Consider the following 72,089-nt stretch of genomic DNA (forward strand, 5'->3'; position numbering starts at 1 on the left):
AGAAGAGGAGGCTCCTACCACGATTTGCTCGCCCCCTGCAAGTGCTGGGAGGAGCACCGCCAGTCCAGTTGCTGATATTGAGATTGAGGATGTCATTGTAGAAGTACACCAGGATGAGGAGGATATTGGTGTAGCTGGTGATGTGGTTTGATTGAATAAGGAAACAGTGGAGACAGTTGTTGGCCATGGGATGAAAAAGCCCATTGTCATACCAGGACAAAATACAAAAAAATCCACCTCTTCGGTGTGGAATTATTTTCCTGTGAGGGTGAGGATGTAAACACTGAAGGGAGGGGGGAATCGGAGGATGAGGACGACATCTTGGCTCTGTAGAGCCAGTTTGTGCAAGGAGAGATTAATTGCTATTTTTTTGGTGGGAGCCCAAACAAAGCAATCATTTCAGCGACAGTCGTGTGGCAGACCCTGTTGCTTAAATGATTGGTTTGTTAAAGTGTGCATGTCCCGTTTATTCCACATCATCCCAAGGACATTTCCATCTTGCACCTCTTTTCTTTGTCTGCCTCATCAGTCCAGGGGTGCTGCTCCACTGCCTTTAAGTCCAGGTGTGCTGTTGCCTGTCTGCTGTGCTGTGTAATTCTCCAGGGGTGCTGCCTATGCTGTATAAGTCCAGGGGTGCTGCAGTATAATTCCAGGGGTGCTACTGTACTTCACCCTAGGTTTACATTAATGCCTACAGCAGAATATGAAACAAGCTTCAATATCACAAGCAGACTTGTGAAAACATATAGCCGCAAAGGTGGAAATGGAAATTGCAATTTTGCAAAGTGTTTTCCAATGAGACCACATTTGTGACCAAAGTCAGTTAGACTCAGAAGAGATAGAATCATAATCCAGCGCAACTGCTGGAGAAAACTAGATTTTCCAAACACACCTATGTCTATATGTCTGCCATATAATTCCAGGGGTGCCCTGTCTGAACCCGCTCATCTACATCTTCTAGTGTGCACTGTGTACCAAGCATTAGAGAGAGGTTCTTCTCAATTATTTCATGTTAGGGACTCACTCAAATGAATGGCACCAATTAGTCAACCTTAATTTTGATTTATTATTAAGGTTCCTCAAAGACAGCATTAGGGTTACTAATAGTGTTACCGTTAGGGTTACCTTACCATTAGTTTAGGGTTATTATTAAGGTTATTTTTACTGTCAGGTTAGCACTAGGGTTACCATCAAGGTTAGGGTTGGCAATAGGGTTACTAGCAGGTGTCACAATGCACTGGAGCCTGGGGTTTACTCACCAGGTCTGGCCGTTCTGGTCTCCGACTGCTGCCTCATCTCCGTCGCGCCATCCGCCACAGTGATGTGTTAGGCCAGTGGTCCACCTCCTGGGTGCTGGCTTCTTCCTCTGGCTGCTGCGTCTCTGTTTCCGCTGACTGACAGGTGGTTACAGCTTCAATAGGGATGCATGCGCCACTAAGTCTTAGATTTAAAGGGGAATTTGCTACAAACGTGGTATGACATTTTGCACCAAATTTGAATGTACAGGACCTCCCTATAAAAAAGTGAGTCTCTGAGCACCATGGTAAAATTAAAGCTAGTGGGGGGGCCTCAGCAACTAAGTTGTGGGGGCCCTCACCAATAAAATATTACACCATGTCTGCCGGGAACCGAGGGAGAGACAGGGAATGGAGAAAGAGAGAGAGAGAGGGTGAGAAAGAAGGGAGAGATGGGGAAATGTGTGAGAGAGAGAAGGTAGGGGGAGTGAAAGGGAGACTGTGTCAGGGAAAGATAGAGGGGTGGAGGGATAGAAAGAGGGAGGATTAAGAGAGGGGGCAGAAAGAGAGAGAGAGGGTGTCAGGGAAAGAGAGAGGGAAGTGAGAGAGAAGGGAGGGGGATTGAGAGAGAAAGTGTTGGGGACATGTACTAAGCAGAAAAAGAGTGGAGAAGTGAGCCAGTGGAGAATTTGCCCATGGCAACCAATCAGCATTGACTTAACATTTACAATTTGCATACTATAGATAAAGTGGACGGAGATAAAGTACCTACCAACCAGCTCCTAACTGTCATTTTTCAAACACATCCTGTAACATGGCAGTTGGATGCTGATTGGCTGGTACTTTATCTCTCTCCACTTTATCTCTCTCCAATCTTAGTAAATAGACCCATTAGTTGCAGTGCAATTATAGATTACTCAGCCAATGAGTAACGAAGGAGTATTTGTATAATCCATAGCACAGTTTACCAGCGGTATGAGTGATCACATCTAACAACTACAGCAGGTGGAGTTTGTCTTCCAGCGTAATAAAAATTATTATTTTTTTTGTTCTTAAAACCAGATCCCAGTGAGACTAATTATTTACAATTATGTGAGAACGTTCTGCGATACAGAGAAAGACAGTGTTAAAAATACCTTCTCTGTTCCACTGCCTCATCTCCATCTCATTCCTGCGACAGCGTTCCGGCACCCCCTGCTCGCTGTTACCCTGCAATCACCCCTGCAGGAAGCGTTCCAACATACGCAGACTTTTCCAGTCCTTCTGACAAATTTGCTCTTTAATTAGTAACCACATGTAGCCAAATTGTACCTGGTTGAGTTTGCTAATGATTCACACGTCTGTGATCTGTAGAACAGATGCTTGGAGTACCCTGCTGACCCTGGGGGATGAATGGAGTTTGGTGAATGGGCCCAGGACTGGTTGGATAAGGCACTGCCGGGGAGCTGTGGAAATGCTGTGAGTTCCTATAATGACAGGGAAAGATGAAGTGCTAGCTCGGAACTGTAACTAATTATTTTCCAGATAATTTCAGTTCTGCAAAAAATAAGCTTCCAAATTGTATTGTACTACTGTAGCGTCAACGTCTTTCCATCACACACATTGAGGTCACTTCCCCATCAGGTATGGCAATATAGAAATACTCAATCATATACAACAGTGATAGACAAGCCGGATTAAAGCCACATGGGTACAATTCAAAATTCTCACACTCACAGAGCCCTCACCCACTCCTCTCCCATTTACATCTCTGACCTTCTCTCCCTCTACACTCCCACCCGGCCTCTTTGCTACAGAAATATATACTTCATCTCACTCTCACTTTCAAGATTTGCACTTCCTGCTCCCTACCTCTGGAATTCTCTACCTCTCTCTATCAGACGCTCTACCTCTCTACATAACTTCTAACAGGCTCTCTAGACCCACTTCTATACCAAACTCAGCCATCCAGGGGCGTTTTAAGAGAGGAGGAGGCCCGTGTGCAGCCTTCTGCTTCAGGGGCCCCATCCTCTCTGACCGAGGCACAGCATTTAATACTTACCTCTCCTGGGTCCCCCAGCGGTGCCATCCTTCTCCGCAGCGGCAATAGAGTCTGTTCTCAGACTCTATTGCGCATGCGCAAACCTCTGGGAACACGGCGCTGCGGGCATTTTCCCAAAGATTTTTCTAATGCGCATGCGCAAAACTCCGGAAAAATGGCCGTCGTGCCATCTTTCAGGAGTTTGCGGCAGGCGCAATAGAGTTTGTTCCCCCTAGTGTTCAAACTCTATTACGCTGCCGAAAAGGGATGGCTTCGACGGGGGACTTCAGAGAGGTAAGTATTAAGCAAATGGGTGCAGTGTGTGCGGGGTGGGCCCCCCTGAACCTGGGGGCCCGTGTGCCTCGCACACACTGCACCCATTGTAGATATAAATAGACAATAACAACAACAACAACAACAACAACAATAATAATAATAATAATAATAACAACTCATCTGTCTGTTAATTTGCTTTATGATGCATCAAACCAGCTCCACTTTCACAGGTATTATTATATAAGTTAATAGGAAAGCTGGGGAGTATTTGAGAGAGAGTACGACTGGCAGACCCTAAGCTAGATGTCTGAGAGTTCCATACAGAGGCAAAATACAAGACACTACTATATATTATAATATATTCAGTGCTATTTTTGTAGGAAAATAGGTTCAGGAACTGTGGGTGGGGCAGAGGTAAGTGGTGATGTGGGTGGAGCTACCAAATGGGTGGGGCATCAATTGGTACATAAGCTTATTTTAAACACATAATACCCCAAGTATTGCCATATATACACATAATGCCCCCAGTAGTGCCAGATACACATAATGCCCCCAGCCGTGCTAGATACACAATGCCCCCATCAGTGCTAGATACAAAATGTCCCCAGCAGTGCTAGATAGACATAATGCCCCCAGCAGTGCCAGATACGCAATGCCCCCATCAGTGCTAGATACAAAATGTCCCCAGCAGTGCTAGATAGACATAATGCCCCCAGCAGTGCCAGATACGCAATGCCCCCATCAGTGCTAGATACAAAATGTCCCCAGCAGTGCTAGATAGACATAATGCCCCCAGCAGTGCCAGATACGCAATGCCCCCATCAGTGCTAGATACAAAATGTCATCAGCAGTGCTAGATACACAATGCCCTCAGCGATTCCAGTTACACAATGCCCCCATCAGTGCCAGATACACACAATGCCCTCAGCAATACACCAGTACTATTTAAAATAAAAAAAATAGAGGGCGGAGCTATTAAAAAAGTTATAGATAGATGATAGATAGTTTATAGAAAAGAAGGCACTGAAAATGGAAAATACATTTTGGCCCAGGACAGGTTCAGGAACCCAGTTGCTGATGTCATATTTAATGAGAGGTTCAGGAACTCAGTTCCTGCTGAAAAATAGCACTGAATATATTATATCTACCCACATTGTTTTACACGGCCCAGGCCTGATTCCTCCCTTATGTCTTTTATGTTTTTCAAATTGTTGACAATAATTAAGTAATTTGTATAGTTTCATCATTGTTTCTATATGAAGTTTTACGTATATTTTGCCCTGTTTTAAAAGAAAAATTATAAAAACTTTTTTTATTTCTTTTTTTTCATGCCTTGGTTCTGGGTTATAAAATACATCTTGAAGGTCAATTCCAAATTGTACGATGGAACCTCACTCAGCTGAATCCACTGCCATCTGGAAAATGTGAATCAATGGGGGGACTGGTTCCCTAAATATGGTTAACCCCACTACAAAGGTGTCCACTAAAATCTGTAAAACATGGCGGTATACAATAAATGGCCTGTAAAATATCACACACCAGACGCAGTCTCTGTGTCCTATTAAAGCGTAGTATGGAAGCGAAGGCCGACGTAATGCTTTGTTTTCTTTGGTGCCGATACAGAAAGGATATTTATTCATTAAAAGGAAAAAAAAAAAAAAAAACTCATCTGAACTTTCTCCAAATACATTGAAAATTTCTCCTCTGAAATAAACCTCCTGTTTTCCTAGGACCAAAACTATTGGTGGCTCCCTGTAGTCTTTCGAAACAGTTTTACGGCACAATTAAAGTCTAAAGTATTTATTTAAGATTTCTTTTTTTCCAATTTCAATGGCCAAGTTGCACACCCCATAAATAGCCGCCATTGCAATCTAAAAACAATTTTGATTCCATTCTCGTTACCAGTAATGTTCCCAGCCAGTCCACTTATGATTCAGAGAACCGAAGGCTGGAAATATTGATATAGTGTGAGGGAATACGGAGAGAAAACTGCTGCTGATTGGCCAGGATTTTACAGGATAAATGTGATTTATCTTTGACAATTCTGAGAAAATATTTATCCAACAGATTGTTGAAAAGTCCACTTCACACACCTGCAATCAGGACTTCACGGTAACAGAAATATGTGGTGTGAAGCCGGTTATACAATGATCATTTGAGGCTTCCACTTGGATTCATTTCATCTGGAAAAAAGTACAATCAGATTTTTATAGAAAGAACTTTTGCTTGGGAATAGTTATGCAGACAGCACCTGTACTAAATGCAATGTGTGTTTGCCATTTTCAGCATGCTGCAATCACATTGGACGAAACCCTTTTTGGATTGTCGACTTGCACAGGCTTCTAGGTACTTGCAAAGATGTATAGTTAATGTTATATGGAACAAGAAGGCACAGAAGACTTTGCTAAACCATTGGAAGTTTTGGAATATGTGTGTACAACAGGGGTGGATTGGCTGCAGGGTTAACAGGGAAGATTCTTGATGGGCCGATGTGTATGTGAGGCCTGTTTTGTTTGTTGATATGTGAGAGGTGGTGCTGCTGCCATGGTTATGGTATACCTCTGGTACTGCTCATGTAAGGCTACTTCTACAGATTTTTCCAGGGGCACTTTTCGTTCCCAATACGCCCCTGGTGTACAATACTATGGCACTCTAACAGAGTAACAACATGGAGCCACACGTGTGCAGTATTAGGTTTGTCGGCCATCTTGGTTAGGGAATGAAGCCTCAATGTAAGAACTAATTGGGAGTATGCGCAGTAGCACACTCCAACTTCAAAAGGACGGATGCAAGGTTGAGTGGAAGTTACGTAGAAGACACACTGACATTAGATAGAAGGTTGGAGAAGATGCGTTGTTCTGGGCAAGTCGTATGGAGAGGAGTACAATACCTATCACCGATCGGGTTTCGTACTACATTCAAGGACACATATTTTGCGCCTTTCAGTTGCTCTGCAGCAGAGACATGCATTTCATACGCGCAAAGCCAAATGTAAAAAAAATAAATTAACGCCAGTTCTGATGTCCGCTCTGCTCTACTACTATTCGTCATCATCAGGACGCACTCCAACCGACTCTATTCTAGATGCAAAAGCTATACCTCCAAGCAGGGGCATATCTAGAGAGGAGGGGACACATGTGCAGTCTCTGCCTGTGAGCCCCTCCTCTCCCGTTGCCAGCAGCGCCGCTGTTATTGCTCTGAGCACTAGAGGCTTTGAGCACAGTGCCAGAGTCTACAGCGCTTGCACAAGTCTCCATAAAAATGGCACGGCAGCCATTTTTCCGGACATCTGCGCATGCGCTGTAGACTCTGACACTGTGCCAGAGTTGGGATGGCCATCAGTGGGTTATACATCGATGGTTACCATCGATGGTACCATCGATGGATAACCTTGATGGTGGGAAACCATCTGTAAGGGAACCATTGCTGGTTTTGCCCACCGATGGTCACCTTTACTTTAATATTGAGTGAGTCATGGGCCAATCAGGGTCTCAGGCTTCATGGGTGTCGGGGGCGGAGCTATGCTCCATGTCCCTGACACCCTGGAAAAAAACTAAAACTGAATATTTGATAGCTCTTATATGTGCGGCGGACACTTTTCGGGTTTTGTGTTTTGGTCTTGGATCTGGATCTCCGTTCGTGTTTTGGATCTGGATTGGTTTTGCCAAAACCACACTTTCAGGTTTTGGTTTTGGATCTGGATTTTATTTTTAAAGAAATATAAAAACAGCTAAAATCACAGAATTTGGGGGTATTTTTTGATCCTACAGTATTATTAACCTCAAAAGCATTCATTTCCAGTCTATTCTGAGCACCTCACACCTCACAATATTGTTTTTAGGCCAAAAGGTTGCACCGAGGTCGCTGGATGGCTAAGCTAAGCGACACACGTGGGAGGCACAAACACCTGACCCATCTAGGAGTGGCACTGCAGTATCAGGCAGGAGGGCAGCTTTAAAAACTAGGCCCCAAACAGCACATAATGCAAATAAAAAAAGAAGTGCACCGAGGTAGCTGGATGACTAAGCTAAGTGACACAAGTGTGCGGCACAAACACCTGGCCCATCTAGGAGTGGCACTGCAGTGACAGACAGGATGGCAGTTTTAAAAACTAGTCTCCAAAGAGCAAATAATGCAAAGAAAAAAAAGAGGTGCAAGATGGAATTGTCCTTGGGCCATCCCACCCACCCTTATGTTGTTTAAACAGAACATGCACATTTTAATAAACCCATCATTTCAGTGACAGGTGGTCCCCCTGGAAAAAGCTCGCCAAGTTCTCCGAATCATAGCTAGCTACAAACATACCACCTCCATGTTTGATGACTTTTCACATTATGAGAAGAGGAAGAGGACAGTGTCAAGAAGGTGATTAAAAATTAGAGAGGCACACGTAATCAGGAACAACACACAGGCTTTCACCTCCATTCCTATATTGGTGTGGAAAGGAAAGGACTTCAACCAAGAAAATATATAATTATCATTTTACTGGACAAACAGAAAAACTAGGGGCCAAAGCCTCCGAAATTGTACCTCCTTCTCCATTTTCAGGGATTAAGATAATTTCGGATGTAATGCTGGGATGCAAATAAACTGGTGTACACCACATGGTCAAGATTGGATATTTGCCCCTCCACTGAGTCTGGAAACTTATTTTGTGAAAATCTCGGTTTATTTTTTCCATTTTTTTTATTGCATTGTTATTTACATATTTTGCATCAGATGCCTCATTTTCGTTTTTCACAGCTCCCAGTTACACGCATGTGAGCATACCTGTGTGTCCCAGTTACACAAGCATGTGAGCATACCTGTGTGTCTTGTTTATTTTATTAATATTATATTTTTAAATAAAGCAGCCCTTTAGATGTTTTAGCAGCCCCTCCTGACCTCCAATACCAGACCCGGATCAGGCAAGTTGAATTTGGGTGGGTTCAGTACAGCACTAAGCACGACTGTGCTTTTTTGTTATTGAGCCCCTGCCCTAGCGGAGCTTACCACTCTACAGTCCAAACTAATTTCATAATATAAGTAGGACTGTGGGAGGAAGTAATGATAACCTCTATGCCAACAGCATGCCTCAGTCTGACAAGCCAGACATCTTCCTGGCTGTAAGCCACCATGAGACTCCTTACTGGGCCCTTATTCAGTAACTGTTTGTGTCTCACAGGAGCTCCTGGCCCATCTAGTGCTGTAGTGCAATGGAAAGCTGATGCAATGCAAGATCACTGAAACTCTGTTCTTCTAACACCGCGAGGTCTTGCGATAACCCTACGCAGCCCTTACATTGTACAGTTATTAAGAAGAAAACATTTACAAAATAAAGGAAAAGAACCCTGTACAACAAATGCTCATCTTGTAAATAATCCCAAAATGTGGAAAAGCCTAATGGGAATGTTGTCATTATGACAACATTGACATTTACAACGTGAATGTTAACATGTTGCACTTTGTCAACATTAATAATGTCAACACTTTAACCATATTGACATTGACATCATCAATGCCGACTGTTTGCTGTCAACTTGATGAATATTGACATACTGTAGCCACTAAGGACATGGTATGACAGACCCCGGTATGTTGCAGGCTGCGTTACATCTTACGGTCTCAAGTGGAATTAAATGAAATACATTTCCTCTTTTATAATCTTCCTGTAGCAGATCTATAAATGGGCAATTTGCACACATTCTACAATTATACTCTGAGAAATGAAATTTTAATTTTAAATGCTGCATCAAAATTTTAAAACATAATAATATTTGATGTGGCCCAATTAATACTTCTTTAACCTCCTTTTAAAGGTGCTTTTCATGCGTTTATTAATGTGTTGAAAGCATTAAAAAAAAAAAGCAGATTGGCGAGAGCGGCTGACTCGGGAAGGTGAGTCCGGTCAGGCCTTACTACGAGAAAATAGAACCCTGCTCTGAAATTATCATATAGAAGATACAGTAGTACAGAAATGTGCAAATTATTTTGTTTAAAAAATCGTGTTATGTTATATCTGCCTCCCCTGCAGTGCACATGGTTTTGCCCAGTTGCTAACAGAATTCCTGCTGCGATCAACTTGGTATTACCCCCATAGCTATGTGTTTTATCAGCATTGTAACAAAACGAGATGGACTTGGACTGAGAACCTTTTTATTCATCACTCGTTTCTCACAGTATAATGTACTTTTTAATCCTTGGCCCAGTCTAGGCATATACACCAGAGCATAGGTGTATCATGTATACTGTTATTTCATGTTATTAGGTATTTATTGTCCTTGCTATTACCTGCAATATGGTATGTATTGGAGATATAAAGACAATTGCCATACTGTGTGACTATAGCAGGACAGGCCATAGTATGTGAGGGGAGGAGAGCCAGGCAGCTGTGCTAGCTCATTACCATTTGTATCACATACGTGAGTCCATTGTGTGAGGTGTGATAGGTGTTGCTGGTAATGTAATCAGAACAATGACTGAGGGACTGGTAAGATAGCTAGCTGCCAGCCCAAGTTATTTATCTAGGTTATCAGGTCATCTGGGAGGTAATTAGGTTAAGGCCAGTACTCACTGGCCGATGCGGGAGAGATGTGTGCTGAGCGAACCAATCTAGCACCAGCGATAGCAATGCGCGGGGTTGCGCATCGCTATCGCTGTAGGGGGTAAACACGGAGCGATCAGGCTTAAAATCTAAGCAATCTAGTCAGATTGCTTAGATTTTAAGCAGCGATCGCTCCGTGAGTACCCCCCTTATGAACTCCCAGAGGATGTACAATGGGTCTCCATAGCACTATACTGGCTGAAATAGCCTTGGGATATCCTGACCCAACCTCCTGAGTGTTTGGCACCAGAGGGGATCTGCCAGTCAGGTATATAAGGAGAGCAGGTCTCAATGGAAGAGAGTCTATTGTGGTGGATCCTGTATCAGACATCAGCAGGAAATACTCTGAGCTGGGCATCGCTGTGCCACCAGAGGAAACCCTACCAGGACAGGGTCAGTGTGAGCCAGTACCCCAGGCTGGGGGACTCAGGACTGTCTAGCAAGAGGTAGTGGTAAGGATACAGATTACTGCTGTTGCTACTTATGGATGCTGACTGCAAGAGGCTGCTGGAGGATACGTGCTACCAATTACCCTGTAACATGTGACTATTTTATGGTGTTGTGCTGTCATAATAAAGACTTATTTTTTATATATTCTGATCTGCCCAAGTGAATTGAATCCCACAGAAGGTAACCACCATCCCAACGAAGCGTGGTTTCCTCACAAGCATGCCAGGGTTTTTTGTCTCCTCTCTCTTCTTCCCATCTATCTCTCCACCTCCGCCTTTATGATGGGCCCCCTGAGACTCCAGGCGTCCCGTTCTAGCCACAGATAAGACGTCTGTCTCCATAGTTATGACAACAGATTACCCCAGGGTGGGTGACACTGTGGGCACTGGTGGCAGTGGGAGCCGTGAGTGGAGTGTGCGCTCCACTGGCTTAACTCCTCATGTCCTAGACATGCAGCTACCAGAATTATAGTTTGCGATGGATGATCCATGTCTGTGAGTGCACTTGGCTATATAGTCCCAGCGTGGCAGACAAAACATGTGCACCAACAGATGCGTTCTCACTGACCTATCCTCAGATCGCACAAAATAGTCCCGTTGGTGCACTATGCAGAATGCAACTACTGTAAGCTGCACCATGCATCCTGACACTCAGTAGTGTTACTGAATGTGTATCATCTTCTCACTGCTAATGCGATAAAGCACAGAGTATGTGTACCCTGCACAACACTAGTGAATTTGCATGCTATATCTGTGGCTAAAGATGCTAATCTGAGAAAAACCAGGGTTATTCCCAGGTCGGTTCCATCTACACTCCACACAGGTGCAGTGTTCACTGTTCTACCAGCCCTTGGAGATTACATAATCTCCAAGCACTGGGGATATGGCTCTCGCTATGCTGTAAACGGGACCCAGGTCAGATGACCTGGGTCACCCCTTTATACTGCCATGTTACCCAGGTCACTACCTCTGATTAATTATTTTGGTCACTGGAAGGGGTATACATTGTGCAAAGAGTCTCACACCACACAGCACAAAAACAGTAGGTGTGTGAGGAAACATCTGTAGGAGTATCCTCACACAGATCTCAGCACATTTCTTATATTAATGTCCCAAGTGCTCAGGAAATGAGAAAGACCAAACTGATCATGGGGTGGTCAGATTAGGTCCAGTTCTATAACCCCCTCATTACAATTCTCGGTTGCAGTATCCTTACTGTTGCACAAGCCTGTTGAGACACTTATGGCCCTCATAGATTTTGGTGCTAATGAGAATTTTATCACAGCCAAGAAAGTTAAAGAGCTCAGAATCCCTTCAGTGAGTCTGAGGTATCTTCTCTGTATAACTGGACTAGATGGTGACAAAATTCCTACTGCTACTCTTCATTGTTAGACCCAGAGTTTGACCATGCAGATTGGTGCTCTCCAGATGGAGCTAATATCCTTCTTCGTGCTTCCAACAGTTAAAAATCCAATTATTTTGGGTCTTCCCTGACTACACTTACACACTCCCACCCTTGATTGGAGTAAATCAGAATTAGAATTAGAATCAGCTTTATTGGCCAAGTATACTTGTGTATACTAGGAATTTGTCTTCAGTTTTCTATACAACAGCCAAATAGGTAACAGATAAGCAGACGGGGGGACAAGTAAAGTCAGACAGATAGGTATACCGTAGGGATACAAGTGAGTTACATGTACATCTAGTCAGTCAATGTTCAGGAGTTCAGCAGGCGGACCGCTTGGGGAAAGTAACTTTTGAGGCTTCTGGTGGACCCGGCGGGGACGGCCCTGTAATGCCTGCCTGAAGGAAGCAAGTTAAACATGCTGTGGCCAGCGTGTAGCTGGTCCTTTACTATCTTTGCTGCCTGCTTTTTAGCTCTGGACAGGTACAGGTCCTAGACTGAGGGAAGGTCGGCCCCCGATGATCTTCTCTGCAGTTCTGATCACCTTTTGGAGCCTGCATCTGTCCCTCACACTGGCGGAGCCATGCCATACCTGTATCGAGGAGCATAGTACCGACTTGTGACTTGTCACGGACCCCGGCCACCCCACTCTCCGGATACACAAATCTAAGAGTTGCGCCAGTGCCGTGCGAATCAACGCTGCCACCAGCAAAGACTTTTCAACGTATTATGGATGTTGCAGGCATCTTTAGCTTTACCTGTAGCCACAAATCTCAATAGCTCATGAAAAAATAGGTAACATGGAGTTTGCTTGACTTGGGTTCAAGAACACAGCAGTCAGAACTAAAATTATATTTTTATTATAATTAAGAATATTTTTGGGTTTACGAGGGTAAAAAGATTACGAAGAATATAAGGAGTTCTAGAAAAGATATACAGGTTACTAGCAGTCTCAATAAACAAAAAGGGAATAAAGAAAATCCGAACCTATTTACTCTTACGTAGTGCATTACGTTCTGTGTGAGGAAGCTTCACAAGAAAGTAGACATCTATTCAGGCATTGGCAGCCACTTCCGTCATAATGAACAAGAAATCCCAAATCCTGTCTTGAGGGCCTCACTGCCATTAAAAGTTCTTGCCAGGAATATTTACTCCACATTGGGTTATTTCAAAGTACCACTATCACTCAAGTCAATTCCCTGCAGTTTCCTTATCAATCCTTTAGTTATGTGTTTAGTAAGAAAGCTGCAGAGACCCTACCTGCCCACAGAGAATGTGATTGCCCCATTGTTTTCTTATCCAAGATGCTTGCTTCCTCAATGACAAGTCTTCCCCTTGTCACTTCTTGAGACTAAAGCAGTAACTGAGTATATACAGGAGAACCTCAAATGAGTTTTCATCAGAGAATCAAAGCCACCATCAGGCGCTGGGCAATTCTTCATTCAAAAGAAGGTGGATGGTCCCAAACCCTGTATCTATTATTAAGGATTAAATGCCATTACAGTGAAGGACAGGTATCCCACTTTGATTGCATTAAGGGGGGCAGAATTTTCTCTAACTTGGACCTACCACTTGATAAGAATCAGATTCGAAGATGAGTGGAAGACAATATTTAATACCAAGGACAGGCATTGCAAAAACTTGGTCATGCCCTTGAGAATGAGTAACGCGCCAGCTGTCTTCCAGAATTTTATGAATAGCATATTCCGGGATCTTCTGCATAAATATGTTATGGTCTACCTAGATGACATCCTGATCTTCTTTAAAGATTTGATGCCCCACTGTAATCATATGTGAGAAGTTCTGACTCATCTTCTGGCAAAAAAAACTGTACTGCAAGTTAGAGAACTGCATCTTTGAGCACAAGAATATTGCATTTATGGGATATATAATATCTGGGATACATCATCTACAGATGGATTCTGAGAAGCTGTCTGCCACTTAACTGGGTTGAAAGCAATTCAGCTATTTCTGGGATTCTGCCATTTTTACAGACAATGTATTCGGAATTATTCATCCTTAGAGGTTCCCATCACATTACTTACCAGGAAGTAACAAAATACCAAGGATTGGCCTCCTGAAGATAAGAAGCAGCGCTTTACTGCAGCACCCATTATCAGCCTCTCTTCCTACTGTAGAAGTGAAAGCCTCTACAGTTGGAGTTGAGGTTCTCTAGCAAAAAAAAGTCACTGCGGAAAAGTGGTATTCCTATGGGTTTTTTTCCTGCAAGTTCTCAGTGTCACATGAGAGAGTGGCAAGCCCCGTTACTATACAAGCCCCGCTATATAGCAGTACAGCCCTTTCCTAGGCTGTCAGGATGTGTTCTAACAAAGCAATACCAATTTTGAAAGCTTTCCAAGTAATAGCAATTCCAGGGTCTGTTTGTTTTCTTGCAGAGCCGCCGAGACATATAGAAGGTGCTGTCACCTTGCCCGAAAGCAGCTGACCGTTGTTCTACCAAACATGGAGAGATTCCCTGTACATGAAACTTATCAGCAGTCAGGGGGCTCTCCATAAGTCTCTCGTTGGCCACTACTCATTGCCAGTACAACTTCTCCTGTGAACTGCTTGCTAGCTTCTGTCTGCGGTTTCCAGAGATTGACTCCACAGTCTCCAGAGTGTTCCTGACATACTGTACTTCCACTGCTAGTCTCTGCTTCTAAGTGCTCTCATAGTTTTCCAGTATGTTCCTGTTGTGCCACCAACATTACTACTGTGAGTGATCTCTCCAGTCTCAATACTAAAGAGCACTCTCACAGTCTCTAATGTGGGCCTATTGTGCTGCCAGTATTACTACTATAACATACCCTCCACCATTCCTTTAGTCAAAATTAAACAAATTTGAAGCCTGCTGCTGAAAATACATGGAGTGTCAGGGAGAGAGCAGAGGTGAGGCAGCTGTGAGCTGGGAATACAGGGAGTGTCAGGGAGAGCAGAAGTGAGGCGGCTGTGAGCTGGGAATACAGGGAGTGTCAGGGAGAAAGCAGAGGTGAGGCAGCTGTGTGCTGGGGATACAGGGAGTGTCAGGGAGAGAGCAGAGGCGAGGCAGCTGTTAGCTGGGAATACAGAGAGTGTCAGGGAGAGCACAGAGGTGAGGCAGCTGTGAGCTGGGAATACAGGGAGTGTCAGGGAGAGAGCAGAGGTGAGGCAGCTGTGAGCTGGGAATACAGGGACTGTCAGGGAGAGAGCAGAGGTGAGGCAGCTGTGAGCTGGGAATACAGGGAGTGTCAGGGAGAGAGCAGAGGTGAGGCGGCTGTGAGCTGGGAATACAGGGGGCGTCAGGGATAGAGCAGAGGTGAGGCAGCTGTGAGCTGGGAATACAAGGAGTGTCAGGGAGAGCAGAGGTGAGGCAGCTGTGAGCTGGGGAAACAGGGAGTGTCAGGGAGAGAGCAGAGGTGAGGCAGCTGTGAGCTGGGAATACAGGGAGTGTCAGGGAGAGCACAGAGGTGAGGCAGCTGTGAGCTGGGAATACAGGGAGTGTCAGGGAGAGAGCAGAGGTGAGGCAGCTGTGAGCTGGGGATACAGGAAGTGTCAGGAAGAGAGCAGAGGTGAGGCAGCTGTGAGCTGGGAATACAAGGAGTGTCAGGGAGAGAGCAGAGGTGAGGCAGCTGTGAGCTGGGAATACAGGGAGTGTGAGGGAGAGAGCAGAGGTGAGGCAGCTGTGAGCTGGGAATACAGAGAGTGTCAGGGACAGAGCAGAGGTGAGGCAGCTGTGAGCTGGAAATACAAGGAGTGTCAGGGAGAGGGCAGATGTGAGGCAGCTGTGAGCAGGGAATACAGGGAGTGTCAGGGAGAGAGCAGAGGTGAGGCAGCTGTGAGCTGGGAATACAGGGAGGGTCAGAGAGAGAGCAGAGGTGAGGCAGCTGTGAGCTGGGAATACAGGGAGTGTCAGGGAGAGAGCAGAGGTGAGGCAGCTGTGAGCTGGGAATACAAGGAGTGTCAGGGATAGAGCAGAGGTGAGGCAGCTGTGAGCTGGGAATACAAGGAGTGTCAGGGAGAGAGCAGAGGTGAGGCAGCTGTGAGCTGGGGAAACAGGGAGTGTCAGGGAGAGAGCAGAGGTGAGGCAGCTGTGAGCTGGGAATACAGGGAGTGTCAGGGAGAGCACAGAGGTGAGGCAGCTGTGAGCTGGGAATACAGGGAGTGTCAGGGAGAGAGCAGAGGTGAGGCAGCTGTGAGCTGGGGATACAGGAAGTGTCAGGAAGAGAGCAGAGGTGAGGCAGCTGTGAGCTGGGAATACAAGGAGTGTCAGGGAGAGAGCAGAGGTGAGGCAGCTGTGAGCTGGGAATACAGGGAGTGTCAGGGAGAGAGCAGAGGTGAGGCAGCTGTGAGCTGGGAATACAGAGAGTGTCAGGGACAGAGCAGAGGTGAGGCAGCTGTGAGCTGGAAATACCAGGAGTGTCAGGGAGAGGGCAGATGTGAGGCAGCTGTGAGCAGGGAATACAGGGAGTGTCAGGGAGAGAGCAGAGGTGAGGCAGCTGTGAGCTGGGAATACAGGGAGTGTCAGGGAGAGAGCAGAGGTGAGGCAGCTGTGAGCTGGGAATACAAGGAGTGTCAGGGATAGAGCAGAGGTGAGGCAGCTGTGAGCTGGGAATATAGGGAGTGTCAGGGAGAGAGCAGAGGTGAGGCAGCTGTGAGCTGGGAATACAAGGAGTGTCAGGGAGAGAGCAGAGGTGAGGCAGCTGTGAGCTGGAAATACAGGGAGTGTCAGGGAGAGAGCAGAGGTGAGGCAGCTGTGAGCTGGGAATACAAGGAGTGTCAGGGATAGAGCAGAGGTGAGGCAGCTGTGAGCTGGGAATACAAGGAGTGTCAGGGAGAGAGCAGAGGTGAGGCAGCTGTGAGCTGGGAATACAGGGAGTGTCAGGGAGAGAGAGCAGAGGTGAGGGAGCTGTGAGCTGGGAATACAAGGAGTGTCAGGGAGAGAGCAGGCATAAGGCAGCTGTGAGCTGGGGATACTGGGAGTGTCATGGAGAGAGCAGAGATGAAGCAGATGTGAGCTGGGAATACAGGTGGTGTCAGGGAGAGAGCAGAGGTGAGGCAGCTGTGAGCTGGGGATACAGGAAGTGTCAGGAAGAGAGCAGAGGTGAGGCAGCTGTGAGCTGGGGATACAGGAAGTGTCAGGAAGAGAGCAGAGGTGAGGCAGCTGTGAGCTGGGAATACAGGGAGTGTCAGGAAGAGAGCAGAGGTGAGGCAGCTGTGAGCTGGGAATACAGGGAGTGTCAGGAAGAGAGCAGAGGTGAGGCAGCTGTGAGCTGGGAATACAGGGAGTGTCGGGGAGACATGACAGTTAGGAGCTGGTTGGCTGGTACTTTATCTTTGTCCACTTTATCTCCATCCAAGGCTTAGTAAATCAACACCCAATGGGAACATGTGTATCTGGCACTGGGGGCATATCTGGCACTGTGGGGACATGTGTATCTGGCACTGGGGGCATATATGTATCTGGCACTGTGGGGCATATATGTAATTGGCACTGTAGGGTGCATGTGTATCTGGCACTGTGGGGCATATATGTATTTGGCACTGCTGGAGGGCATATCATGTGTATCTGGCACTGCTGGGGGGCCGTATCATGTGTATCTGGCACTGCTGGGGGGCATATCATGTGTATCTGGCACTGCGGGGAGGCATATCATATCTATCTGGCACTGCTGGGAGGCATATCATATGTATCTGGCACTGCTGGGAGGCATATCATGTCTATCTGGCACTGCTGGGGGGCATATCATGCCTATCTGGCACTGCTGGGAGGCATATCATGTGTATCTGGCACTGCGGGGAGGCATATCATGTCTATCTGGCACTGCTGGGAGGCATATAATGTGTATTTGGCACTGCTGGGGGACATATCATGTGTATCTGGCACTGCTGGGAGGCATATAATGTGTATCTGGCACTGCTTGGGGACATATCATGTGTATCTGGCACTGCTGGGGGGCATATCATGTTATCTGGCACTGCTGGGGGGCATATCATGTGTATCTGGCACTGCTGGGGGGCATATCATGTCTATCTGGCACTGCTGGGGGGCATATCATGTCAATCTGGCACTACTGGGGGGCATATGATGTGTATCTTGCGCTGCTGGGGGGCATATCATGTGTATCTGGTACTGCTGGGAGGCATATCATGTGTATCTGGCACTGCTGGGGGGCATATCATATGTATCTGGCACTGCTGGGGGGCATATCATGTTTATCTGGCACTGCTGGGGGGCATGTCATGTCTATCTGGCACTGCTGGGGGGCATATCATGTGTATCTGGTACTGCTGCATTGGCATATCATATGTATCTGGCACTGCTGGGAGGCATATCATGTGTATCTGGCACTGCTAGGGTGCATATTATGTGTAGCTGGCACTGCTGGGGGCATGTCATGTCTATCTGGTACTGCTGCGTGGCATATCATATGTATCTGGCACTGCTGGGGGGCATATCATGTGTATCTGGCACTGCTGGGGGCATGTCATGTCTATCTGGTACTGCTACGTGGCATATCATATGTATCTGGCACTGCTGGGGGGCATATCATGTCTATCTGGCACAGCACTACTGGAGACATTATGTGTATCTGGCCCTATACTGGGGTCATTATGTGTATCTGGCACTATACTGGAGACATTATGTGTATCTGGCACTATACTGGAGACATTGGGGTATATTTACTAAGGTCCCGATTTTGACCGAGATGCCGTTTTTTCATCAAAGTGTCATCTCGGTAATTTACTAAGCAAAAATCACGGCAGTGATGAGGGCATTCGTAATATTTTGGAAGTCCTAGGAAAAAATCACGAATCAATACACCATCGGTCAAATACGCCTGCAATTTGCTAGAAATCGGGAATTTACTAAAAAGTGCAAAACACAAACACTGCCGACAATAGCCAAACACTGCCGTGATAAAATACAAATCGTGAAAAAGTGCTAAAAAAAAACAGACCTGCTTTTTTATCCCGTGTTTGTATAGGCATGCACGGATCCATGAGATCCGTGCATGTTTTTCAGTGGGAACGGGGGGGAAATGTTATAAATTTTCTGAAAAAAAATTGCGTGGGGTCCCCCCTCCTAAGGCAAACCAGCCTCGGGCTCTTTGAGCCGATCCTGGTTGCAGAAATATGGGGAAAAAATGGACAGGGGTTCCCCCCATATTTAAGCAACCAGCATCGGGCTCTGCGCCTGGTCCTGGTTCCAAAAATACGGGGGATAAAAAGAGTAGGGGTCCCCCGTATTTTTGAAACCAGCACCGGGCTCCACTAGCTGGACAGATAATGCCACAGCCGGGGGTCACTTTTATACAGTGCCTTGCGGCCGTGGCATCAAATATCCAACTAGTCACCCCTGGCCGGGGTACCCTGGGGGAGTGGGGACCCCTTCAATCAAGGGGTCCGTCCCCCCCCAGCCACCCAAGGGCCAGGGGTGAAGCCCGAGGCTGTCCCCCCCATCCAATAGGCTGCGGATGGGGGGCTGATAGCCTTTGTGAAAAGTGATTGATATTGTTTTTAGTAGCAGTACTACAAGGCCCAGCAAGCCTCCCCCGCAAGCTGGTACTTGGAGAACCACAAGTACCAGCATGCGGCGGATAAACGGGCCCGCTGGTACCTGTAGTACTACTACTAAAAAAATACCCCAATAAAGACATTACACACACACCTTGAAAGTATAACTTTAATACATCCATCCACACCTCCATATACACATACTTACCTTATGTTCCCACGCAGGTCGGTCCTCTTCTCCAGTAGAATCCATGGTGTACCTGTAGAAAAAATTATACTCACATAATCCAGTGTTTTCGGCTCCTCGGTAAATCCTTTTGTAATCCACGTACTTAAAAAAATAAAAAAACGGGACACCCGACCACGAACTGAAAGGGGACCCATGTTTTCACATGGGCCCCCTTTCCCCGAATGCCAGAAACCCACTCTGACTGATGTCTAAGTGGGTTTCTTCAGCCAATCAGGGAGCGCCACGTTGTGGCACCCTCCTGATTGGCTGTGTGCTCCTGTACTGTATGACAGGCGGCACACGGCAGTGTTACAATGTAGCGCCTATGCGCTCTATTGTAACCAATGGTGGGAACTTTCAGGTCAGCGGTGAGGTCACTTTCGGTCAACCGCTGACCTGAAAGTTCCCACCATTGGTTACAATGGAGCGCATAGGCGCTACATTGTAACACTGCCGTGTGCCGCCTGTCATACAGTACAGGAGCACACAGCCGATCAGGAGGGTGCCAAACGTGGCGCTCCCTGATTGGCTGATGAAACCCACTTAGACATCAGTCAGAGTGGGTTTCTGGCATTCGGGGAAAGGGGGCCCATGTGAAAACATGGGTCCCCTTTCAGTTCGTGGTCGGGTATCCGTTTTTTTATTTTTTCAAGTACGTGGATTACAAAAGGATTACAAGCAGAGGAGCCCTCTACACTGGATTATGTGAGTATAATTTTTTCTACAGGTACACAATGGATTCTACTGGAGAAGAGGACCGACCTGCGTGGGAACATAAGGTAAGTATGTGTATATGGAGGTGTGGATGGATGTATTAAAGTTATACTTTCAAGGTGTGTGTGTGTTGTCTTTATTGGGGTATTTTTTTAGTAGTAGTACTACAGGTACCAGCGGGCCCGTTTTTCCGCCGCATGCTGGTACTTGTGGTTCTCCAAGTACCAGCTTGCGGGAGAGGCTTGCTGGGCCTTGTAGTACTGCTACTAAAAACAATATCAATCACTTTTCACAAAGGCTATCAGCCCCCCATCCGCAGCCCATTGGATGGGGGGGACAGCATCGGGCTTCACCCCTGGCCCTTGGGTGGCTGGGGGGGGGGACCCCTTGATTGAAGGGGTCCCCACTCCCCCAGGGTACCCCGGCCAGGGGTGACTAGTTGGATATTTGATGCCACGGCCGCAAGGCACTGTATAAAAGTGACCCCCGGCTGTGGCATTATCTGTCCAGCTAGTGGAGCCCGGTGCTGGATTCAAAAATACGGGGGACCCCTACTCTTTTTGTCCCCCGTATTTTTGGAACCAGGACCAGGCGCAGAGCCCGGTGCTGGTTGCTTAAATATGGGGGAACCCCTGTCCATTTTTTTCCCATATTTCTGCAACCAGGATCGGCTCAAAGAGCCCGAGGCTGGTTTGCCTTAGGAGGGGGGACCCCACGCAATTTTTTTTTTACATTTAAACTTTATTTTTTTGTTTAACAAAGTGCACAATGAAGCCCAGCACGGATCTCTCAGATCCGGCCGAAATTCATTCTATTAAAGTCGGCAGTGCTTTACAAGTCACTCACGTAAAACACTGCCTAAAAAAACGAATGACATCGACATTGGAAAACCCGAAAATGCAGAATACGGCAGCTTAGTAAATTAGTCGTAATCAATTCAAAAAGTTGCATATTTACACTTTCGATGTCATTCGTGATTGAACTTTGACCTCAAACGGGAAAACACGAATCTTAGTAAATTTACCCCATTGTGTGTATCTGGCACTATACTGGAGACATTATGTGTGTAGCTGGCACTATACTGTAGATATTATGTGTATCTGGCACTATACTGGGGTCATTATGTGTATCTGGCACTATACTGGAGACATTATGTGTATCTGGCACTATACTGGAGACATTATGTGTATCTGGCACTATACTGGAGACATTATGTGTATCTGGCACTATACTGGAGACATTGTGTGTATCTGGCACTATACTGGAGACATTGTGTGTATCTGACACTATACTGGAGACATTGTGTGTATCTGGCACTATACTGGAGACAATATGTGTATCTGGCACTATACTGGAGACATTATGTGTATCTGGCACTATACTGGAGACATTGTGTGTATCTGACACTATACTGGAGACATTGTGTGTATCTGGCACTATACTGGAGACATTATGTGTATCTGGCACTATACTGGAGACATTATGTGTATCTGGTACTATACTGGAGACATTGGGGGAAATTTACTAAGCTCCCGATTTTGTCCGAGATGCCGTTTTTTCATCAAAGTGTCATCTCGGTAATTTACTAAACACTAATCACGGCAGAGATGAGGGCATTCGTAATTTTTTGCAAGTCCAAGTAAAAAATTACGAATGAATACACCATCGGTCAAAACGCGGCTGTTTAAGTATGAATCTCGGTCATTTACTAAGAAGTGCAAAGCAAAAAAAAAAAAAACACTGCCGTGAAAAATTACAACTCGTAAAAAAGTGCTAAAAAAAAACAGACCTTTTTTTTTTATTCGTGATTGGATAGGCATGCACGGATCCATGAGATCCGTGCATGTATATCAGTGGGAAGGGGTGGGAAAGTGCTTATTTTTTCAAAAAAAATTGCGTGGGGTCCCCCCTCCTAAGCATAACCAGCCTCGGGCTCTTTGAGCCGATCCTGGTTGCAGAAATATGGGGAAAAAAATGACAGGGGTTCCCCCATATTTAAGCAACCAGCATCGGGCTCTGCGCCTGGTCCTGGTCCCAAAAATACGGGGGACAAAAAGAGTAGGGGTCCCCCGTATTTTTAAAACCAGCACCGGGCTCCACTAGCTGGACAGATAATGCCACAGCCGGGGGTCACTTTTATATAGTGCCCTGCGGCCGTGGCATCAAAAATCCAACTAGTCACTCCTGGCCGGGGTACCCTGGGGGAGTGGGGACCCCTTCAATCAAGGGGTCCCCCCCCCCAGCCACCCAAGGGCCAGGGGTGAAGCCCGAGGCTGTCCCCCCCCATCCAATGGGCTGCGGATGGGGAGGCTGATAGCCTTTGTTGTAAAAGAAAAGATATTGTTTTTAGTAGCAGTACTACAAGGCCCAGCAAGCCTTCCCCGCATGCTGGTACTTGGAGAACCACAAGTACCAGCATGCGACGGAAAAACGGGCCCGCTGGTACCTGTAGTACTACTACTAAAAAAATACCCAAAAAAAGACAAGACACACACACCGTGAAAGTATAATTTTATTACATACATACACACATACATACATACTTACCTTAAGTTCCCACGCAGGTCGGTCCTCTTCTCCAGTAGAATCCAAGGGGTACCTGTTGAAGAAATTATACTCACGAGATCCAGGGGTCCAGGCTCCTCGGGAAATCCAGGGGTAATCCACGTACTTGAAAAAAATAACAAAACGGTGTCCCGACCACGAACTGAAAGGGGACCCTTGTTTGCACATGGGTCACCTTTCCACGAATGCCAGAAACCCACTTTGACTTCTGTCTAAGTGGGTTTCTTCAGCCAATCAGGGAGCGCCACGTTGTAGCACTCTCCTGATCAGCTGTGTGCTCCTGTCCTCACTGACAGGCAGCACACGGCAGTGTTACAATGTAGCGCCTATGCGCTACATTGTAACCAATGATGGGAACTTTCTGCCCTGCGGTTGACCTAAAGTGACGTCACCGCTGAGCAAGAAAGTTCCCAGCATTGGTTACAATGGAGCGCATAGGCGCTACATTGTAACACTGCCGTGTGCTGCCTGTCAGTTAGGACAGGAGCACACAGCCGATCAGGAGAGTGCTACAACGTGGCACTCCCTGATTGGCTGAAGAAACCCACTTAGACATCAGTCAGAGTGGGTTTCTGGCAGTCGGGAAAAGGGGATCCATGTGCAAACATGGGTCCCCTTTTAGTGCGTGGCTCGAGTGTCCGTTTTGTTATTTTTTTCAAGTACGTGGATTACACCTGGATTCCCCGAGGACCCTGGACCCCTGGATCTCGTGAGTATAATTTCTTCAACAGGTACCCCTTGGATTCTACTGGAGAAGAGGACCGACCTGCGTGGGAACATAAGGTAAGTATGTATGTATGTGTGTATGTATGTAATAAAATTATACTTTCACGGTGTGTGTGTCTTGTGTTTTTTTGGGTATTTTTTTAGTAGTAGTACTACAGGTACCAGCGGGCCCGTTTTTCCGCCGCATGCTGGTACTTGTGGTTCTCCAAGTACCAGCATGCGGGGGAGGCTTGCTGGGACTTGTAGTACTGCTACTAAAAACAATATATTTTCTTTTACAACAAAGGCTATCAGCCCCCCCATCCGCAGCCCATTGGATGGGGGGGGACAGCCTCGGGCTTCACCCCTGGCCCTTGGGTGGCTGGGGGGGGGGGACCCCTTGATTGAAGGGGTCCCCACTCCCCCAGGGTACCCCGGCCAGGGGTGACTAGTTGGATTTTTGATGCCACGGCCGCAGGGCACTATATAAAAGTGACCCCCGGCTGTGGCATTATCTGTCCAGCTAGTGGAGCCCGGTGCTGGTTTTAAAAATACGGGGGACCCCTACTCTTTTTGTCCCCCGTATTTTTGGAACCAGGACCAGGCGCAGAGCCCGATGCTGGTTGCTTAAATATGGGGGAACCCCTGTCATTTTTTTTCCCATATTTCGGCAACCAGGATCGGCTCAAAGAGCCCGAGGCTGGTTATGCTTAGGAGGGGGGACCCCACGCAATTTTTTTTATAAATTTTACAGTGTTTAATTAAAAAAAAAAAAAAAATAGAACCCCAGCACGGATCACACAGATCCGGCCGAGATTAATTGTAAAAAAGTCGGCAGTGTTTTGCTAATCACTGCCGTAAAAAACACAAAAAAAACACGAATGACATCGACATCGGAAGAAAAGAAAAACCCGAATACGACAGCTTAGTAAATCCATCGTAACAAATTCAAAAAGTTGCAGTTTTACACTTTCGATGTCATTCGTGATTGAACTTTGACCTGAAACGGGAAAATACGAATCTTAGTAAATTTACCCCATTGTGTGTATCTGGCACTATACTGGAGACAATATGTGTATCTGGCACTATACTGGAGACATTATGTGTAAGGAACACTACTGTGGCTATTATGTGTAAGGCTGCTAATTGTGTGCATAGAGGGGGTGTGAAAATATATTTATTATAGTTTGATAATATGAAGTTGCGAGGTCACGCCCACTTTTCCTGGGCACTTTGAAATTGTCTCGCTCAGGGTGCTAGTGGAGCCGGCCCTGTCCGCTAGTCAGGCATACAGATCCCAGACCCTCATTTCCCCATGAAAATCCAGCAGATAAACAGTTAACGATCCCAATGCGGTGCTGACGCAGCACGCAGTCTTGAAAGTAATGGATTTTGATGTAGGTGATGGTAGGGAAGGGTTGTCAAAACCTGCAATTTATTAGCTATCAAATAACATTGGTGAGAGCAGCTTCATTGCAATCAAAATAACCCAACAAAATAAAACAGTTTACCCGCGATCAATTTATAGCGGCAGTAAAATCCTGAATATCGTCGGAGGAAGCAGGTAGGTAAGCTGCGCTTATTGTCTATAAAAGCTGAACAAAATCTCACTTTCACAGTTTTATTGCCCACGGGGGAGAGAGCAGATGGCTGGAGGATTATTTAAATTTAAACAGGACTTTTGCTGACAAAATATGGAATTTGTATTGTGCGGAGGGAAAGTTAGAGTGAGGGAGTATTTACAGAGCAGACAGGAGAGTGCCGGCCTGTTCCACGTGGAGGTAAGAACACTTGGCAGATATAGAATGGAGCTATTGAGGAAGCGTCGACTCCGCTAACAGTCGGGATTCAGGTTACCGAGTCTCCTCTGCAGTTACATTTTCCATCATTTTAAATTGTTACCGTACGCTGTACAAACCACATTTGTATTTCAGGCTTTAAATCCATACAGTATTATGCTGATGGAGGGAGAAAAGGGGCTTTATTTAGGAGCTGCGAGCAAAATAACTCAAATGAGTTATATCCACTGAGCACTGTAGGACTCGTCACCCGGGGTCTGCCCACAACGGGTCCTGGTCTGGTTGCCAGCATTCATCCTGCAAGGACAGACAAGGATCCGCGAAGCTCCATGTGACAAGAGATGGTTTTAGGGGGTCATTCTGACCCGTTCGCTCGCTGCCTTTTAACGCAGCAGGGCGAACGGGTCCCTACTGCGCATGTGCTGGCGCCGTAGTGCGCATGCCAGACGGCCGAAGGCCGTAGCAAGGATGCGATCGCCTCTGCCTGATTGACAGGCAGAGGCGATCGCTGGGCTGGAGGGGGCGGAACGGCGTCATTTGGCCGCCGTTTCGTGGGTTTGGTCCGGCCACTGCAGGCGTGGCCAGACTGAATGGGGGGCGGGCCGCAGCGGCTGCGTGATGTCACACGCGACGAGTAGCTCCTGGTCAGCACGCTAAAGCTGCGCTGGCTGGGAGCTACTCTTGAAGGGCAAAGGCATCGCCGCTGTGCGATGCCTTTGTACTTCTGCGAGGGGGGGCCGGACTGACATGCGGGGTGGGCTAGCCCTGTGCTGGGCGTCCCCCCGCATGTCAGGGAAGAACATCGTAGCTGTGCTAAATTTAGCACAGCTACGATCAACTCGGAATGACCCCCTTAGAGTGGTTCTAGAACCCGTTTTGTGATGTGTTCTTGAACGTTGGATAAACTAAACAATCTGGGCTAAGGGCCTAATTCAGACCTGATCGCTGGGCTGCTAAAATTGTTGTCCTGCGATCAGATAGTCGCCGCCCAAGGGGAGTGTATATTCGCCATCTGCAAGTGTGCGATCACATGTGTAAGACGAGCAGCTAAAAATCCCTCAGTCAGCGGACAGCTGCAAATCCGTTCGCACCTCACTCACCAACACCTACAATGCGATCAGAACGGGCTGATCGGGGCAAGAGCTGACGTCACACACACTCCCAGAAAACGGGCAGTTACCACCCCCAAAGGGCCACTTCATGTCAATCAGCAGGCGAATGGCTGTGCGATTAGAATTTTCACACCAGCCGGTCGCTGATCGGCGAAGTCTGTTGTTGTTTGCCGGTGCGCGTGCGCATTACGGTGCATACACATGCGCAATTAATCACTGATCGCCCACTGTGCCAAAATGCACAGCAGTGATCAAGTCTGAATCACCCCCTAAATTCGAACAAAGTTTTAGACATCTTTAATCCAGGAGTGGATGAGCGCCAGTTGGCTGCGACTGAACCCGGATAAAACAGAGGTCCTTATGATAGGACAAGGACAAGACTGCAGCATAGCCAACCAACTGGACGTACACTTGAGGACTCAGAATTACAAACCACTGATCGTGTGCGGCATCTCGGCGTTGTCCTGGATGGTGGCTTGACACTTATATCAGCCACAATCAAATCCTCATTCTTTCACCTGAGGAACATAGCCAGAATCAAGCACTTAATTCCCTCAGATGATCTGCCAAAAGTCATCCATGCATTTCGATTAGACTACTGTCATGCCCTGTACCTTGGTCTCCCAGCAAAAGAATTGCACCGCTTACAGCTGGTGCAAAACACATTGCCAGGCTGTTAACCAACCAGCCCCGTTCTAGCCACATAACACCCATCCTCTACTCCCTTCACTGGCTGCCTGTAAGATGGCGAATCATCTTCAAGATTAGTTTACTGAGTTTCAAAGCACTGCATGACCAGGGCCCAAGATACCTGAAGCAGCTTCTGACCCCATACTGCCCCACTCGCTTACTGCGATCTGTAGATGAAGGACTTTTAGCAGTACCTAGAATCTCCCGTAATTCATCTGGGTGTCGAGCTTTTAGTCATTCGGCTCCAACTCTATGGAACTCACTTCCCCGCACAGTGCGAGAGGCCCCAACTATAGAATCCTTCAAAAGTAGACTCAAGACTTTCCTGTTTACTCAGCATCTCCATAATGTCCCTGTAGTATCTTCATGCTTCTGTATTTTATTAAAAGCTGTTCTGTACTATATTATGCTATGTATCTGTAAATGGTATCCGTTCACATGGTCGACCATGTTATGGTCGACAGTCATTAGGTCGACCACTATTGGTCGACATTGACATGGTCGACATGGACACATGGTCGACACATAAAAATGGTCGACACGTGAAAGGTCGACACGTGAAAAGGTCGACATGAGTTTTTTAACTTTTTTTCTTTTGGGGAACTTTTCCATACTTTACGATCCACATGGACTACGATTGGAACGGTAAAGTGTGCCGAGCGAAGCGGTAGCGGAGCGAAGGCACCATGCCCGAAGCATGGCGAGCGAAGCGAGCCATGCGAGGGGACGCGGTGCACTAATTTGGGATCCCGGTCACTTTACGCAAAAAACGACACCAAAAAAAGTTAAAAAACTCATGTCGACCTTTTCATATGTCGACCTTTCATGTGTCGACCATTTTCATGTGTCGACCATGTGTCCATGTCGACCATGTCAATGTCGACCAATAGTGGTCGACCTAATGACTGTCGACCATTCATACCGGAACCTCTGTAAATTGCCTTGAGTCCTATTGGAGAAAGAGCACTATATAAATAAAATTATTATTATTATTATTATTATTATTATTAAATGGTTACATTATATACCCTAGAATATGAATATGAAACATTTCGTGGAGAATGCCTACTGCAAACTCCAACCCGTTACGTTCCAATAAATAATAATATAATGTTGCCGTTTAAACTCAAATAGACTAAAAAGCAACACTTTAGAGAATATTTGAACATCTTTTAATTACAGCAGGAACAGTAATGGAATGCACAGCGTGGTGTCGGAACACAAAGATGGCATATGGCGCGACGGACAGCTTGAAACGTACTGAAACTGTACAGAAATAGTACAAACACCCATCGTGCAAAAACCACATACTGTACTGTAGCGTGTAGCCGCTCCTTTACATGTGCAGAGTCCCAGTCACCTGTATTAGCACCTGTTGGGGCAGATGTATTAACCTGGAGAAAGCATAAGGAAGTGATAAACCAGTGATAAGTGCCAAGTGATTAAGGCACCAGCCAATCAGATCCTAACTGTTAATTTACATATTGGAGCTGATTGGCTGGTGCGTTTATCACCTTGCACTTATCACTGGTTTATCACTTCCTTACGCCTTCTCCAGGTTAATACATCTGCCCCGTTGTTTGCAGGTGCTACCGTAAATATGCAAATAAAAATTGAGAAACGAGGTGAAGTACTGTATATGGTATCTGGTCTTTTGGTCACCAGCACTTATGTCCACCCTCATTAGGTCGACCAGTATTGGTCGACACGCATTAGGTCGAAATGGTCATTAGGTCAACATGATCACTAGGTCGATATGGCAAAGGTCGACGCATGAAAAGGTTGACATGAGTTATTCCATTTTTTAGTTTTTCATTTTCTTAACTTTATCATACTGTACGATCCACGTGGACTACGATCGGGAATAGTAACCTGTGCCGAGCGCAGCGGTATAGGAGCGAGGCACCTTGCCCGAAACTCGCTCGCCGTGTGAGGGGACACGGTCACTTTACGAAGAAAACAACACCAATAAAATAATTTTTAAAAAGTCATGTCGACCTTTTTCCATGTCAACTTTGTCCATGTCAACCTAATGGCCGTGTCGACCTATTTCAGGTGTCGACCGAGTCACTGTTGACCAATAGTGGTCGACCTAATGACTGTCGACCTAGTTACTGTCGACCGTATGATCCACACCCCTGTATATAATCACAGTGAATATTGGGGGTCATTCCGACCCGTTCGCACGCAGCGGTTTATCGCTGCAGTGCAAACGGGTGCGGAATGTGCATGCGTGGCGGCCGCAGTGCGCGTGCGCGACATTGCCCGGTGACAGGGGTCACCGGTTTACGTTGCGGCTTAAGAAGAAAGCGGTCGCAGGACGGACCGCAAAGAAGATTAACAGGAAGAGGGCGGTGCAGGGCGGATCCGGACCGTTTGGAGACGTTTTCGGGGAGTGGTGAGTAAAACGCAGGCGTGCCCAGGAGAACGGAGGACGGAGGAGTGACGTCAAAGCCGTGACCATCATCGCTGGATCCATCGCACAGGGTAAGTAGGTATAGGCCTAGTCTTGTTTTGTGTGAATTATTTTTAGCTTAGAAGGGCTGCACAAGCGATCGCAGCCCTGCTAAGCTAAAATACACTCCCCTATAGGCGTGGGCTAGTTGATCGCAGCAGCAGCTAAAAGTTGCTGGCTGCGATCAACTCGGAATGACCACCATAAAAAATCATGTTAGTAAATGTGTGTATTAGCTCTGGAAACACAACGTCAGTTTAGATCAATTTCCATCTCCTTGAAATTGATAAAATGAACATTGGAAAGTTCTGTCTGCTGACGGACTACACTTTCAGTGCAACAGGCTTAGTGGCGATATGTGGGCATTGACCATGCAACTGCAAGGAACAGCCCTGTTTTGTGGGAGTGTCGTGGGACTATCGTGGGGTGGCAACGGTAATTCAACTTCCATGTGTGAGCATAGCATGCAGACGGAGGTAGGACATCTGTGTCTGATGGCTCGGGGCTGGTGCATGTCCAGATATTAATGCAGCAACGTCACTACAGGGTTGCAGGTCGCACGCGGGTGTCACCCACCAAAGGGTGACACTAAAATGCCAGCTCCTCAGTGGCAGAAGCTGGGTGCTACACTGTAAAATGATGCTAAGCACTTGATTCCTGTCACAGGAGCCAGCACTGCAGACAGACATTCTCCAAGGTCAGTCCATCATCTCTGGGACCCCTGGAGTGATGAAAACCGAGGTCGGGCTGTGGGGCTACACCCCCTTTCCATGAGGCCATGCCCTCTTTTTCTTGGCGCATGCATGGGATATTTCCGCCGCACTGGATTACGTGGATAGAACATAGGTGGTCATTCCGAGTTGTTCGCTCGTTGCCGTTGTTCGCAACGGAGCAATTAGGTGGAAAATGCGCATGCGCATGGTACGCAGCGCGCATGCGTTTACTAATTTAACACAAAACTTTGGAGATTTGCACAAGCTCGAATGACGTTTTTTCATCGCTCGAGTGATCGTAGTGTGATTGATAAGAAGTGGGTGTTTCTGGGTGGAAACTGGTCGTTTTCAGGGAGGCGTGCCAGGGAAAAACGCAGGAGTGGCTGGAGAAAAGGGAGAGTGGCTGGCCGAACGCTGGGCGTGTGTGTGACGTCAAACCAGGAACTAAACGGACTGAGGTGATCGCAATGTAGGAGTAGGTCTGGAGCTACTCAGAAACTGCAAGGAATTATTTAGTCGCAATTCTGCTAATCTTTCGTTCGCTATTCTGCTAAGCTAAGATACACTCCCAGAGGGCGGCGGCCTAGCGTTTGCAATGCTGCTAAAAGCAGCTAGCGAGCGAACAACTCGGAATGACCACCATATTGTCCAAAGATACTGCCACTGCTCATCAGAGAATCTGTAGGTCCTTTGGCCCTTAAGAAAAGTAGTTCACCGGTCACTCTGGAGAGTAGGTAGTTACTGTAAGTATCACCAAATAGACATCACTGTCATCCAGGTTATGTCAGGTTTGTTCCATGTGGAATCCAACACGTTGTGTCCTATTCAAGACCTATCAATACTTGTACAATACATGGGTCAATAATATTTCTAATTAATGTGAAAATGTTATAAAGGGACTCTGACCATAAAGTTCTACACGTTACTGTGGTCCTAACTACATATATTACATGTGCTATCCAAACAACAGAGCTATGAGAAATATAGGGGTCATTCCGACCTGATCGCATGCTAGCTATTCTTTGCAGCGCTTCGATCAGGTCAAAAGTCTGCAATACTGCGCATGCGTATGCACCGCAATGCGCAGGCACGTCGTACGAGTACAAAGGGGATCGGTGCTGGGCGATGGATTTAACGAAGACCGTTTTCTGGGAGTGTTTGGAAAAACGCAGGCGTGTCCAAGCGTTTGCAGGGCGGGTGTCTGACGTCAATTCCGGGACCGGACAGGCTGTAGTGATGGCAGCGGCTGAGTAAGTTCAGACCTACTCAGAAACCGCACAAAACTTTTTTGTACCACGGGGCTGCAAAAGCGCTCGCACACTTGCAAAGCGAAAATACACTCCCCCATAGGCGGCGACTATCTGATCGCTGCGCTGCGAAAAATAGCTAGCGAGCGATCAACTCGGAATGACCCCCTCAATCTTATTTATAAAAATACACTTCAGTTTCTGTATCATGTATGACATTGTAACAATTCGGTTTAAAGATACCAAATGGTAATGCACTTTAATATACAGTATTTTCCTGGATCTGAAACTAGTTCTCAATGATTTGCATAACTGCCAAGTGTTAGGGGTATAATGGTTGTTAACCATAAAACAGTTCAGTATGCAGTACAGATAAGGATCCATCTCAATTCTGAGGACAAGCAACATTATAAGCCAACACGAAATAAGAAAAACAATGGTGGTCATTCCGAGTTGATCGCTCGTTATTTTTTTTTCGCAATGGAGCGATTAGTCGCTAATGCGCATGCGCAATGTCCGCAGTGCGACTGCACCAAGTAAATTTACTATGCAGTTAGGAATTTTACTCACGGCATTACGAGGTTTTTTCTTCGTTCTGGTGATCGTAGTGTGATTGACAGGAAGTGGGTGTTTCTGGGCGGAAACTGGCCGTTTTATGGGTGTGTGCGAAAAAACGCTGCCGTTTCTGGGAAAAACGCGGGAGTGGCTGGAGAAACAGGGGAGTGTCTGGGCGAACGCTGGGTGTGTTTGTGACGTCAAACCAGGAACGAAACTGACTGAACTGATCACAGTGGCAGAGTAAGTCTCAAGCTACTCAGAAACTGCTAAGAACTGTCTATTCACAAATCTGCTATGCTAAGATTCACTCCCAGTAGGCGGCGGCTTAGCGTGTGCAATGCTGCTAAAATCAGCTTGAGAGCGAACAACTCGGAATGAGGGCCAATGTTTATTTTTTAACCTAAACCTTACTTTCCATATTTTCTCATTCTAATCTATTGCATATATAAAATGAGGTGAATGGAACGTGAAAGACACACAAAGCTCCATTGGAGGTGAAGATTTATTTTGCGGAATAGCCGAGTTGTTGGAGAGCAGCCAATTAGGATCAGTGTCCGGTTACCTATAAATTATTTCCAACAAAGTGTGTCCTGATTATGGAACTATTAAGGAACCACAAACCCCATGTCCACTGAGGACACCACTGTGAACTATGAAGTCATTTGTTTACATACAGTCATTAGCTGGATTTAGAGCATATCGAGGCTTTAAAGCTATTTATAAAATTTGGGGTACACTGGACTACAGTATATTCATCCACCAGCATCTTAAAGAACATCATCGCAACGACTGGTTCTGGTAGGAGTCCAGAGGTTCCGTCTCCAACAATTCAATAATTCTATACAAAAAATCTGTATGACCTGAAGTATGTTCCAAAAATCTTTAAGATTCCAAATAAAACTGTTATAGAAAATGATACAGCTAATTGTTGACAGTGGCGGATTTCCCACTAGGCACGTGAGGCATTTGCCTAGGGGCCTTAGTTTTGCTATATTTTATTTAGCAAATGATGGGGGTGGGACAATAGGCAGCAAATTGTGGTCCAGCAATTGGTAGTAGGGTGAGGCTGGGGTTGCATAGGTGGTCTAGAGGTATCTGGACTAGCCCCCATGAAATGAAGGCGGCAATGACGTGATTTGGAGGGGGAGGGTAGGCGGAGGCTAATGTGTCTAGGGGTGGCCTGACCCCTAAATCCGCCCATGATTGTTGAGTTCAAAATGTGTAGCGGAGATAAGAGGACTATTATAAAAAGTACCTGGGGGGCAGTTTACTTGTACGATGGGAGGGGAGGGCAGGTGTCTGTAACGCTCCAACACCACCAGCACTATCAAGTTATAAATGCCATTTAAAGGGACCAGCACTCAGGTTTAGAACTTGCCCAACTTCTCAAATAGATGAACGCAAGGAGACTGAGAACTCTAACAGGTGGTATCGGAAATCTTGGCAGTGCGATGATAAGAGAAATCTTTGGACAAACCTCATATCCATCCTCTGTAAGGAAAAGCATAAATATCAAGCTTCAATTTATAATAATATATCAACTACAATAAAAAAGTGACGTTACAGGAAAAATACTTTGACTGCTATTATGGTTTTGCCATTATTACACGAATAAATCACATTTCAATATCAGTTTAAGTTTTCATGTTCTCTAAGAATTATCATTTTCTACAAATCTGAAGCCGCATTAAACGTGATATATGGCATCCTTTATATCTCTGACAAGAATGGAAAATATACCTCATTACAGGATTCGTGTACAGCATTTCGTCAGTAAACAGCAAATGCAGGATGATGTTCCTGCAGATCCACCACACTGAGTAACGCTGCGCAGTCCACACAGATAAATGTATCGCTAATAATCTGATGGAACACAGGAGGCAAATAGATTAATGCTTTCAAAGGAACATCAGAACACATATAAAATCCTCAGTAAGCAGACTTATAATAAAGGTAGAGTAATGCCAGACATGTACAATACAAATATATAATCATACCATTAGCCTCAATCCAGGTATTCTGGCTACTTATATCAGCAGGATCCGGTCACCATATCTGCGATTGGGATGCCAGCAGTCAGAATCCCGACATGGGTTAGAAGACCAACGGCAGAATCCCGAAATACCTGTAGATCAAAATGCCGGTGATGGAATCCCAACTGCCGTCATCCCGATCGTAAGTATGCCAGGCCGGGTTAGGATCAGACTGCGGGTGGGGGGGTTAGGGTCAGGCTATGGGGGAACAGTTAGGGTTAGGCTACGGGGTGAAGGGGTTAGGGTTGAGCAGTGGAGAGGGGGGATTAGGGTTAGGCTATGGGGTGGTTAGGGTCAGGCTGTGGGGGAGGAGGGTTAGGGTTAGGCTGTGTGTGGGAGGGTTAGGCTGTGTGTGGGAGGGTTAGGCTGTGTGTGGGAGGGTTAGGGTTAGGCTGTGTGTGGGAGAGTTAGGGTTAGGCTGTGTGTGGGAGGGTTAGGGTTAGGTTGTGTGTGGGAGGGTTAGGCTGTGTGTGGGAGAGTTAGGGTTAGGCTGTGTGTGGGAATGTTATGGTTAGGCTGTGTGTGGGAGGGTTAGGTTGTGTGTGGGAGGGTTAGGTTGTGTGTGGGAGGGTTAGGCTGCGTGTGGGAGGGTTAGGGTTAGGCTGTGTGTGGGAGGGTTAGGCTGTGTGTGGGAGGGTTAGGCTGTGTGTGGGAGGGTTAGGGTTAGGCTGTGTGTGGGAGGGTTAGGGTTAGGCTGTGTGTGGGAGGGTTAGGCTGTGTGTGGGAGGGTTAGGCTGTGTGTGGGAGGGTTAGGGTTAGGCTGTGTGTGGGAGGGTTAGGGTTAGGCTGCGTGTGGGAGGGTTAGGGTTAGGCTGTGTGTGGGAGGGTTAGGCTGTGTGTGGGAGGGTTAGGCTGTGTGTGGGAGGGTTAGGGTTAGGCTGTGTGTGGGAATGTTAGGGTTAGGCTGTGTGTGGGAGGGTTAGGGTTAGGCTGTGTGTGGGAATATTAGGGTTAGGCTGTGTGTGGGAGGGTTAGGCTGTGTGTGGGAGGGTTAGGCTGTGTGTGGGAGGGTTAGGGTTAGGCTGTGTGTGGGAGGGTTAGGCTGTGTGTGGGAGGGTTAGGGTTAGGCTGTGTGTGGGAATGATAGGGTTAGGTTGTGTGTGGGAGGGTTAGGTTGTGTGTGGGAGGGTTAGGTTGTGTGTGGGAGGGTTAGGCTGCGTGTGGGAATGTTAGGGTTAGGCTGTGTGTGGGAGGGTTAGGCTGTGTGTGGGAGGGTTAGGTTGTGTGTGGGAGTATTAGGGTTAGGTTGTGTGTAGGAGGGTTAGGGTTAGGCTGTGTGTGGGAGGGTTAGGGTTAGGCTGTGTGTGGGAGGGTTAGGCTGTGTGTGGGAGAGTTAGGGTTAGGCTGTGTGTGGGAGGGTTAGGCTGTGTGTGGGAGGGTTAGGCTGTGTGTGGGAAGGTTAGGCTGTGTGTGGGAGAGTTAGGGTTAGGCTGTGTGTGGGAGGGTTAGGGTTAGGCTGTGTGTGGGAGAGTTAGGGTTAGGCTGTGTGTGGGAGGGTTAGGGTTAGGCTGTGTGTGGGAGAGTTAGGGTTAGGCTGTGTGTGGGAGAGTTAGGGTTAGGCTGTGTGTGGGAGGGTTAGGGTTAGGCTGTGTGTGGTAGAGTTAGGGTTAGGCTGTGTGTGGGAGTGTTAGGGTTAGGCTGTGTGTGGGAGGGTTAGGCTGTGTGTGGGAGAGTTAGGGTTAGGCTGTGTGTGGGAGGGTTAGGCTGTGTGTGGGAGAGTTAGGGTTAGGCTGTGTGTGGGAGGGTTAGGGTTAGGCTGTGTGTGGGAGAGTTAGGGTTAGGCTGTGTGTGGGAGGGTTAGGCTGTGTGTGGGAGGGTTAGGGTTAGGCTGTGTGTGGGAGGGTTAAGCTGTGTGTGGGAGGGTTAGGGTTAGGCTGTGTGTGGGAGGGTTAGGCTGTGTGTGGGAGAGTTAGGGTTAGGCTGTGTGTGGGAATGTTAGGGTTAGGCTGTGTGTGGGAGGGTTAGGTTGTGTGTGGGAGGGTTAGGCTGCGTGTGTTAGGGTTAGGCTGTGTGTGGGAGGGTTAGGCTGTGTGTGGGAGGGTTAGGGTTAGGCTGTGTGTGGGAGGGTTAGGGTTAGGCTGTGTGTGGGAATGTTAGGGTTAGGCTGTGTGTGGGAGGGTTAGGGTTAGGCTGTGTGTGGGAATATTAGGGTTAGGCTGTGTGTGGGAGGGTTAGGCTGTGTGTGGGAGGGTTAGGCTGTTTGGGGGAGGGTTAGGGTTAGGCTGTGTGTGGGAGGGTTAGGCGGTGTGTGAGATGGTTAGGGTTAGGCTGTGTGTGGGAGGGTTAGGGTTGGGCTGTGTGTGGGAGGGTTAGGATTAGGCTGTGTGTGGGAGGGTTAGGATTAGGCTGTGTGTGGGAGGGTTAAAGTTAGGTTGTGTGTGTGGGAGGGTTAGGGTTAGGCTGTGTGTGGGAGGGTTAGGGTTAGGCTGTGTGTGGGAGGGTTAGGCTGTGTGTGGGAGGGTTAGGTTGTGTGTGGGAGGGTTAGGGTTGGGCACTAGGAGGAGGGATAGGCTGCAGGGGGAGGCTAGGGTTAGGCTGCAAGTGGGGACGTTAGGGTTAGTCTGTGTGGTGGGGGGTTAGGATTAGGGGATCTGGGGCTCAGGGTCGATACCACTCAGGTCGACACCAATTGGTCGACACACATTAGTTTAACATGAACAAGGTCGATATGGTAAAAGGTCGACATGAGTTTTTATGGGGTTTTTTGTGTCGTTTTCTCCGTAATGTGACCGGGAACCCCAATTAGTGCACAGTGTCCCCTCGCATGGCTCGCTTGGCACAGGTTACCATTCCCAATTGTAGTCCACGTGGATCATACAGTATGAAAAAGTTCAAAAAATGAAAGAAAAAATTTGAAAAACTCATGTCAACCTTTTGTCCATGTTGACCTATTTCAGGTGTCGACCTAATTGGTGTCGACCTGGAGTCCGGATACCAGGATTAGGCACTAGGGAGAGGGTTAGGCTGCAGGGGGAGGGTAAGGTTAGGCTGCAAAAATAAATAAAAAAGAATATGAAAAATGTTCTTTTGTTTGTACTGTACAACCTGTGTGCGTTGTACCCCACTGCGACTTTGTTCATGTAAATTTAAGCAGCGTGACTCCCTGCAGCCTGAGTTGTCATTTGCAGAGAAAAAAGAAAAAAAGTGCTCATTTGTTTGTGCAACCTGTGTGTGCTGTACCCCACTGCGACTTTGCTCATGTAAATATAAGCAGTGTACTGTAAATTGTCATTTGCAAAAATAGTTTCAAAAAAGTTAAAAATATATTTTAAGAAAAGTTAAAACAACTTTGCTGTGACTGTGTATGGCATTCTATCACTGCGTCACTACCGTACATCACTGCCGCAAATTCCAAGGACCATGACCACGGCACAAGTCGCAGTTTGTAATACAATGATATTTGTAATGTAAAAAATATCTCCAGCATAATATTGACAATAGAATTCTAAATTGTTTTCAAAAGTGAAAACATCTGTCAATTTATTGCATTGAACCAAAGTTCATGGGTATGCTAAGCACTGACAACACCAACAAACCAAGACAGCCTCGCAAGTCAAGCCAAGCACACCTGGAGAGACATAGTGATGTCACTGATTGCAACGATTTTTTTTTTTTTACTGTGCTGTGACGGTGTATGGTAATTTTCACTGTCATTTTCATGGGCAAAAGACGCACAGACAGGTCAATGCAAAACAACCTTTTTCTATGCTGATACTGTTAGTTACTGTGCACCCCAGCACAAGTACGGCAATAGTTGCTGTGTGTAATAAAACAACTGTTATCATGGTAAGATGTAAAACATATATTATAAACTAACATGCTACATTACACTGTACATTTGAGATGGAAATAAAAAAAGCATATATAAAAAATAAAAATTAAGGGTCTATTCACTAAGCCTTGGATGGAGGCAAGGTCGCTGGAGATAAAGTACCATCCAATCAGCTCAGAGCCGGCCCTAACCAATATGATGCCCTAGACAAGATTTTGGCTGGTGCCCCCTAGCACCGCCGCTGGTTCTGCCTCTGACCTTGCACCTCTTTCCCAGCACCATCACCCCTCATCCATAGCAGTCCTTGTGCCCCCTATATTTTAAATAGGAACAGTTCACACATTTGACGCACAGCCCAAAAAGGGGCATCTCCTTGCTGGGAAGGGGCAGGGCCACACAATAGTAACCCCAATTCCAATTACGCCACACAGTACTGCAACTTTATTCACATTTTATCTTGCGATAGTGTCCATAATTCATATTACATCCTACAGTAGTATCACTTTACCTTATAAACATTACTCCTCACAGTAGAGCCCCTTATTCACATTACATCACACTGAATTGCTCCTTATTCACATTACACCACACCTTATTGCTCTTTATTCACATTAGATGACACAGTAGTGCCCTTTCTATATGCAACAACACATAATAGAGCAACTTATACACATAATGCCACACATTAGTAATGCATTTATACACAATTCCACACAGTTATGCCCCTTACACATGTGAGACACATTAATGTCCTTATAAACATAATGCACCTTACACATTATGACAACCTGTATTAATGCCCTTTTACACATAATGTCCCTTACACATATTCCGCACATTATTAATGCCCTTATACACATAATGACACACATAATGCCCCCTACACATTTGCTGCACATTATTAGTGCCCCTTTACACATAATGACACACATACAGTAGTACCCTGTTACACATATGCCGCACATTATTAATGCCCTTATACACATAATGACACACATAGTGGCCCTTTACACATATGTTGCACATTATTAATGCATTTTTACATGACACACATAATGCTCCTTACACATATTCCGAACACTACTGCACAACCAACCCACTCACATGCACACAGCACTCACACTTCCACTAACACTGTGACCTCTGCCTCTGCTTGGATACAGATGTGTCCTCACAAATCTTGCATCAATGCTAATGCCGGGCACCTTTTTTTTAATGAAAATGCATCTTATTTGCATTGCTATGTGGCTAGGATGCACAAGCAGCTTCTGCTGATTAAACTGATATGCAGCATGCCAATATACTGTGTGAGACTGTGGCTGTATCTGCATATGAAATGCTACATACAGAATATAGGCATGCCGCATATCATTTTAATCAGCAGAAACTGATGATGCCCCTAGGCATATCAAATGCCCTAGGCAATTGCCTAGTTTGCCTATGCCTATGGCCGGCTCTGAATCAGCTCCTAACTGCTATGCCTTAGGCTGTGTTGGAAAAATGACAGGAGCCGATTGGCTGGTACTTTATCTCCATCCAAGGCTTAATAAAAAGACTCCTGAGTTCTTAAATTGCAAGCATCATTTGACTTTTACATTGGAGATTTCACGCATGTCAATGGCGGTTCTCAAAAGCAACACCTGACGGACGTGCTGTACAACCTCTATGCAAAGGCACAAAATGCGGTTTCCCATGAACACACACTGGCTATCTCTATATTACATTTATTGGGGGTCATTCCAAGTTGATCGCACGTAGCAACTTTTTGCTGCTTGTGCGATCATTCCGATCAACTAGACGCCGTCTATGGGGGAGTGTATTTCTGCATAGCAGGGCTGCGATCTCTTGTGCAGCCCCGCTATGCTAAAAAAGTTTCCTGCAAAACAAGACCAGGGTCAGACTTACTTACCCTGTGTGACGGATCCAGCGACGAAGGTCCCAGGATTGACGTCAGACATCCGCCCTCCAAACGCCTGGACACGCCTGCGTTCGGATCTCAACGCCTGGAAAACGGTGAGTAGACACCCCGGAACACCTCCTCCCTGTCAATCTTCTTGCGATCGCGCTAGCGATCACTTTCTTCTGTATTCTGGCCGCTGCCCGGCGCCGGCCATCGCCAGGCCACAATGCACCGCGCATGTGCTGTTCCGACCCGTTTGCACCTCAGCAAAGAACCACCGCATGCAAATGGGTCGGAATGACCCCCAGTGTCCATTAACATTTCATAACTGAAAAAAAAAAAAAAAAGTTTTCGCTATGATGTAAATTATTACCAAATTTCCACTGAAGATTTTTTTTGTTTTTTAAAGAAAAGTATTTTTTTTTTTAATAAGCAGAGACGTCAAACGACGATGCCTAAAGTGCCCCTATCAAACAAATGCTATGACTCAGCGCAATGTGAGTTCATATACTAATCAAGTTGTAGGTAAAAGAATAATCAACATGAAGATATTCGGGAGGAAATAAATTGTGAAAATTCTGACTTTAGCTAATTGCAGGTCGGCGAGCTGTAAATGTCATTGGGAAATTCGATATTGCCCTTATTCTAGACCTGTAATTACGAAGGATTTATTTTTACAGGACGGGCTGATAATAACTTCTATAAACAGATTACTACGGTGTAAGGGTGATGTCCTCTCTCCAGATTACTAAAAATAAACAACAGTTTAATTCTGACAAAGCACTGGCGCTGCTTCTACGGTGCGCCGACCTCATTGTAATATCTACGTATATTGACTTTACAGCTAAACAGGATTTTGTTAAATATTTGGGTATTTGACTTAAGCCTTATGGGATTTTCTCTTTAGACATTAGTGCAATTGGCATCTGAAGCGTAAATCTCAGAACCAAACGGCAACGCTCGACGCAGAAATCTATCTTGCTGTAAAGTCTGCAGCCAGGAGACTAATCAGAGAACAGATGTTAATGGTAGGATCTGAAGAGACGTTGCATTAAGAGCACTGTACCCGAAAGCCCAGCCGTGTAAACGGGATACTTTTTACAATCCAGTAAGTGCAGCCGTAATGGGACGCTATCTCTCTCCAAACACAGCAATAACATCTTATTTGGAATTAGCATTGGCTCAACCACGCTTCCGAAACGAGACGGAGATTACATTTTAATCTTCAAAAACTTCATTGCAATGATACATTTCAAATTATATGCAATTCTCACCGCACCGCACTGAATATTACTGCAGAATATGTGGTTTTTTTTACGTTTGAAAATGTAAACAGAATCCGGCGTTCTGCTCGTAAAGTGTATTAAACGTTGATATATTTGGTATTGAATCATTGTTACATTATTCCTGGATAATTAGTTCCAGTCCCAAACACAGTTTGGTTAGTAATGCTGCCCAATTTTGTAGATTTACAGCTGGAACACAATAAATTGTCACAGCCCCAGAACATTGTTCAGGCTGAATGGGAGAGACCTACGCCGCGCTGCGTGTTTCTCATCCGTTATCCACCATTTTCGGATGTTGTAATGTCATTTACGGAGCACCTTTATGTATTTATACACTTGATTTACACTGAAACTGTATCTTTTAATTAAAAAGGCAACGTGTTTCTAATACCCAAACCAGCACCTTGGAAGAGTTATATAAATATTTTAAAAAAATTCATAACTTCAACAAATAAAGGGAAGCAATCAATTTGCTAGTGAGGGATTTCATTCTATTTGCAATGTCCCAGTTGCTTTGGCTGTCTATGTAGGGGTCTTTTATATTTATTACTGTTAAAGGTCAGATATATTTCCATAATTGAAACTTCCACCAAGGCCTATTTACAATGCAAAATACATTTTTAATATGGATATATATATATATATATATATATATATATTTTTTTTTTTTTTTTTATTATTTTTTTTTACTGTATAAACTATTCATTCTTATACATGGGAGCTTATTCAACAAAAAAAGAACATAAACAGTACAAAAGCTAGACATTCGTTGAGTCTGTGGCTTCCTGTATCAGTGTGACAGCAGCCTCACATCACTGCTCTGTGCTGCTGGGGACCCTGCTCCTTCCACTATGTAACTCTCAGTCTGTGGCTTCCTGTATCAGTGTGACAGCAGCCTCACATCACTGCTCTGTGCTATTGGGGACCCTGCTCCTTCCACTATGTAACTCTCAGTCTGTGGCTCCCTGTATCAGTGTGACAGCAGCCTCACATCACTGCTCTGTGCTGCTGGTGACACTGCTCATCCCACTATGTAACTCTCAGTCTATGGCTTCCTGTATCAGTGTGACAGCAGCCTCACATCACTGCTCTGTACTGCTGGGAACCCTGCTCCTTCCACTATGTAACTCTCAGCCTGTAACTTCCTGTATCAGTGTGACAGCAGCCTCACATCACTGCTCTGTGCTGCTGGGGACCCTGCTCCTTCCACTATGTAACTCTCAGTCTGTGGCTTCCTGTATCAGTGTGACAGCAGCCTCACATCACTGCTCTGTGCTGCTGGGGACCCTGCTCCTTCCACTATGTAACTCTCAGTCTGTGACTTCCTGTATCAGTGTGACAGCAGCCTCACATCACTGCTCTGTGCTGCTGGGGACCCTGCTCCTTCCACTATGTAACTCTCAGTCTGTGGCCTCCTGTATTAGTGTGACAGCAGCCTCACATCACTGCTCTGTGCTGCTGGGGACCCTGCTCCTTCCACTATGTAACTCTCAGTCTGTGGCCTCCTGTATAAGTGTGACAGCAGCCTCACATCAGTGCTCTGTGCTGCTGGGGACCCTGCTCCTTCCACTATGTAACTCTCAGTCTGTGGCTTCCTGTATCAGTGTGACAGCAGCCTCACATCAGTGCTCTGTGCTGCTGGGGACCCTGCTCCTTCCACTATGTAACTCTCAGTCTGTGACTCCCTGTATCAGTGTGACAGCAGCCTCACATCACTGCTCTGTGCTGCTGGGGACCCTGCTCCTCACACTATGTAACTCTCAGTCTGTGGCTTCCTGTATCAGTGTGACAGCAGCCTCACATCACTGCTCTGTGCTGCTGGGGACCCTGCTCCTCCCACTATGTAACACTCAGTCTGTGGCTTCCTGTATCAGTGTGACAGCAACCTCACATCACTGCTCTGTGCTGCTGGGATCCTGCTCCTTCCACTATGTAACGCTCAGTCTGTGGCCTCCTGTATAAGTGTGACAGCAGCCTCACATCAGTGCTCTGTGCTGCTGGGGACCCTGCTCCTTCCACTATGTAACTCTCAGTCTGTGGCTTCCTGTATCAGTGTGACAGCAGCCTCACATCAGTGCTCTGTGCTGCTGGGGACCCTGCTCCTTCCACTATGTAACTCTCAGTCTGTGACTCCCTGTATCAGTGTGACAGCAGCCTCACATCACTGCTCTGTGCTGCTGGGGACCCTGCTCCTCACACTATGTAACTCTCAGTCTGTGGCTTCCTGTATCAGTGTGACAGCAGCCTCACATCACTGCTCTGTGCTGCTGGGGACCCTGCTCCTCCCACTATGTAACACTCAGTCTGTGGCTTCCTGTATCAGTGTGACAGCAACCTCACATCACTGCTCTGTGCTGCTGGGATCCTGCTCCTTCCACTATGTAACGCTCAGTCTGTGACTTCCTGTATCAGTGTGACAGCAGCCTCACATCACTGCTCTGTGCTGCTGGGGAACCTGCTCCTTCCACTATGTAACTCTCAGTCTGTGGCTTCCTGTATCAGTGTGACAGCAGCCTCACATCACTGCTCTGTGCTGCTGGGAACCCTGCTCCTTCCACTATGTAGCTCTCAGTCTGTGACTTCCTGTATCAGTGTGACAGCAGCCTCACATCACTGCTCTGTGCTGCTGGGGTCCCTGCTCCTTCCACTATGTAACGCTCAGTCTGTGGCTTCCTGTATCAGTGTGACAGCAGCCTCACATCACTGCTCTGTGCTGCTGGGACCCTGCTCCTCTCACTATGTAACTCTCAGTCTGTGGCTCCCTGTATCAGTGTGACAGCAGCATCACATCACTGCTCTGTGCTGCTGGGGACCCTGCTCCTTCCACTATGTAACTCTCAGTCTGTGGCTTCCTGTATCAATGTGACAGCAGCCTCACATCACTGCTCTGTGCTGCTGGGGACCCTGCTCCTTCCACTATGTAACTCTCAGTCTGTGGCTTCCTGTATCAGTGTGACAGCAACCTCACATCACTGCTCTGTGCTGTTGGAGACCCTGCTCCTTCCACTATGTAACTCTCAGTCTGTGGCTTCCTGTATCAGTGTGACAGCAGCCTCACATCACTGCTCTGTGCTGTTGGGGACCCTGCTCCTTCCACTATGTAACTCTCAGTCTGTGGACAGCAGCCTCACATCACTGCTCTGTGCTGCTGGGGACCCTGCTCCTTCCACTATGTAACTCTCAGTCTGTGGCTTCCTGTATCAGTGTGACAGCAGCCTCACATCACTGCTCTGTGCTGCTGGGGACCCTGCTCCTCCCACTATGTAACTCTCAGTCTGTGGCTTCCTGTATCAGTGTGACAGCAGCCTCACATCACTGCTCTGTGCTGTTGGGGACCCTGCTCCTTCCACTATGTAACTCTCAGTCTGTGGCTTCCTGTATCAGTGTGACAGCAGCCTCACATCACTGCTCTGTGCTGCTGGGGACCCTGCTCCTCCCACTATGTAACTCTCAGTCTGTTGCGTCCTGTATCAGTGTGACAGCAGCCTCACATCACTGCTCTGTGCTGCTGGGGACCCTGCTCCTCCCACTATGTAACTCTCAGTCTGTTGCGTCCTGTATCAGTGTGACAGCAGCCTCACATCACTGCTCTGTGCTGCTGGGGACCCTGCTCCTCCCACTATGTAACTCTCAGTCTGTTGCGTCCTGTATCAGTGTGACAGCAGCCTCACATCACTGCTCTGTGCTGCTGGGGACCCTGCTCCTTCCACTATGTAACTCTCAGTCTGTGGCTTCCTGTATCAGTGTGACTGCAGCCTCACATCACTACTCTGTGCTGCTGGGGACCCTGCTCCTTCCACTATGTAACTCTCAGTGTGTGGCTTCCTGTATCAGTGTGACAGCAGCCTCACATCACTGCTCTGTGCTGCTGGGGACCCTGCTCCTTCCACTATGTAACTCTCAGTCTGTGGCTTCCTGTATCAGTGTGACAGCAGCCTCACATCACTGCTCTATGCTGCTGGGGACCCTGCTCCTTCCACTATGTAACTCTCAGTCTGTGGCCTCCTGTATCAGTGTGACAGCAGCCTCACATCACTGCTCTGTGCTGCTGGGGACCCTGCTCTTCCCACTATGTAACTCTCAGTTTGTGGATTCCTGTATCAGTGTGACAGCAGCCTCACATCACTGCTCTGTGCTGCTGGAGACCCTGCTCCTTCCACTATGTAACTCTCAGTCTGTTGCATCCTGTATCAGTATGACGTTAGCCTTACACATTGGGGCTAATTCAGACTGGATCGCGCAGTGTGAATTTTTTAGTGGAGTGTGCATGCACAGCGGGCGCACTGCACGTACGCACCTCGGGAGCCCAGTGAGATGCTAAAAGCATCTCTGGGCTGCGATTGCCGCTGCCTGATTGACAGGCAGAAGAAGTCGCAGTAGCGGGAGGGGGCGTGCCAACGGCGTTAGAACGCCATTGGTGGGGCGCGGTACGGACAACGCAGGCGTATCCGCACCGTTGGGGGGGACGGGGTGCGGCAGCTGTGTGACATCACAGGGAGCTACTCGCCAGGTGCAAAAGCATCGCCGCCGTGCGATGCTTCGGCACCTGTGCGGGAAGGCAGGGCCTGACATGCGGGGCGGACTAACCCTGTGCTAGGTCTCCTGCGCATGTCAGAGTAAATGATCGTAGATGTGATAGATTTAGCACATCTACGATCAGATCTATATCCCCTATGTTTTTTTGCCTTTCTAATCTGTTTTTTCTCCTCCCATCCTTACCACGAAAGTCCATGGCCCCAGCCTGCAGCTGTAGAAATTAATTTCATGTATTTCATCTTCAATTAACAATTATTCTCATAGACTGTTAGAAACATAAGAAAGTGTATGCAGTAAGATGATGAAACAGAGGTTCTGCTGGACACACTGGCCTGGTCTTTATACATGGACGTGTTTCCACAAAGATAAGCTCAGTGCATCTTATTTTGTTTCAGGTTGGTAAGCAACTTGTCCTACTTCTGACAGATGTATAATCTATATATAGGCTTGCAAGGCTAGGCATGTTTACATTGGAAAAGAGGAGACTAAGAGGGGGCATGAGCAACATCTACAAATATATAAGGGGTCAATATACAGAGCTTGGGAGGGACCTGTTTTCTATAAGATCAGCACAGAGGACACGTGGTCACCCGGTTAGGTTAGAGGAGAGGAGTTTCCGCACATTGAGGGAAAAGGTTTTTTCACAGTAAGGACAATACGTGTTTGGAATTCCCTGCCTGAGAGAGTAGTAATGGTGGACTCAGTCAACACCTTTAAGAATGGGTTAGATAAATTCCTATTGGATAAAGATATTCAGGGTTATGGTGCGTAGGCACGCATTATAGTTAATATAACTAGTCCTTACATAAAAATAACTAGTCCTATAATAAGACTGCATAGGAGACCACAAATAGGTTGAACTCGATGGACAATTGTCTTTTTTCAACCTTAGTTTCTATGTTACTATGTTACTATGTATGTATACATGTTCCCATACGTGTTGTGTTGTCTTCAGGGCCGGATTAAGACCTTTAAGACCCTAAGTACTTAAAACGTTTTGGTGCCCCCACAAACTGTATATTTTGCTCCTCAAAAAAAACTCCAAAGAAAAGTCATCTCCAAAATTCTCGCCAAGGCTTTTAAAAACCTCAAAATTTGGAGAAAACCTCCAGTCTTGTAACAGTGTACTGAGCGCCGCTGCACTCACTCTCATTGGACGACTGGACGGGACAGCCGACATGTCTTATACATCCCTTCAATAGATTTTCCTGACATAAATGGGCTCTCCAATGCAGTCTGGTTGGGCTTGCCAGAGTTTGAGGCGTTCTCCTGGTTCGGAGTCTTAGATTCATGACTGCATGGCGGAGACTCCTGCGCCAACATCATGTCTCTTGGATGGCTTCCAGTTCTCAGGAGGGTGACGGCTGAGAGACAACTAACCTCTACTACTGTTCCACAAAGCCGCACCTTCTGATGTATTACCCTGCAGCAGAATGGCATCCCAACCTCAGCTTCAGCTGCGCTATGTGGGTCCCAGCTCTGCAACCCAGAAGAGTGTGGTCTTGCTCTAGTGACAAGCGGAGAACGGCTCTGAGTGATTTAGAGGCTGAGGAGGCTGCGGCAGAGACGGCCTGTAGCCACTTCTATTGTTCTTACACTTTAAAGCTTCCTTTATGAATCTTTGCAGATGCTAATTAAGCAAAAAAATAAAATAAAATAGAATCTGAGTTCTTTGAAGACAAACATGCCCCAGGACGGGAATGAAATACACACTCTCAGATGGCTGCTTTCGGCTGCTGGCGCTCTCCGCTCTCACCGCACAAGCTGATTCTGTTTGGGCCATTCACACGACACGTCTGAGTTCTGCAGTTTATTGATCACTCGTTCTGTGTGTGACATTGAGGGGCTGTGATTACCAGGCATAGATGGATACAATACATCAGCGCTTTGCAGATTTACTGACGAACTGGGCCCAGCAAAAGCCGCCACGGGCCCTAGTGGGAGTTTGGCTGCGATAAGTAATTGTGGTATTCTCTCTCACATAAATGAATCAGTCTCTGGAGGGCATTACTCTGCCTTCCAGGGTCATGTAGCGATGGTAATTAGGGAATGCTTGTAAAATACACATCTGACTATAAAGCAGAGAGATCCTAGTTTACATCTATGCAGCGGTCTGAAGGGGGGGGGACTAAAAGACAAAATAGAGAATATTGGGGGTCATTCCGACCCATTCGCACACTGCAGTCTGTCGCAGCGGTGTGAACGGGTTGGAACTGCGCATGCTCGGCGGAAGCATTGCACACGTGCGCCATTGCCCGGCGACGGTTGTCACCGCACAGCGACGCCGCCAGCGGAAAAAGTGATCACAGCGGCGATCGCAAGAAGACTGACAGGCGAGAGGCGTTCCGGGGCGTCAACTGACCGTTTTCCAGGCGTGGTGAGGCAAACGCAGGCGTGTCCAGGCGTTTGGAGGGTGGATGTCTGACGTCAATCCCGGGACCTTCGTCGCTGGATCCGTCGCACAGGGTAAGTAGGTCTGACCCTGGTCTTGTTTTGCAGGAAACTTTTTTAGCATAGCAGGGCTGCACAAACGATCGCAGCCATGCTATGCTAAAATACACTCCCTGAAAGGCGGCGTCAAGTTGATCGCACGAACAGCATTAAGTTGCTACGTGCGATCGACTCGAAATGAGGGCCATTGTTCTGTGTTGTAATTATAACAAAAACAGAACAACAAAATTAACTCCAAAATTATATAATAAAATTAAATTAAAAAAACTCTTCCTTCTGCTACCCGGTTACTGCAGAGATAAATACATCTTTAAGGCAGAACCGTATTTCTCATCATTGTGTTGCAGGTGACAGTGAATGTCACTTACAGTAAGTTGGTCACACTCTTTACTATCTAGTCATTCGTTCCAGGACCTCAGGTGGTTATTGGTCTATATAACTGTCCTTTCTACCCACGCCCAATACAACAGGATCACATTTTTTATTTGATAAAGTGGCCATAAAATGACAATCCAGATGGAGAAGTCTGCAAACCTCCTCACACCAGCAATAAGGGTTGATGCACACGAATGGTGTCTCAGGCTACTTTCCTGTATAGAGACGTAAGTGACGATGCAAAATCATCCAGCATGTCCGATAGATTTGATAATAGGTCGGACACATCTGTGCCGTGTATGCTCTGCTGCGGGCAACCGCCTGACATCACCACTGTTCCTTCACATGGGGGGAACCCAGATATCGTGTGCAGAGCCGGTCCTAGGTATAGGCAAACTAGGCATATGCCTAGGGGCACAAGCAGCTTCTACTGATTAAAATGATATGTGGCATGCCTATATTCTGTGTGTGACTGAGGCTGTATCTGCATACGAAGTGCTACGTTACAATGTATTCCTGGAAATCACTGTAATGTAGCATTTCATATGCAGATACAGTCACAGTCGCACACAGAATATAGGCATGCCGCATATCATTTTAATCGGCAGAAGCTGCTTGTGCATCCTAGCCACATAGCAATGCAAATAAGATGCATTTTCATCAAAAAAAGGCACCCGATGTTAGCAGAGCTGCCAGCTGACTCACGCCAGGCATCTCCTGCTACATAGCGTATTGAGGCAAGATATATGAGGACACATCTGTATCCAAGCAGAGGTCACAGTGTTAACGGCCATGTGAGAGCTGTGTGTGAGTGGGTTGGTTGTGCAGTAGTGTACGGCATATGTGTAAGGGGCATTATGTGTGTCATGTGTATAAATGCATTAATAATGGGGGTGATTCTGAGTTGTTCGCTCGCTAGCTGCTTTTAGCAGCAGTGCACACGCTAAGCCGCCGTCCTCTGGGAGTGTATCTTAGCTAGCAGAATTGCGAATAGAAATTTCTTAGCAGTTTCTGAGTAGCTCCAGACCTACTCACAAATAGTGATCAGTTCAGTCAGTTTTGTTCCTGGTTTGACGTCACACACACGCCCAGCGTTCGCCCAGCCACTCCCCCGTTTTTCCAGACACTCCCGCGTTTTCCCTGAAACGCCTGCGTTTTTCCGCACACTCCCAGAAAACGGCCAGTTTCCGCCCAGAAACACCCACTTCCTGTCAATCACATTCCGATCAGCAGAACGATGAAAAAACTTTGTTTCGCCGTGAGTAAAATACCAAACTTTTGTGCTAATTTTCTTGGCGCAGGCGTGCTGCGTACATACGAGCGAACAACTCGGAATGACCCCTAATGTGCGGTATATGTGTAAGGGGCACTATGTGCGTGATTATGTATATAAGGGCATTAGTAATGTGCAGCATATGTGTAAGGGGCATTATGTGTGTCACTATGTGTATAAGGGCACGAATAATGTGTGGCATATATGAAAGGGGCACTATGTGTGACATTATGTGTATAAGGGCATTAATAATGTGTGGCATTTGTGTAAGGGACATTGGGGGTAATTCAGACCTGATCGTAGCAGCCAATTTGATAGCAGTTGGGCAAAACCATGTGCACTGCAGGTATGGCAGATATAACATTTGCACAGAGAGTTAGATTTGGGTGGGTTATTTTGTTTCTGTGCAGAGTAAATACTGGCTGCTTTATTTTTACACTGCAATTTAGATTTCAGTTTGAACACACCCCACCCAAATCTAACTCTCTCTGCACATGTTATATCTGCCCCGCCCTGCAGTGCACATGGTTTTGCCCAACTGCTAGCAAATTTGCTGCTACGATCAAGTCTGAATTACCCCCATTATGTGTATAAGGGCATTAATAAAGGTTGGCATAATGTGTAAGGTGCATTATGTTTATAAGGACATAATAATGTGTGTCATATGTGTAAGGGGCATTACCTTGTGGTATTATATGTATAATGGCATTACTAATGTGTGGAATTATGTGTATAAGGTGCTCCGCTGTATGGCGTAACGTATAGAATGGGCACTACTATGTGATCTAATGTGAATAAAGAGCAAGATGGTGTGGTGTAATGTGAATAAGAAGCAATTCAGTGTGATGTAATGTGAATGAGGGGCACTACTGTGAGGAGTAATGTATATAAGGTAAAGTGATACTACTGTGTGATGTAATGTTAATTTGGGACACTATCGCATGATAAAATGTGAATAAAGTTGCACTACTGTGTGGCGTAATTTAAATTGGGGGTACTATTGTGTTGCCATGCCCCTCCACAGCAAGAACACGCCCCTTTTCGGGCTGTGCACTAAATTTGCACTGTATCTGTTCCTATTTAAAATATAGGGGGTAGGAGCACTAAAATGAGGACTGCTATGGGTGAGGGGTGATGGTGCTGGGGAAGGGGTGCAGGGTCAGAGGCGAAACTAGCGGTAGTGCTAGGGTGCACCAGCCAAAATTTTGCCTAGGGCATCATATTGGTTAGGGCTGCCTCTGATCGCCTGTCCCTACACTGTGGAATACAGTACCTCATGGTGTATGGCCACGATATCTGCTGGTTTCAGGCTGTTAGATAAAATGTCTGTACTGTACAGTAGGTCTGAGCGATATTTTCTCTGACAATGAGTGCCAAGCATCATCTCACAGTGCATGCCCAGCATAAAGCGGGCATACATTATGCAACTATTGGCTCAATCCGTTGTGGGAGCCTATACATTGTAGTCAATAATGGGAACCTCAAGGTTGACCTCGAGTAATCTTGTGGTTCCCATTATTGACTACAATGTATCGGTTGCCACCATTGACAATGTATCGGTTGCACCCTATTACATTGGCTGAGTTGTGTGTTTTCCATAGGAAAACATGAGGATGTGAGTTTGGCCGTTGCGAGTTGTGGGATTTTGTGAAAATTACAAGTTTTCATGTCCCGGCATCCTATTACATTGTCCGAGTTCTAAAAATGTGCAAGTTTATCAGTAAACTCAAACATTTCCCAAATTCATACCCTATTACATTTAGCCCTTTATCTGATAATGTATGACCACTATCATGTTTGGGATACAGTATACAATCAACTGATTATTGGCAGATCGGGCCGATAACCTCATAATGTATGGCCGTGACCATCCACAAACTATGTGTCTGATGGACTTGTCTAATCATCCGGCATGTCCAACAGATCCAGTAATTTGAGAGCTGTAAGTTGGCTGCATTGGACAGTGTGTGCTGCCCCTGACCAAACGTCTGACATTTCCCTTATTCTTTCACAGGGGAGGAACGCAGATACCGTGCCAAATCCTGTGAAATACCTCTATGCAGTGTATGGCCACGACATCTGATGGGTTTCAGGCTGTCATATAAATGTCTGTTGGTCTGAAAGACACCTTTTCTAACAGCGTATAAGCAGCATAAGAAAGTTTGGTTGCTGGGTTGGCTGGCTGGCTGTTTGGTTGGTGGTTGGCTGATCAGTTGGTTGGTTGGTTGGTTGGTTGGTTGGTTGGTTGGCTGTTTGATGCATTAATTTCTTGGTTAACTGGTTGGTTTGTAACTTAAGAGGGGTGGTTGGATAGTTGACTAGTTGGTTTGTAAGTGGCCTGGTTGGTTGGCCGGTTGGTTTGTAAGTGGGCTGGTTGTTTTGTAAGTGGGTTGGTTGGTAGGTAGGTAGGTTGGTTTGTAAGTGGACTGGTTGTTTTGTTGGTTGGTTGGTTTGTTGGTTGACTGGTTGGTTTGTAAATGGGGGTACACATTGGGCGAGTTCTGGCAAAAAAAAAAGATAACGACATTTACTGTATGTTGTTATCATTTCTTTTTAGCCTGAAATCGTCCAGTGTGTATGGTGGTGATATTGGTGAACGATGAACAATGTGCGCTCCTGCACGTCGATCAGCGTTCACCAATATTGAGCTGACATGCAGCTGAAACCGTCAATGTCACACTGAGGTGTATGTTCGGGAATGCTGGTGGTGACGTCACTGAACGTTATCATTAAACAATAACGTTCGACGATATAGTCATTCACCGCCGACATTTAAACATCGAATAGTGTGTACCCATCTTAAGAGGATTGGTTGGTTGGTTGGTTGGTTTGTTGGCTGGTTGTTTGTAAGTGGGTTGGTTGGTTGGTTGGTTGGTTGGTTGTTTGGTTGGTCGGTTGATTGGTTGGTAAGTGTATTGATTGATTGATTGATTGATTGATTGATTGGTTGGCTGGCTGGTTGGTTTGTTAGTGGGCTGGTTGGTTGGTAAGTGAATTGGTTGGTTGGCTGGCTGGTTGGATGTTAGGTTGGTTGGGTAACTACATTTGAACATACTGTAATTGGGGAAGAATAGCTATCACACAGAGGAACAGGAACATGCATTATGACAACAATGATTTGTGGAAGTATAAATGTAATTACATTTCCATCATCTTCACTCACCTGTAGTTTTACTGAACTTCTGAGACTAAATGCTGCATTATAACATCAGCTATCCCTAAATATGTAATAATTTACTCATTTTTACTAAGAGAGACTCAATATTTCTATACTCCAAAGAAAAAATGTTCAATGTCCTTCTTGTGTCACAACTTCTGCCATACAACATGAACAGCAGCAATGGGTTCTGGGTATGTTACAGTATGACAGTAATTACATGGCTCTATTATTATGTCCTTACACCTGCACCAGTGACCTTCCTATGAATGGGGTAGTCTGTGGCTACCCATCTGTGGTCCAAACATCCTGCCTCGTAATTACCAATTCCCACACTCTGAATCTAATAAAATATATCGCATTACCAGCTCCAATCAGCTACATACATGTCACCTGAATAATGTATAGGACACACAGACATATCTGTACAAGATGCCACATCTGGGAGTACTTACCCTGTCTCATTAGCATCAGATGAAATCTGACCAGCGCACTTATTTGTCTTCCTAATATATAAATATATATCATTCATTGGTGGTTATTGCTACTATACAAATGTAAACATCACATTAACCCTTCATTCTCCTCTCACTGCAGCTCGTTGTAGCGGAAAATACTCATCAGGAGTGAGCAGTCTTGTAAAATTTCTGTCAACTTTTGGAAACTGTTATAGATACTGGGGGTCATTCCGAGTTGATCACTCGCTAGCAGTTTTTAGCAGCGGTGCAAACGCTATGCCGCCGCCCTCTGGGAGTGTATTTTAGCTTAGCAGAAGTACGAACGAAAGGATCGCAGAGCGGCTACAAAATTATTTTGTGCAGTTTCTGAGTAGCTTCAGACCTACTCAGCGCTTGCGATCACTTCAGACCATTCAGTTCCGGATTTGACGTCACAAACACTCCCTGCGTTCGCCCAGTCACGCCTGCGTTTTTCCTGGCACGCCTGCGTTTTTTCGAACACTCCCTGAAAACGGTCAGTTGACACCCAGAAACGCCCACTTCATGTCAATAACTCTGCGGCGGCCATTGCGACTGAAAAGCTTCGCTAGATCTTGTGTGAAACTACATCGGTCGTTGTGAAAGTATATCGCGCGTGCGCATTGCGCCGCATACGCATGCGTAGAAGTGCCATTTTTTTACTTAATCGTAGCGCAGTGAACATTTTCAGCTAGCGATCAACTCGGAATGACCCCCATAATCCCCTGCTATAATGACTTAATCCCCTGCTGTATTGTTCTCTCTGTATTGTATTGCAGTTGATGAAAGGTTTATGCTAATAAACCTTGGTGCACCTAGATGCAGTAGAGAACCCTGGATCAGCGAGGCTCCATCTGTAATTTTTTTTTTTTATACAGTGAAGAAGATGAGCAATGTCATTGCAGCTAAGACGCAAGCTTGCAAATGCAAGGATGAAGAACATTTTATGAGGTGTTTTGAAATATAAAAGAGCCAATCAGAGTACAAGGATTAATTACAAAATTCAATCATTTTCCCATCCCAGGGCATAGTTGCCGACTTCTGGGCTGCTCTCTCCGGGAGAGAGCAGCCCGTCGGCTCAGCAGGGGGGGCGGGCAGTGAGGTGACGTGACAGGGGGGCGGGCCAGAGGTGGAACGGAGGCGGGACAGAGGCAGAACGGGGCGTGGCTTCTGGGCCGCGTCTTTTAAGCCACGCCCCCCGCTGTGTAATGCCGCGATTACCGGCATTATACAGCAGGGGGCGTGGTTACGATGACGCGATTCAACAAGAATCGCGCCATCGCCTGCCCGGACCGCCCACTTTACTCGTTAAGTGGGCGGCGGGCAGGGGGTGACCCGCGGATATCGGGAGACTTGCCTGCTCTTCCGGGGGGCCGGGAGGGTCACCAGTTTTTCGGGAGCCTCCCGGCCATTCCGGGAGGGTAGGCAAGTATGTCCCAGGGATAACTACAGCAGGTGCAAAGGAGGGGCGTGTGTTATGAGGACAGTACTACTTCCAGGGCCCGGCTACCTTGCTCCCAGCTTCCCTGCCTGGGGCCCCTGTACCGGGAACGGAAGTTCTTTCACGGGACTACCGCTAGCACAGTGCCACATGGTCCCACAAATAGCTGGGGTTCTGATATTCTTTGATTGCCAGCTGGATGAGTGAATTGGGGCTTTTAGTTAGGCTTACCATAATATCCCTTTTAAACTGGGACACTCATGGATTACACATGTTCTGCGGCTGATTAAACCCGGTGAAATTCAGTCTTGAAGTCAGCCAGCCACAGAACCTGTATAATTTATGAGTGCCCCTATTTAAAGGGACCGTGTGGTAAGCCCACCTATAAGGCTGCTTTTCTCTGCCCTGGCCCCCTGTCTTCTCTTATCTGTTTTTGGTGTAGCATCTCTCCGCCTGCACCCACTGGGGAGCCGTCTCTAACGCTGAATACTACACACATCGATATATCACCAGTACGGGGGCACTTTGGCATTGGAAAACTGGAATTTCTGTGTGGCATAGGGGGAGATGTCTCATTCCTTGAACAGAGACAAAGTAGAGAAGTTTTCCATAGCAACCAAACAGTTTGTAACTGCCATTTCAAAAACTGCTTTGGGCAATATCTACACTTTATCTCTCTCCAAGGCTTGATACATCTCCCCATGTGAGGTGGGGGTAACATACATAGTAACATAGTAACATAGTATCTGAGGTTGAAAAAAGACAATTGTCCATCGAGTTCAACCTATTTGTGGTGTCCTATGCATGATGATTTGACTAAAATTTCTGACTGATGCTGCTGTCAGCCATTGCATTTTATCCCTATTTATAGTAACTATAATGCATGACTATGTACCATACCCCTGGATATCCTTATCCAATAGGAATTTATCTAACCCATTCTTAAAGGTGTTGACAGATTCCGCCATTACAACTCCCTCGGGCAGGGAATTCCAAACACGTATTGTCCTTACCGTGAAAAAGCCTTTACGCCGTATTGTGCGGAATCTCCTTTCCTCTAACCTGAGCGAGTGTCCACGAGTCCTCTGTGTTGATCTAACCAAAAACAGGTCCCGCGCAAGCTCTGTGTATTGTCCCCTTATATATTTGTAGATGTTGATCATATCCCCTCTTAGTCTCCGCTTTTCCAATGTAAACATGCCTAGTCTTTCAAGCCTTTCCTTGTATTCCATCGTCTCCATGCCCTTAATTAGTTTGGTCGCCCTCCTCTGTACCTTTTCAAGCTCCAGGATATCCTTTTTGTAGTACGGTGCCCAGAACTGTACACAGTATTCAAGGTGTGGCCTCACTACTGATTTATATAACGGGAGTATAATACTCTCGTCCCTAGCATCAATACCCCGTTTTATGCATGCTAATATCTTATTAGCCTTCTTTGCTGCAGTCCTACTTTGGGTACTACTGCTTAGCTTGCTATCTATGAGGACACCTAAGTCCTTTTCCAGTACAGAAACCCCTAATTTTACCCCATTTAGTAGGTAGGTGTAATTTTTGTTCTTGTTACCACAGTGCATTACCTTACACTTGTCTGTGTTGAAGCACATTCTCCATTTGCCTGCCTATGCTTCTAATTTAACTAAGTCGTTCTGAAGAGACTCGGCATCCTCCTCTGTATTTATAGCCTTACACAATTTGGTATCATCTGCAAAAATTGACACCATGCTCTCTAGACCTTCTGTTAGGTCGTTAATGAAAATATTGAACAATAGCGGTCCTAATACTGAGCCTTGCGGCACACCACTTAGCACTTCAGTCCAAGTTGAAAAAGATCCATTAACCACAACGCGCTGCTTCCTATTATCTAACCAGTTTTTGACCCAAGTGCATATTGTGCTTCCTAGCCCTGATTCTTGTAGCTTGTATATAAGTCTCATGTGTGGTACAGTATCGAACGCTTTGGCAAAGTCTAAAAAGATTACATCCACGTCTTTACCCTGATCTAGGTTTGCGCTTACTGTTTCATGAAAGCCAAGTAAGTTGGTTTGACAGGATCTGTCCTTCATAAACCCATGTTGATTCCTTTTAATGACCTTATTGGTTTCAAGGAACTTCTGAATACTATCTCTTAGAATACCTTCCAATACTTTCCCCACTATAGATGTAAGACTAACTGGTCTATAATTACCTGGTTCAGCTTTACTTCCCTTTTTGAATATAGGCACTACTTCCGCTATACGCCAGTCTTTGGGAACCATACCTGATATAACTGAATCCTCAAAGATCAAAGATAGTGATTTTGCCAGTTCAGAGTGAAGCTCCATTAGAACCCTTGGATGAATACCATCGGGCCCTGGTGATTTATTAATCTTTAAATGTTTTAATCGGTCACAGACTACTTCCTCGCTTAAATAAGTACCTATCAGTGTGATATTGTCATTATTGAGATTGTGTGTCAGTCCCTGAATTGGGTCCTCTCTAGTGAATACTGTTGAAAAAAACTAATTTAGTGTGTCCGCTATGTCATTATCATTTTTGCTTAAGACTCCCAACTTGTCTTTCAAAGGGCCTATACTCTCCTTTTTTAATCTCTTGCTATTAATGTATTTAAAGAATTTTTTGGGATTCGCTTTGCTTTTCTTTGCTACTAGTTTTTCAGTTTCTACTTTAGCCGCTCTTATTTCCTTTTTGCAATTTTTGTTACATTCCTTATAGTGCTGAAATGACTCTGCTTCCCCGTCAGATTTGTATTTTTTAAATGCTCGCCTTTTCTTGCCCATAAGTTCCTTAATCTTTTTGTTAAGCCACATCGGTTTATGATTTTTATTCCCTTTTTTGCTACTCATAGGAATATATTTGAGTGTATTTTTAGCTAGCAGGAGTTTTAGTACCTCCCATTTCTCCGTAGTATTTTTTCCTAAAAACAAACCTTCCCATTCAATATCCCTGAAAAATACCCTCATCTTTTCAAAATTTGCTTTGCTAAAGTTTAAAGTCCTAGTTGAGCCAGTATAGGGCTGTTTGTAGAAACTGATATTGAATGTGACCATATTGTGGTCGCTGTTTCCTATGGGTTCCCCTACTATAATACCCGATACCAAATCCTGATTTTTTGTTAATACCAGGTCTAAGATTGCATTGTACCTAGTTGGTTCCTCAATTAGTTGGACTAGGTAGTTATCATTTAGTGTGTTTAAAAACATACTGCCCCTAGCAGTATCACATGAATCGTTTTTCCAGTTTATCTCTGGATAGTTAAAATCTCCCATCACTACTATGTCTCCTACTCCTGCTGCTTTTTCAATTTGCTTTAGTAACAATTCATCATCAGATGCGTTGATACCAGGCGGCCTATAGCATACACCCAATACTAACTTTTTTGTTCCTTTTTCCCCGCATGCAATTTCTACCCATAATGTCTCAACAGTGTCTACAGTCCCCTCCTGAATATCTTCCCATATATTAGGTTTTAAAAACGGCTTTACGTACAGACACACCCCTACACCCTTTTTATTTAGTCTGTCTCTCCTAAACAGTGTATAGCCCTCTAGATTGACTGTCCAATCATGAGATTCATCCTGTGTGTTTAACACATTTGTGGTGCTGGGAGAATAATATACATGTTAAACCTTTTCATAACATTGGTAGTATAATTGCCCCGGGGCCCCCACAAACCTTAATCTGGCTCTACATGGTTTTGGGTAGGTATTGTTACAGTCTCATATTTTGGTGGTAGTTGGAATCTGGAAGGATTATTATGATTTTGATGGCATTATACTTTAGGGCAGCCTTTTTCAACAGGTGTGCCGCGGCACACTGGTGTGCCGCGAGCAGTTTCCAGGTGTGCCGCCTGCACACAAACCCGCTGCAGCCTGCATACAGACCTGCCGCCGACCGCACACAAACCCGCTGCCGCCGACCACACACCGACCCGCTGCCGTCGACCGCACACAGACCCGCCGCCGCCGACCGCACACAGACCCGCCGCCGCCGACCGCACACAGACCCGCTGCCGCCGACCGCACACAGACCCGCTGCCGCCCGCCACACAGACTTGCCGCAGCAGCCAGCCAGATATGCCTAGTTGCCGGGCAGCGCTGAACTTCAATGACAGCCGGCTCGTGACCCATGGTGACTCATAGGTCACGCACCGCACGTCTCGTTCCCCCGTTTGCAGTGCACAGTACACTCGACACTCACTCGCTACTGCTCCTCCTCAATGCAGCCTCGTCCCAGTGCTCCTCACTTCTTCCCACAGAGAGGGCAAGAGTTAAGGTTGCTATATATATATATATATATATAACATTAATGTGTGAGGAATTACTATGGCGTTGGGAGGTGTGTGGAATTACTATAGGGTGGGGAAGGTGTGTGGAATTACTATAGGGTGGGGAAGGTGTGTGGAATTACTATAGGGGGGAAGGTGTGTGGTATTACTATAGGGGGGGAGGTGTGTGGTATTACTATAGGGGGGGAGGTGTGTGGTATTACTATAGGGGGGAGGTGTGTGGTATTACTATAGGGGGGGAGGTGTGTGGTATTACTTTACTATAGGGGGGGGAGGTGTGTGGTATTACTATAGTGGGGAAGGTATGTGGTATTACTATAGGGGGGGAGGTGTGTGCTATTACTATAGTGGGGGGAGGTGTGTGGTATTACTATGCGGGGGTGCAGGTGTGTGTGTTTTATTACTGCGGCCCCGAAAAAAAAGATGGTGTGCCTCGGCAATTTTAAAATCTTGGTTAGTGTGCCACGAGTTTAAAAAGGTTGAAAATCACTGCTTTAGGGCCTGATTCAAATTTGTACTTATAGTACAGCCACAAGGACGTGCAGGGAAGCGGCGGCTGTGCGTACCATACAAATAAAACGGAAATTCAGAAGGAGGCGTCCGAGGATGTAACATCGGATCATCATCGCAACCAGCGGTCGCAACTCGCCATGGTAGCAGATCTTGGCCATTCTACGTAAATTGAAGCTGGTCAGGTCCAGGAAGTTTGCATCCAACAACCCTTCGCTTGGGCCCAGCACGCCTACAAAACAGGGGTGACATGTCACTGCTTTGTAAATGAACCAGATCGCCACCCACCGCATGCAGTAGCATGCCATTCATAGGTTTAAATTCCAGCCAAAGATTAAACTGATGCTTCCCAGCTTTCTTATCTTCTGTAGCACAAACCAGAAACAACACTAGTATTTATATTTGAGGAAACTATAAGATGTTTTGCAAATTCATCATTTAAATAGTTTCCCTCACAATGCACCATTGGCACTTAAAAATCACTAGGTGATTCATCGCGCCCTACGGGCGCTCTTCACACCGTCGTAAAGGGCTTCGCCCCTGTGGGCTGGTGGATGGTGGAGGGGGCAGGAGGTGTTGGGCTTGTTGAAGTTGTGGGTGTGTGTGGCAGGGGGATTGTCCGAGGCTGCCATAGGTGGTGGAGTTCCACATGGGGTGTGTGGGTGGATGGTGAAGTGTAGGGCAGCAGCGGCGACAGAGATAACGCTGGTACAGAGTCAGGTGCGGCGTGCTGTCAGGGTGATGCCGCATGTACAGCTATGGCCAGTGTTACTGTTACTCCGTGTTGCCGACGGCGGGTCCCGGGCAGCGTGTCAGTGGCTGCATGTGGGAACAGGCGACGGGCTGTTGCGGAGGGAGGGGTGTGGGGTGCGGGCTCCCGGGCAGTGGGTTCCGTCTGTGCCATCGGTGGCTGGATGCTCTGCTCCCCCCAGCTCTGCTCACCCCACCGCCGGCCCTGTTCCCCGGGTCACACAGGCGTAGCGGCCTCTGCTCCCCCCACCGCCAGCCCCGATTCCCGGGTCACACAGCCGCAGCGGCCTCTGCTCCCACCACCGCCGGCCCAGATCCCCGGGTCACACAGGCGCAGCGGCTTCTGCTCCCCCCACCGCCGGCCCCGGGTCACACAGCCGCAGCGGCCTCTGCTCCCCCCACCGCCGGCCCTGATCCCCGGGTCACACAGGCGCAGCGGCCTCTGCTCCCCCCACCACCGGCCCCGATTCCCGGATAACACAGGCGTAGCGGCCTCTGCTCCCCCCACCGCCGGCCCCAGGTCACACAGCCGCAGCGGCCTCCACTCCCCCCACCGCCGGCCCTGTTCCCCGGGTCACACAGCCGCAGCGGCCTCCGCTCCCCCCACCGCCGGCCCTGTTCCCCGGGTCACACAGCCGCAGTGGCCTGTGCTCCCCCCACCACCAGGTCACACAGCCGCAGCGGCCTCTGCTCCCCCCACCGCCGGCCCTGATCCCCGGGTCAACGAGGAGCAACGGCCTCTGCTCCCCCCACCGCCGGCCCCGATTCCCGGGTCACACAGCCGCAGCGGGCTCTGCTCCCCCCACCGCCGGCCCCAATCCCCGGGACACACAGGCGCAGCGGCCTCTGCTCCCCCCACCGCCGGCCCCAGGTCACACAGCCGCAGCGGCCTCTGCTCCCCCCACCGCCGGCCCCGATTCCCAGGTCACACAGCCGCAGCGGGCTCTGCTCCCCCCTCCGCCGGCCCCAATCCCCGGGTCACACAGGCGCAGCGGCCTCTGCTCCACCCACCGCCGGCCCCAGGTCACACAGCCGCAGCGACCTCCACTCTCCCCACCGCCGGCCAGTGTGTGCAGCGGTAGTGGGGAGGGGGTGAGCGGTGTGTGCGGGCGGTGTGTGCGGGTTGGGTGTTAGCTGTGAGTGTGTGGCCGCGGCGCGGCTGCAATCTTACAGATGGTAGGGGGGTTAGCGGCGGCCTCGGTTGTGGCTGTGTGTCCCACCGTGGTGGGGAAGGTGGGTGTGTTAGGTGGTGGTGGGTGTTTGCAGGGGAGGTGGTGGGGTGAGGCTGTGTGGGTGTCCATGCTTACCTGACAGTGTGGGGCGTCAGTGCACTGCTGGCTTGTGGCAGGGAATGGTGGGTGGAATCTGTGGCTGGTGGTACCTTCTGCTAGTGGTGTGCTGACACTGGGACAGTCCAGGAGCTGCTAAGTCCACCCAGGTCTGTGACTCCACCCAGCGTTAGAAATGCAGGCACAGAGTCACAGGGCTAATATATAGGAGATTATAGTAATAATAACACACAACAGCATTAAACCGAAATAAAGTTCCCATATACAATATAACTTGCACTTAGTCACATAGGCCCTCATTCCGAGTTGATCGCTCGCTAGCTACTTTTAGCAGCCATGCAGACGCATAATTGCCGCCCACGGGGGAGTGTATTTTCGCTTTGCAGGAGCGCGAACGCCGGTGCATCCGCGCGTCAGCAAACACCTTTTGTGCAGAACAAGACCAGCCCTGTAGTTACTTATTCTGTGCGATGATTGCTGCGATGAGTGACACGGTAATGACATCAGACACCCGCCCAGCAATCGCCCGGCCACGCCTGCGTTTTTCCAAACACTCCCAGAAAACGGTCAGTTGCCACCCATAAACTCCCACTTCCTGTCAATCTCCTTGCGTTCGGCTGTGCAATTGGAATCGTCGCTAGAACCAGTGCAAAACCACATAGGACTTCGTATCCGTACGACGCTGCGGCTTCAGCATCCGTTGTGGGACTCCGGAAAGGTAAGTATTAACACAGCATGGGTGCGATGTGGGCCCGTATGCACCGCACACTCTGCACCCATGGTAGAAACGCCAATGTGTCCTTCAGATATGTACAGCCAAGCCCGGCTGGTGAGGGCCAAGGGGAATTCAGCCCGACTATCGCGACAATTGGCCATCGCAGTAGTGTGTTCGTGGCCTTAGTCCACAGAGTGTGATACAATGTTACTGTATCGAGTGTTTGACGTTGTAGCACAATCAGCGCCTGAGGTCCTGAAGCACAGCACCAAGTACAGACCTCTTCCCCAGTCCTGTCAATCACTGCAGTGCTGTCCACGCCCCACTGGGAGGTCCTCAGAGGCAAGTCCCACCCTCTCCGTGTCCACCACTAGGGGGTTGGACTCTCATACTGCCACTCCCCAACTGCCGCTCCTTATCTACCACCTGTGCCCAGCCTTCTCTCGTGGGGCCCCTCTCTGCTTGTGCACGCGCAGATACGGCAGTCGTAATTAGTGATGAGCGGATTCGGTTTTACTCGGTTCTCAAAACGGCATCTTATTGGCTATCCAAAACACGTGACATCCGTGAGCCAATAAGATGGCGTTTTGAGAACCGAGTAAAACCGTGTAAAACCGAATCCGCTCATCACTAGTCGTCTTACTTCACGTACATAGCAAGATGGGAAGTTACCTATTCCAAGAGTGCAACACATAAATTCATAAAACATGTTAATTACCTTATTTTATGTTTAATATGCTTGGCTAAAGGATTGTGCTGAATAATACGTTGGCACTTTGTATTTCAGCTTACAAGTTTACCTATCATAGTTACTTCTATGCAAAAAATAAATAAAAGACAAAATATATATAATAGATACAAAGTAAACATAGCTGGGAAAACATGTGGAAATGATTGTAAATTGGAAAAAAAATATTTTGGTTACTGTTCCTTTTAATTAAGATCTTCTCGTTTTATCCTTCTTGAAAATCTGACAGTGGTGTTCTCATTTTATGCCGTGAAACACAACATGGAGCTGCCACAACGGAATTGTTTTGTTTTTACTAGAGATTGGCGATCATTATTCCAATCCAGATTCACATCAAATGGAAAAGGTCCTCGGGGTGTAAATGTTTGTGCTGGAAAAACATTCAGGAAACCTTTATTTTAAACAATTCCTGAAGTTGTTTCCAAAAGCTCAGATTGAAATTTTGTCCACAAAATCATCTTTTGTCAACAAACTGCACTATCAATCAGTGTAACAAAACTGGAAAAATAAGTCAGCAAAAAAAACAAAAACAAAAAAACGATTTAAAGGTTGACAGGGCCGCCAGCAGGGGGGGACTGCTGAGACACACACCCCGATCCAGGTGTCGCCATGGTGGTGGTGTTGGAATCCTTTTACCCTCTACCTACACATACCAACTTATACCTCCAGAACTGTCCCTTATATTCTCTACATTTGAGGTCCATGCGATACGCCTTTACCAACCTACTAATCTTCCACTTGCTATCATTTACCATCCACCTGGCATTTCCTCCAAATTCCTTGACAACTTTGCTTCCTGGCTACCTCACTTCCTCTCTTCTGACATTCCCTCCATTATCCTAGGTGACTTCAACATCCCTATCGATAACCCCACAAAATCACCTGCCTCTAAACTCCTTAAACTCATCTCTTTACTTGGTCTCTCCCAGTGGACCACCTCACCCTCCCATGTGAATGGGAGCTCACTGGATCTGGTTTTCACTCACTGCTGCGATATTTCTGATTTCTTCAATTCCCCTTTTCCCCTCTCTGACCCCCACCTGCTCTCTTTCAACTTATCTATCTCTGCTTCCCCATATCTCCCTCCTAAGGCTACCATCACTAAGCATAACATTGAGGCTAATGACACCTCATCCCTATCCTCCCTGTTTGACTCGCGTCTCTCTCCTATTCTCTCTCACACATGCCCTGAACACCAAATGCACCAGATATCTTCAAAAATGCTCACGTACTACCGAGCGACAGTGGAGAAAATCACGCTCTAAGGCAGACTTCCTCCATTTCAAATGCATGCTCTCATCCTTCAGTGCTGCCCTTTCCCTCGCTAAACAATCATACTTCAAAATTCTCTTCTCTACCCAGTCTTCCAACCCCCAGCGCCTCTTTGCCACTGTCAACTCCCTCCTCTGCCCACTACCACCTCTTCTCCCTTCCTCATTGTCTGCTCTTGACTTTGTAACTTATTTTACATCCAAGATTGACGCCATACGTCAGGGCATCACATCCCACCAGACCAGCAACCAGCCACCACCCATCCCTTGCCACCCCTCCCCTTCCCTCTGACAAACTCTGACATCTTTCTCCCATGTATCTGGTGAGGAAGTCATGGCCCTCATCCTTTCCTCCACCCCACCCCCCACCTACCCACTTGACCCTATCCCCTCCCACCTCCTCCGCTACCTCTCTTCTTCTGCCTGTTCCCATCTTGCCCAACTTCTCAATCTCTCCCTCTCATCAGGCACTGTCCTCTCTACCTTCAAGCATGCACTTGTCTCCCGTATTTTTAAAAAACCTACCCTTGATCCAAACACCCTCTCCAACTATCGACCCATCTCTATCCTCCCTTTTGCCTCCAAACTCCTTGAGCGTATTGTCTATAACCACCTCACTGCCTTTCTTTCCTGCCACTCACTGCTTAACCCATTCCAGTCTGATTTCCATTCTCTCCACTCCACTGAAACTGCCCTCACAAAAGTATGCAATGACCTCCATGCAGCCAAGTCTAAGGGCCACTACTCTCTGCTTATTCTTCTTGACCTCTCTGCTGCTTCTGACACTGTGGACCACCCTCTCCTTCTACAAATCCTTCACTCTCTTGGTCTGCATGATACTGCCCTCTCCTGGCTGTCCTACCTCTCTAATCGTTCCTTCTCTGTCTCCTCTCATGACACTACCTCCCACCCACTTTCACTAACTGTTGGTGTCCCCCAAGGCTCTGTTCTTGGTCTTCTCCTTTTCTCTCTTTATACGTCCTCTTTAGATGAACTCATTAGTTCTTTTAACTTCCAATATCACCTCTATGCTGATGACACTCAAATCTACCTCTCCTCCCCTGATCTCTCCCCGGCTCTCCTCACTCGTACCTCCAACTGTCTCTCTGCTATCTCTTCCTGGATGTCCCAGCGCTTTCTTAAACTCAACATGTCCAAGACTAAGCTGATTATCTTCCCACCCTCCCGCACAACCTCACCTCCTACAATCTCATTATCCATTGATGGAACGACTATCTCCTCTAGCCCCCAAGTGCGCTGTCTTGGCGTAATCCCTGACTCCTCCCTCTCCTTCAAACCACACATTCAGCACCTCTCACAAACTTGTCATTTTCATCTCAAAAACATTTCCAGGATGAGACCCTTTCTCACCCAGGATGCCACCAAGACCATTATCCACTCACTGATCATTTCCAGACTGGATTACTGTAATCTCCTCCTGACTGGCCTCCCTTACAAATACCTCTCTCCACTCCAATCTATCCTCAATGCTGCTGCCCGGCTCATCTTCCTCACCAAACGCACTACATCCACCTCCCCTCTCCTACAAGCCCTTCACTGGCTTCCCTTCCCTTTCAGAATCCATTTCAAGCTTCTCACACTCACTTACAAAGCCCTCACCCACTCCTCTCCCATTTACATCTCTGACCTTATCTCCCTTTACTCTCCCACCCGTCCTCTTCGCTCTGCTAATGCACGCCGACTCTCCTGTCTTCTGATTACTACCTCCCACTCCTACCTCCAAGATTTTTCACATGCTGCTCCCTTACTCTTGAATTCTCTACCTCTCCCCCTCAGACTCTCCACCTCTCTACTGAACTTCAAACGGGCTCTCAAGACACACCTCTTTACCAAACCCAGCCAAATCTCATCCTAACCCTCTGTCCCATGCTCAGTCTACCCCATCTGCGTTACCCCTGTCTGTTTCCCCCTCCCCTTTAGAATGTAAGCTCTCACGAGCAGGGCCCTCTTCCCTCATGTGCTTATCCTTTTCTTACTTTAATAATCCTCAACTGCCCAAATCCTGCAGTTCTCGGCCACATTGATACTTATCTCAGTGTCATCTACTGATGTAGTTATGCTTTGCTACCCTGTACTTGTCCGATATTGTCTTCAACTGTAAGTCACTGTTTTCCTGTTTTGATTATGTGCATATGTACTCTGTAATTGGGCGCTGCGGAACCCTTGTGGCGCCATATAAATAAAAGATAATAATAATAATTTGTGATAAATATTGTCATGACACACGGCCTGATTTGAGTCGGACAATGTAGTGTCTGCGTGTGCGCCTTTTGCCGGTTTTGCTTCTGTGACTTAAATGCCGCTACAATCCCTTCCCAGGTGTGCAGCCATGCGTCTGCAAGTACTGAGGAAGCTGGGTGTATTTGCCCAGGGAAACACATTAAGGCCTTTTTAATTGTTTTTATTCTTGGACTGCTGCATTCTTTGGCCACTGCTTGGATCCAGATAAGGACTAACCACCTAAATAACTGGACGACAGCTGCAATCTCTCCACTATCATGTTGGTAACCAACTACAACTATATAGAGACCTAGCGAATTTGATTCACTCACCTTCCAGCACAATGGGGGTCATTCCGAGTTGATTGCTCGCTGTCGTTTTTTAGCAGCGCAGCGAACATGTTACTACTGTGAATGCACCACAATATGCAGGCGCATCGTACGGGTACAAAGCGGATCGTTGCTGGGCGATGGATTTAACGAAGAATCCATTCGCACAGCCAATCGCAAGGAGATTGACAGGAAGAGGGCGTTTGTGGGTGGCAACTGACCGTTTTCTGGGAGTGTTTGGAAAAACCCAAGCGCGTCCAGGCGTTTGAAGGGCGGGCGTCTGACGTAAATTCCGCGACCAAAAAGACTGAAGTGATCGCAGCGGCTGAGTAAGTTCAGACCTACTCAGAAACTGCAGCAAACTTTTTTGTCCTGCTCGGCTGCACAAGCGTTCGCACACTTGCAAAGCGAAAATACACTCCCCCGTGGGCGGCGACTATGCGTTTGCACGGCTGCTAAAAAGTAGCTAGCGAGCGATCAACTCGGAATGACCCCCAATATGTTCTAAAGGACTCTGATGGGACACTCAGCCACACATTCTGGGTAATTCTATGCTTGCTGCTATGTAGTGATATACCATTGGAGTGATAAAGTCCAAAAAACTCCAGTCAGGGATCCATTCGCTACTAATATGTATGTCCAAGAATTTTTTTATTTGCATTTATATTTTACTTTAATAATAACACTAATAACAATATTATATATCTCCTAATAAATATTCTTTGCTGATTATAACTGTATCCAGCTAGATACATACTTCCCAACATGACCCTCTCCAGGAGGGACACAATGCTCTGCTTCTGGACTTTTCCTTAATGTATGATTGCCGACACCTGTATTGAACAGGGTAATGAATAAGAAAGGTGTTTCAGCACAGGTGATGGCAATCATAAATTAAGAGGGAAGTTCAGGAGCAGAGCGTTCTGTCCCTCCTGGAGAGGCTCATGTTGGGAAGTATGTAAACAACATAGGGGGACATTTACTAAGCAGTGATAAGAGCAGAGAAGTGAGCCAGTGGAGAATTTGCCCATGGCAACCATTCAGCACTGAAGTAACATCTATAATTTGTAGTGATGAGCGGATTCGGTTTTACTCGGTTTTACTCGGTTCTCAAAACGGCATCTTATTGGCTCACGGATGTCACGTGTTTTGGATAGCCAATGAGATGCCGTTTTGAGAACCGAGTAAAACCGAGTAAAACCGAATCCGCTCATCACTAATAATTTGCATACTATAAAATGATACAGAGCTGCTGATTGGTTGATGGGGCAATTTCTCCACTGGCTCACTTCTCCGCTCTTATCACTGCTTAGTAAATGTCCCCCTTAGTGCTTGTTCTTGTTTACTCTGTTATATACTTATGTGGAGCTGACACCCCCACCCCCCTCCCCTCTCCCCCAGCTGCTTTTTGAAAGCCCATTGGTTTTTCTCTTTTTTTAGTGACTGTGGATGTGGTTGCAATGTTTGCACTTTCCTGAATATAATATATGATTGGCATCACCTGTGTTGAACTATATAATTGAAAAGAAAGGTATTACAACAAAGGTGATTGCAATCATAAATTAAGAGGGAAGTCCAGGTAGAGAGCATTCTGTCACACCTAAAATGGGTCACGTTGGGAGTTATGGATTGTGTATATTACATTTAAACGAATGGTGTTCATAAGAATTAAGCTAATAGTGTAACAATGCCTGGATGCTGTTGCACCATCTAATTGAGAGACGACTATTTTATAAAGTTTTCCTGTAGTGGAACAAAGACAACTTACACAACCTTAACATACACAGAGAAATTAAATCTATAATTTATCTTGCAAGAATGCAATAGCAGCCTCTGTTCTACTTACACACTGGGACAGGACTCAGCAGGACTCTGTGTGTTTGTCTCTCTTTTTCCAGACCCAAATGCTCTCATTAGATAACTGGTTACATAGGACCCAGACATTCAGGTGGGGAGGAGGTGTCTGGGTCCTGTGTAACCTGAAATCTATCTCACCTCTGGTTGGGAAGCTCCATTGTGCGACAGTACCACAATGGAAGAAAGCAGTCTTCCACTTAGTTCCAGTGAGACCTGCGCTTACCTGTGATATAACCACTGTTCCAGCATCCTGCACTGTTACTCAGTACCTACATGCACTCACCAGCTGGTGAGCTGTATGACACCCTGCTACGCTCCATCACCAGTACCAGTGTGTATAACAGTGAGTACGGCTGTACCTGCTTTATCTTCAATAAAACCACTGCAATAGTTAAGTAACTCGGCTGTTAGTAGTAGATGTAAGGCATCTGCTGGTGACGTGTACAGAAACCCTGCTACAGCCTCACATATTTCCAACACCTCTTGTTGTAAACCATTTATTTTATGTCAAACAGAGGTTTTATGTCCATGTAGAAGATGTTAATGGTGTAGGCAACATGGTGGTTCTATTTTCTCTGTTTTCTCTGTAATCTCTACCTTCCTCTACAAACTGTAATGTTTACTTTTCTTTAACTCAGTTTCTTCTACCACACTTTGAAGTTGCGAAGGCAAATGCATCCACTTCATGCAGCTTTTCACCTCCAAACACCTTCCTGGAACACCTTCTGGACACAACATGGGGTCGGCCTCTTCTGGGAGTAGGTATACATTCTGTGTCAGCTTACACGGCTTTTACCCAGAACCCTTTGTGGTTGAATGTGCTGTTGTGTTGCGGCATCTGGGACAAGCTGGAAAGGCATACACTATTTTATTATCCGATTGTAAAACGTACAATAATGATGTGTGATTGACTGTAACCAGATGTCTCCAAGAATGCTGAGGTTAAGTCCGTCATTATCACTTGCCCCAACCTACAATCTGTTTCCGATTGCAAATTTGAGATGATCGTTCTGCATCTAACGCGGACATCTTGCAACATGACGAACGCCCTATGAAAATCATTACCCCATTAGCTGCAATGTCTTTAGGCGTATTCTAATTTGAAGTTAAGAGCCTCTATATGAATTTAAAGATCCATAATCTGTAAAACCTCCAGGGACGGAATTTTCGGCCCTGTCTGTAAATTATACAGCAGAGTCTTGCAGATTGTAGAATTATGTCTGCGCTCCTCTGTAGATATTGCAGAAAACAATCACATCTGTATGAATGAATTATCCTGAGCAGTTTTCCTATATTTGTGAAGCAGATTCTCTTGTCTACTGCAAATCTGAAGTCGTCAAGAACAGTTTATTAAGCATCTCAGTGCTGGATATTTTTGCAGTCTGGGTTGTTTGCTTTTATTTTTTAACACAAAACGTTCCCCTTAGAAAAATGTTTTTGCATTTTTTCATTTTTTATTACAATGTCAACTGTGCTATTGCTGCAGTATATATGTCTCATTTTTACTTCCAGTTTTTCCATTATGTATCATAGAAACCAGGGAGAAAGTTTGGCCTTGGAGAGGCTCATGAACCGGCGTTTGATTGTGATACACGCCGCCGCCGCAGGAAGAGAAAAGAGACTGGACTGACTGCTGGGCAGGAGAGGGGAGCCGCATGCAGAGCCGGCCCCAGGCAGCAGCATAAACGGTGAGTTGCACTTATTGGGGGCATATGTGTATCTGGCACTACACTACTGGGGGTATATGTGTATGTGGCACTATTGGGGGGGCATATGTGTATCTGGCACTACACTACTGGGGGCATATGTGTATCTGGCGCTGTGGGAGCATATGTGTATCTGGCACTGTGGGAGCATATGTGAATCTGGCACTGTGGGGGCATATGTTATGTGGCACTATTGGGGGCATATGTGTAGCTGGCACTGCACTATTTCGGGCATATGTGTATCTGGCACTATTGGGGGCATATGTGTAGCTGGCACTGCACTATTGGGGGCATGTGTGTATCACCCCTTCCCCCTCCCCATATGTGTATCACGCTCCCATTTTTATTGTGGCATGAGGCCACACCCATTTTTGGTGCATGCGCACTTTCTGCCCGTGCACACAGTACCACTAAGAATTTTTTTCTACTTCCACCAATGATAATACCACATATCAGTGTGTGCTGAGAGCTGTGTTATTCCTTATCCTATATCACTGGACAGTCCCCTCTGCCCTATATAATAATACCACATATCAGTGTGTTGCAGAGAGGTGCGTTTTTCCCCCCTCATATATCACTGTACGGTCCCTTCTCCCCTACATAATAATAATAATAATAATACAGCATATCAGTGTGTGCCGGGAGCTCTGTTATTCTTCTTCATATATCACTGTACAGTCCCCTCTCCCCTATATAATAATAATAATAATAATATTAATACAACATATCAGTGTGTGACGGGGGCTGTGTTATTCCCCCTCATATATCTCTGTACGGTCCCCTCTCCTCTATATATTACTAATACCACATATCAGTGTGACCTGGGAGCTGTGTTATTCCCCCTCATATATCTCTGTACGGTCCCCTCTCCTCTATATATTACTAATACCACATATCAGTGTGACCTGGGAGCTGTGTTATTCCCCCTCATATATCTCTGTACGGTCCCCTCTCCTCTATATATTACTAATACGGGTGGTCTTCAGTATGCCGAATGTTGGTATCCCCGGCGCACAGGATACCGGTGCCGGAATCCCGACACCCGGCATACCGACAGATATTCTCCCTCGTGGGAGTCCACGACCCCCCTGGAGGGAGAATAAATAGTGTGGCGCGCGTAGCGCGCCACCGTGCCTGCAGCGTGGCGAGTGCAGCGAGACCGCAAGGGGCTCCTTTGCGCTCGCCATGTTGTCGGTATGCCAGCGGTCGGGCTCCTGGCGCCGGTATGCTGGTTGCCGGGAGCCCGGACGCCGGCATACCATACTACACCCTACTAATACCACATATCAGTGTGAGCTGGGAGCTGTGTTATTCCCCCTCATATATCTCTGTACGGTCCCCTCTCCCCTATATAATAATAATAATAATAATACAACATATCAGTGTGTGCTGGGAGCTGTGTTATTCCCCCTCATATATCTCTGTACGGTCCCCTCTCC

General features: G+C 46.8%; 1 long non-coding RNA gene across 1 annotated transcript; it reads right to left on the reverse strand.

Annotated features, from left to right (window-relative positions):
* Positions 1-32,733: 32,733 nt before the first annotated feature.
* LOC134980545 (uncharacterized) lies at positions 32,734-34,078 on the reverse strand. The gene is made up of 2 exons (XR_010190428.1): positions 33,990-34,078; positions 32,734-33,740 (listed from the first exon to the last, which is right to left on the reverse strand). It is a non-coding gene; the product is annotated as an uncharacterized LOC134980545 (long non-coding RNA).
* Positions 34,079-72,089: the final 38,011 nt, after the last annotated feature.

Source organism: Pseudophryne corroboree, chromosome 12 (assembly GCF_028390025.1).
Source record: "Pseudophryne corroboree isolate aPseCor3 chromosome 12, aPseCor3.hap2, whole genome shotgun sequence".
NCBI classification, from domain to species: Eukaryota; Metazoa; Chordata; class Amphibia; order Anura; family Myobatrachidae; genus Pseudophryne; species Pseudophryne corroboree.